Here is a 72,089-nt window from a genome sequence, read left to right on the forward strand (position 1 = left end):
TATTAGTGAGTTGAGAATTCCAAATAAACCTAAAAGAAGTAAAATCCAGAAACTGACTGAGCTTTCCAAGTGGGTGTGTGATCCATAGTTGCTTTTTTTCTGTGGATGACCAGTGGAATGATCACTTATAGATAGGGATAATGAGGAATAAGCTGATGTTTTAAATGACTTTAATGGCCACATGTGAGTTCATATTAAATATTAGAATCTTATGGGGTCCTAATCACAATCTACCAACTCCATCCCAGAATCCTTCAGTAAGTTTAAGGAGATAGTACAGCACGGGACAAAAGAGTTCACTCATGTCAATATCTACGTTATCCCAGGACTTCACAGAGTGCAAGACATTGGCTACTGAAGATGAGGGTGACCACATATATTCTGATTCTTACAATCTTTTTTCTTTGTGCAAAGCAGTGGTCCATAGAATTAGTAGAGAAAGGCAACAGAGCTAAAACAAATTAAATCAATCATATATATTTCATTATATAACAATCATATAATATATAAATATACACTAGGATATCATATGTAATCATTCATATATATATGTGTGTGTGTGTATATATGTATATATATATATATATATATATATATATATATATATATATATATATAATCAAAAGGAGAAATTCCGGGCGCCTAGGTGGCTCAGTTGGTTAAGCAACTGCCTTTGGTTAAGCAACTGCCTTCGGCTCAGGTCATGATCCTGGAGTCCCAGGATCGAGTCCCGCATCGGGCTCCCTGCTCGGCAGGGAGTCTGCTTCTCCCTCTGACCCTCTCCCCTCTCATGCTCTCTCTCTCTCTCTCATTCTCTCTCAAATAAATAAATAAAATCTTTAAAGAAAAAGGAGAAATTCAGTGGAAAGGCTTAAGTGCACAACTGATAAAAGTACAAAGGGTCTTGAGGACAGTAAAATGGAAATTATCCAAAATGAACACAAAAAGAGAAAAACAAAAAAGAAATATTCGGACAGAAAAAATATTTGGAGAGACGGTAGCCAATAATACTCTAAAATTGCTAAATGATATCGACTTACAGATCAAAGAAGTTCAGCAAATTTCAAGAAGATTAATACAAATAAAACCACACATAGGCATATCAGAGTCAAATGGCTAAAAGCCCAGACATTATCAGTTAAAAACATCTTTCATGCAAAAGAGACAGTTGGTTTCTCAATAGATACAACAAAGACCATAAGACAGTGGAGTATTATTTTCAAATTGCTAAAAGAAAAAAAAAGGCAACCTAGAATTCTATATCCTGTAGAATTTACCTTTGGAAGTAAAAATAAAAAATCTTCAGCTGGACAAAAACAGAGAATTAGTTTCATAAAACCTCTGATTAAAAAAATTATAACAGAAGCTTGAAGCTTAAAAGGAAATACTACTAGATAGAAGCCTGAACCTGCATAAAGAAAATAAAAGAATAATATTTTATGTTGGGGGAGTTTCTTATATTTTTATAAATTGAATGAAATACTTATGTAAGAATTTAAAATATAAAGAAGAATATATTGTCTATATACTTGAGTATATGTTGTATACGTTTTTGAAGAGATCAGTTCACAAGGTATATGTTCCTGGCCTTTCAGAAAACTCCCTTAATGCCCAAAGACTGGGACAACTTCTATTGAGGCTTTGAGGTATCAAGTATTCATTTTTCATGTGTCCATCAGTATTCTGATCTGTTGCATTCGCTTATTTAAAATTCTATTGAATTTACAACTGTCATTATATCAATTATATAGCAGTATTTATACAAAAGAAAGTTATGTTAGCAGTTATTAATATATAGTATTATATAACAGTACAAGGATCCCTTAAGTGCATCAGTTATTGGACATAATAGATGGCAATTCAATGCTACTGTCCTGGACTTTTTTAATATGTCAGTTATATTAATTGCATTTTCATCAAAAGTTCTCAAGGGACACCTGAGAGGGTCAGTCAGTTAAGCAGCCAACTCTTGATTTCAGCTCAGGTCATGATCTCAGGTTGTGAGATAGTGCCCTGCATCAGGCTCTGCACTCAGTGGTGAGTCTGCCTGAGATTCTCTCTCTCCCTTTGCCCCCTATTCTCTCTCTAAAATAAATGAATAAATCTAAAAAAAAAGGCTCTCAAGATGTAGTTAGGGAAAAAGAGATGAAATACATCATTATCTTATTTATCATAAGTATATTAAAATAAGAACATTACCTTCTTATTGTGAAGTCATTTAATTATATAAAAAGGATCTTGCCTTTTGTATGTTATAATACCCTTATTAGATACTCATTTGTGATACCTTTCTTGAACTGTCACTTCAGGGACTAAAGCATAGATTTGGGCATCTGGCATCACGTCTTGCAAGCAGCACTACTAAAATATTAGGGCAGATTGTCATTATAGAAAAATGGATTATCTACTCAGGTAATCGTGTCATTCATCTAGATTTGAGGTCTGTTCGGGTGTTCATGATATAAAAACTAGTATTTTCTGCCTGAGACATCAAACATATAGATTAAAATGAGATAAAAAATGGCCACTGACTCAGATACATTTAAAGGTAGATATTTATAAACATTTTACAAACTGCAATATTCCTCCTTCAATGAGAATATTTATGTATTGAAAAAATAACCTTATGCTTAGATTAACTAGGAGTTTATAATTTTGTTGAACATTTGCAAATTTTAAGGCATTCAAATATTTAAATTAAGCAGAAATAATAGACTTTAGTTGAGAATAATTGAAATCGTAGTGAAGCATATGCTCTTGTGAATATGTTTTCAGTACTATTGTGTCATCATAATAAAAAGCACATGCCATTTTAGTCTTAGATTAGAACAAACTGCCAGAGATCTGTCAAATTTTGTGTTGATTCTAACATATGCATTAGAAATTACTATGTCAATAACTGATTAATTTAGATGGGATAGAATAAAAAAACATGATTACATAACATTTTTCTTTACAAGTCATGCAGTAGTTGCTAGTTCTAACTTTACAAGAACTAATAATGTAGACTAAAGGGATTTTGCCACCTGCAAATCTCCAGATTTACAATATTTTTTGTCCTGTATTTTAACACATATCAGAGTGCAGTATACATTTCATATCTTTTACATAGTTTTTCCCTACTACACAAAATGTCAGTTATCTCCTTCATTATCCAAATTTTACAACATGTAACTGAGTATGCAGAATATTAACCGTCATAAATGTTCAGCCTCTAATTCCCAGAAACTGAATATTTTATCTTACATAGCTAAGAAGAATTAAGCTTGTAGAGAGAATTAAGGTTGCTAATCAGCTGTGCTTTAAACTGGGAGGTTATTTTGGGTTACCTATGCAAGATCAATGTAATCAAAGGGTCCTAAAAAGTGAAAGGAGGCAAAGAGGAGGTGAGAATGATGTGATGTGAGAAGTCAACTCACTATTTCTGGCTTTGAAGATGAAGGAAAGGTGTTAAAGAATGTGTGTGATCTCTAGAAGCTAGAAAGGGCGAGGAAATGGATTCTTTCCTAGAGCCTCCAGAGGGAATGAATGCAGTAAGACCTGCTGAAACCTTAGCCCAGTAAGACCCATTTCAAACTTCTGACCTACAGAATTGTAAGATAATAAATTTGTATTCTTTTAAGCCACCAAATTTTGATAATGTTACAGCAGCAATAGAACAGTAATACAGTACTTTAATATGTAATTGGTAAACTTTGTGATATTTTTTTCTTATTGCTTTAGATAGGTGAATATCTTTTTTCTATGAATTGCAAATCTATGACAAATATTTTTTTCTTCCAAGTTTTTATTTAAATTCCAGTTATTTAACATATACTATAGTATTGGTTTCAGGAGTAGAATTTAATGATTCATCATATGTTACCTATAATAGCCAGTGCTCATCACAAGTGCCCACCTTAATGTCCATCACCTGTTAAGCCCATCCCCCCTCACCTACCTCAATCAACCCTCAGTTTCTTCTCTATAGTTAAGAGTCTTTTATGGCTTGCCTTTCAATCCATTTTTATCTTATTTTATTTTTCCTTCCCTTCTCCTCTTTTCATCTGTTTTGTTAAAGTCCACATATGAGTGAAATCATAAGGTATTTGTCTTTCTCTGACTGACTTATTTTGCTTAGCATAATATATTCTAGCTCCATACACATCATTGCAAATGGCAAGATTTCACTCTTTTTGATGGCTGAGTAATAATCCATTCTATCTATCTATCTATCTATCATCTATCTATCTATCTATATCTATCATCTATCTATATATACATACATACATACATACATATATACATATACCACATCTTTATCCATTCATCATTTGATGGGCATTTTGATTCTTTCCATAATTTGTCTATTGTTGAAAATCCTGCTGTAAATATTGAGGTACATGTGCCCCTTTGAATCAGAATTTTTGTATCCTTTGGATAAATACCTAATAGTGCAACTGCTGGATCATAGGAGCATTCTATTTTTTAACTTTTTGGGGACCTTCCATACTGTTTTCCAGAAAGGCTGCACCAGTCTGCCTTCCTACCAAAAGTGTAAGAGGGTTCCCCTTTCTCTGAATCCTCACAACATCTGTTGTTTCTTGAATTGTTAATTTTAGCCATTCTAACAGGTGTGAGGTGATATCTCATTGTCGTTTTGGTTTGTATTTCCCTGATGATGAGTGAGGTTGAGCATTTTTTCATGTGTCTTTTAACTTTTTGTATGTCTGCTTTGGACAATTGTCTGTTCAGGTCTTCTGCCCATTTCTTTTCTTTTCTTTCTTTTCTTTCTTTCTTTTTTTTTTTAAGATTCTGTCCATTTATTTGACAGAGAGAGAGAGAGCACAAGCAGGCAGAGCAGCAGGCAGAGGGAGAGGGAGAGGGAGAAGCAGGCTCTCTGCCAAGCAGAGAGCCTGACGCAGGGCTTGATCCCAGGAACTTGGGATCATGACCTGAGCCAAAGGCAGAAGCCTAACCAATTGAGCCACCTAGGTGCCCCTTCTGCCCATTTCTTAACTGGATTATTTGTTTTTGGGGTGCTGAGTTTGATATGTTCTTTATAGATTTTGGATACTAACCCTTTATCTGATATGTCATTTGCAAATACCTTCTCCCATTCTGTAGGTTGCCTTTCAGTTTTGTTGATTGTTTCCATTGCTGTGCAAAGTTTTTTATCTTGATGAAGTCCCAATGGTTCATTTTTGCTTTTGTTTCCCTTGCCTCTGGTGACGTGTCTAGTAAGAAGCTGAAACGGCCAAGTTCAAAGAGACTGCTGCCTGTGTTCTCCTCTAGGATTTTGATGGTTTCCTGTCTCACATTTAGGTCTTTCATTCATTTTGAATTTATTTTTGTGTATGGTGTAAGAAAGTGGTCCAGTTTCATTCTTCTACATGTTACTGTCCAGTTTTCCCAGCACCGTTTGTTGAAGAGACTTTCTTGTTTCCATTGGATATTCTTTCCTGCTTTGTTGAAGATTAGTTGACCATATATGGTTGTGCGTCAATTTCTGGATTCTTTATTCTGTTCCATTGATCTATGTGTCTGTTTTTGTGCAGTATTATAATGTCTTGATGATTATAGCTTTGTAATATGCTTTAATTTTGGGATTGAGATGCCTCCCGCTTTGCTTTTCTTTTTCAATATTGATTTGGCTATTTGGGGTCTTTTGTAGTTCCATACAAATTTTAAAACTGTTTGTTCTAGCTCTGTGAAAAATGCTGGTAGGATTTTGATAGGGATTGCACGAATATGTACATTTCTTTGGGTAGTATGGGCATTTTGACAATACTTGTGCTTCCAATCCATGAGCATGGAATGTTTTTCCATTTTGTTGTGTCTTCTTCAGTTTCTTTCATAAGTGTTCTAGAGTTTTCAGAGGACAGATCTTTTACCTCTTTGGTTAAGTTTATTTCTAGGTATCTTACGGTTTTTGGTGCAATTGTAAGTGGGATCAATTTCTTGATTTCTCTTTCTGCTGCTTCATTACTGATGTATAGAAATTAAAAGATTTATGTACGTTGATTTTATATCCTGCAACTTTGTTGAATTTATGTATCAGTTCTGGCAATTTTTTGGTGGAGTCTTTCAGGTTTTCTGCATAGAATATCATGTTGTCTTTGAAGAGTGAGTTTGACTTCATCCTTGATTTGGATGGCTTTTGTTTTTTTTCTTGTCTGATTGTTGAGACCAGGACTTCCAGTACTATGTTGAGCAACAGTGATGAGAGTGCACATCCCTGTCATGTTTCTGAATTTAGTAGAAAAGTTCTCAGTTTCTCCCCATTGAGGATGTTATAAGTTGTGGGTCTTCCATATATGGCCTTTATGATGTTGAGGTGTGTTTTTTCTATCCCTACTTTCTTGAGGGTTTTTATCAAGAAAGTTGCTGTATTTTGTCCAATGCTTTTTCTGCATCTATTGAGAACATCATATGGTTCTTATTCTTTCTTTTATTAATGTTGTGTATCACGTTGATTGATTTGTGGATATTGAACCACCTCTGCATCCCAGGAATAAATTCCACTTGATTGTGGTGAATAATTCTTTGAATGTACTGTTGGATTCAATTAGCTAGTATCTTGTTGAGAATTTTTGTTTCCATGTTCAGCAGGGATATTGGTCTGTAATTCTTTTTAGTGGGGTCTCTGTCTGGTTTTGGAAGGTAATGCTGGCCTCAGAATGAGTTTGGAAATTTTCCTTCCATTTCTACTTTTAGAAACAGCTTGAGAAGAATAGATATTAAGTCTTCTTTAATGTTTGGTAGAAGTCCCATGGGAAGCCATCCAGACCTGGACTCTCATTTGTTGGGAGACTTTTGATTACCGATTCAATTTCTTTGCTGGTTATGGGTTCATTAAAATTTTCTATTTCTTCTTGATTCAGTTTTGGTAGTTTTTATGTTTCTAGGAATTTATAATTTCTTCTATGTTGCCCAAATAGTTGGCATATAATCACACATAATATTCTCTTATAATTGCTTGCGTTTCTGTGGTGTTAGCTGTGATCTCTCTTCTTTCATTCATGATTTTATTTATTTCAGTCCTTTCTTTTTTCTTTTTGGTAAGTTTGGTTAAGGGTTAATCATTTTTTTTAATTCTTTCAAAGACCTAGCTCCTAGTTTTGTTGATCTGTTCCGTTTTATTTTTTTTAATTTCTGTATCATTTATTTTTGCTTTAATCTTTATTATTGCCCTTCTTCTGTTGGCTTTAGGCTTCATTTGTTGTTCTTTTTCTATATCCTTTAGGTGTAAGGTTAGGTTGGTGTATTTGAGATTTTTCTTGCTTCTTGAGGTAGGTGCATGTATTGCTATATGCTTCCTTCTTATGACCTCCTTTCCTGCATCCCAAAGGTTTTGGACTGTCATGTTTTCATTTTCATTTGCTCCCATGTATTTTTTTATTTCTTCTTTAATTCCCTGGTTAACCCATTCATTCTTTAGTAGGATGTTCTTTAACCTCCATGTATTTGTGGCCTTTCTAAATTTTTTTATTGCACTTGACTTCAAGTTTCGCAGCCTTGTGGTCTGAAAATATGCATGGTGTGATGTCATTCTTTCTGTAGCACTTGAGGTCTGATTTGTGACACAGTATGTGATCTGTTCTGGAGAATGTTCCAAGTGTATTGGAAAAGAATGTGTAGTCTGCTAGTTTAGGATGAAATGTTCTGAATATATCTGTGAATATATATCAAAGCCCTTGTTTCCTTGTTGATCTTCTGCTTAGATGATCTGTCCATTGCTGGAAGTGGGGTGTTGAAGTCCCCTACTATTATTGTATTATTATCAATGAGTTTCTTTGTGTTTGTTATTAATTGATATATATATTTGGGTGCTCCCAAGCTGGGGTATAAATATTTACAATTGTTAGATTTTCTTGTCAGATAGGCCCCTTTTTATGATATAATGCCCTTCTTCATCTTTTGCTACAATTTTTGGTGTGAAGTCTAGTTTGATATAATTATGGCTACTCTGGCCTTCTTTTGACATTCATTATCATGATAGATTGTTCTCCAACCCCTCACTTTTAATCTGGAGGTGTCTCTAGATCGAAAATGAGTCTTTTTTAGGTAGCACATAGATGGGTTCTATGTTTTTATCCATTCCAATACCCTGTATCTTTTGATTGGAACACTTAGTCAATTTATATTCAGAATGATTATTGACAGATATTAATTTAGTGCTGTGGTATTACCTATAAAGTCAGTGTTTCTGGAGATTTTCTGTTTCTTTCTAGTCTTTTTTGCCTTTTGTCTCTCCTTCCTGCTCAAAGTGTCTCCTTTAATACTTCTTGCAGAGCTTGTTTAGTGGCCAGGAACTCCTTTATTTTTTGCTTGTCTTGGAAACTCTTTATCTCTCCTTCTATTCTGAATGAGTCTTGCTGGATAAAGTATGCTTGGCTGTGTATTTTTCCCCTTCAGCATGTTGAATATATCATGCCACTCTCTTCTGGCCTGCCAAGTTTCAGTGGACTGCGCTGCTGTTAACCTTATGTGTATACTCTTGTAGGTTAAGGACCTTTTGTCCCTGGCTGCTTTCAGAATTCTCTCTTTATTTTTGTATTTTGTATGTTTCATTATGATATTTCTTGGTGTTGGCCAGTTTTTGTTGATTTTGAGGAGAGTTCTCTGTGCCTCCTGGACTTGAATGCCTGTTTCCTTCCCCAGATTAGTGACGTTCTCAGCTATAATTTGTTCAAATACACCTTCTGCTCCTTTTTCCTAGTCTTCTGTGACTCCTATGATTTGGATATTACTGCACTTTATGGAGTCACTAAATTCCCTAAGTCTACATTTGTGATCTAATAATTTCCTTTCCTTCTTCTTTTCAGTTCCATTATTTTCCATAATTTTATCTTCTATACCACCAAGTGATTCCTCTGCTTCTTCCCTCCTCATTGTGATTACATTTAGTCAGTTTTGCATCTCAGTTATTGCATTTTTTATTTCAGCTTGACTAGTTTTTAGGTCTTTTATCTCTGAAGCCAGGGTTTCTCTGTTGTCTTCTATGCTTCTTTCAAGCCCAACTAGTAGTCTTTATTTCTTTTTTTTTTCTTTATTTTTTTCTTTGGAGAGAGAGAGCAGGGAGGGAGGGGCAAAAGGACAGAGAGAATCCTAAGCAGGCTATATGCCCAGTGTGGAGTCTGATGCGAAGCTAGATCCCACAAACCTGAGATCATGACCTGAGCTGAAATCAAGAGTTGAACACTCAACCGACTTAGCAACCAAGGTGCTTCAATCCCAGCTAGTATTTTTATAAACATTTTTCTAAATTCTTACTCAGATATATTGCTTATATCTGTTTTGAGTAAATCCCTGGCTGTGACTTTTTGATCTTTCTTTTGGGGGAAAATACCTCTGTTTAATCATTTTGTCTGGGTTTCTGTCTTTCATGTGTTATGAAAACTTGTTTATTTCCTTCTCCTGACAGTAATCCTATATTAAGAAGGGGTCATACACTGTCCAGGGCCCGGCTCTTCTGGAAGTGTTTCTGATGTATGCTTTGTACACTCTGCTGTTGTGTTTTGGATGCTCTTTCCCACAGGTCAGTCCTTTGCAGAGTCCCTCATTGTTTGTAGTGGGGAGTGTTTGGACCTTTAACTAGCTTTGATTTGTTTGTTAAAATAAGCCTTGTTTTAAAAAAAAAGCCTGATCCAAAAAAGAGAAACGGAAACAAAACAAACAAACAAATAAGCCTGATATGAAAGGGAAAAAAAAACAAAAAGAAGGAAAGTCTGGTCCTATATCCATCAGAACTGAAGCTGACACTTTGGAACACTTTATAATTAGTAAGAATTGGTGCATGTGGGAGGCCTGTGCTGGTCTTCTGGGGGAGAGGTCCACTGCACTGGCTCACAGTCAGACATGCCCTAGTAAATACACACCTGCAGGGTATGGGGGGGAAGAGGGGTAGGATTTGGTATAATTGGGTCCAGCTTCCACTGAGGGTGCTATGTTACTTATTTGAAGTCCCTCCTTGCTGGCAAGTAGGGGTGGATAATGGAGTCACCCCACTCTACCATCTGGAGATGGAAGCTTGCACTCACTGCTATTCAGGAAGCCCTCACAGAAAAGCAAATAATCTCCCCTCTTCTGTCAGATCCCTGCCCTTACCCTATCTGTGCCTGGGCCATTGGCATGCCTAGTGCTACATTTCTCCTGTGTTTTATCTCTGGTGCATGGCTGGGATTTAAAACTCCAAATCTCAAAGGACCTGGCATGGCATGGTCTCACTCCCATCCTCTGAAGAAGAGGCTTGCTGTCCTGTGTCTGGTGCTGTTTCATCCCAGAAAAGCAGTCACAGCACTGCACAGGTGCTTGGAGTTTATGGTGAAACAGCAAGAAGCAGCAACCAGGTTCTCTACCCTCTATGCATGTCTCTGTCCCCTGATGATGAACACCCACTTAATGACACTCACCAGATCTTTTGTCCTTGGAGAGGCAATATACCCTCTTCCAAATATACTCCAGGAAGGGGAACATTCTCTCCCAGTGGGACCCTGAGGACCTCTACACCAGGCTGTCTGCTCCTGGGCCTCCGCCCTCCTTCTCCCCAGGAACACCACCCTACCCACCTGGCTGAACTCCATTGAATGGCGCAGACTTCCAAAAACCTCAGAATTTGAGCTCCCCTGCTTGCAAAAACTTGCAATAGTCAGTTCCTCTTGACTCCACAGTCAATTGTTTTGGGGAACCGTTTTTCTTGCACACTGCTCTCCCTCCCCCACCCTTTTTCTCTCTCTTCTCTCTCACTGACAGGGCTCCCTCCCCTCTGCAGCACTGCAGCTTTTCAATCCGCCAATTCACATCTCTGCAACTCGTACCTGCTATGTTCTCTTCTTCTAATTGTGCAGATTGTTCTTTTAATCCTCAGATCGATTTCCTAGGTGTTCAAGATGTTTCCATATTAATCTAGCTATGTTTGAGGGACAAGGCAAGCTCAGGGTGCCCCTATTACTCCACTATCTAACTCTCTCTCCTTGTCATAGATTTTATCTTTGCTTCACCTTCATCTCTCATGTGTCTTATATATATAGCAGGTCCTCAGAAGATATTTTTGATTTTATACACAATGTGAACAAGAAACTAGATAGAGCTAATAGTTAGGCATAGTTTAGAAGACAAATTTTTGATATACTTGCCCCAAAACGGCTTGGGTTAAAACAAATGAAATATTATTTTTAATTCATGATGCTAAGGTAGTGCTTTTCTTTTCTCTGGGAATATATTTTAAAATATGTATCAATATTCGTTTGTGCTAATAAATACGTACACTATAATATTATATCAAACAATTTTCTTATGGCCTTGTTGATTTGTATTCCATTTCTTCTGCACATCCTTATTAAAATAAGAATACAATTATTCTTGATGAATTTTACTTCCTGTCTACACTCATGATATTGGAAAATTGTATGCAGCATTATGAGAAGCTTGACTTAGTACTAACCAGCAACTATTTTTTTTTTCAACTTAACCTCTTGAAGTTGGTTGGTTTTGTCCCTGAATGTGTGTGTCTAAACATAACTTACTTTGGCTTGATTGATTTTGCCTCTGCCGAAGAGAGGCTCTTATGTTGGTCACATGCAACAAACTGTTAATACTGACTAATATCACCAAAATCCTTTATAAATTCTTATTATTCACAATGTATAAAACCAGAAAAATAAAATTAGAAGAACCCTTCTGGGCTATACACTCCCTCCTTACTTTATTATTACCTCTCCTTCAATACTTCCTCTAAATCTTTCTTTATAGTTCTGATTTCCCTCCTAAGTATATTACCTCTTTGTGTTATACTTTTAAAATTTTTGCTGCAAAGTTTTAGGTACATTTAGTTAACAGCACAATGGCAGTTATTTCATCTCTTTTATCTCTTTCTTATGAAACTATGTTATGGTGATATTTACTTTGTCTCTTTAGAGAAGAATTCTATGATATTCCCTTTTGGAAGAAACTCAATGGACGCAATTTAGATATAACTGTGTTGCATCGCCTTCTATAGTAAGCCACATTTCTAAAAATGTATTTATATACACACTCTTGTAGCCTTTCAGGAGCTGCTGAGAACATGAAAGTGTCAATCATAAACTCATCAGACCTGGAGAATACAAATTGTTTTAAACATTGTCTTCCTTGGGTGCCTGGGTGGCTCAGTTGGTTAAGTGACTGCCTTTGGCTCAGGTCATGATCCTGGAGTCCCAGGATCGAGTCCCACATTGGGCTCCCTGTTCAGCGGGGAGTCTGCTTCTCCCTCTGACCCTCTTCCCTCTCGTGCTCTCTATCTTTCATTCTCTTTCTCGAATAAATAAATAAAATTTTTAAAAAAATAAATATCTTCTTCCTTTTTTAATGTAAATGTTAAAGGAGTTAGTTCTGTTAACTCTTTCATATAAATTTTCATAACTAAAGCTTAGTATACATATGGAATGAAATTTAGGGTTTTTAATTAAATATAGCTTGTTTATATTTAAACTAGTCATTTTACTAGTTGTTCTTGTCTTAAAGAAACCTACTAAATGTCACTGAGAAGACGCATCTCCACTTCAACTGCTTTGATAATAACTGCCATAATAATAGCAGTTTCCTTTTTGAGTGTTTAGTATGTTCAAGTCAACTTTACCTGCATTATCTCATAAGCACATGAACTGTAAGTGGCTCTGGGAGACCTCAGGTTCTGGGTTTGAACTGTCTGTACTGTTTGTATTTAGTAGGTTTAAATGCTCCTTCTTTATTTACTCGCACTTCAAACATCTCATTTGTAACACAGAGTCAGCAGTGGCTAGATCATCATTATGTAACTTTTACGTACCTGTCATCTACCTTCTGACCACCCAAATCACAAAATTCCTTCAGTACAATTCACAGTTCTTAAAGACATGGTTGTTTAACCATGTACACTAAACGTTTATCTTACCACTATTAAATTCCTCAAATCCCTAGTCAATCCTACTAGGCCGAATCACTGGGACTCCTTATGAATTAATTCCATTAAATTGGCTACCAGGCCTTCTGCCAAGAAGATAAACCAAAATGTAATTTTTTCACAACGTTCTTTTTTCATGTGTTAATTTCATAGAACATCTTTCTCTACTTGTCTTGAAATGGCTATGCAGCTCAGAATTTTAAAACTACAGGGCTGGCTTCATAGGCATACAACCTATGTAGCCACAACTTTCTTAGTCTAATGCTCTATCATTACCATTTTGAATTTCTTAATTCAATTTCAATTCAATGTCCTAATGTATTAAACATTTTGTAAACAAAGACAATGGATCATGTGCATGAGCAGAGGAGATATATGCAATATGTGTGGCTACCATTCCTCACAATCTTATTCAGCTATAGTGTTGTGATACCCCATGAGCAGAGACGTCAAGGCCCAAAATGTATGGACATTTAGTGAGACTGAAAGCCAGTACAAGGTCAAGAGAGACTATAATTTTCATTTATACCATAACTTGCTTCAACCACAGGAAGCAATGGCATTCTAACAAACATGAACCACCGAGAAACCCTATCATATCCTTTCTTACTTACATCCCTATATTAGCCAACTACTTATCCAGAAAATAAGACATAAAAAGAAAGGGAAAGTGAAGGTAAACCATAATTCCTTTGTTTTTTTAACCTTCCTTAATCTTTAGTGAGCTTGAAGTAGAGAACTGACAGACTATGCACAGATCATGAAGCAAAATGAGAAGAGTTCAGTTAATTTAGTGCAGTATTTCCACTGTTCTGGTAACAATAAAATATGTATGTATGAGTTACCATACACAGATGATATCTTTTTGGTGATTTTGCATATAAATTAAGTGTTTTTATATTTGCCTTTTAAAATAACTGCATTATATAAAAATGAATAGGTAATTCATGCTATTTTTTTGTTTAGAACAATATTAAATCATAAATTAAAGACATTATGACAAATCAAGGAAAAGAAATGAAAAAAATTATATTTTAATATCTTTCTGGACATTTCTTTCCTGCTTTCTGAACAAGGTATCCACATTTTCAACTTGTTTTGTGCCCTGCAAATTATGGAGTTGACCCTGAGTGGCAGTGTACTCTTACAAATGGCATTTGATTTTAGAAACATTTAGCCTTAGGTTTAATTTATAGCTTGTCCCTGTGGCTGTGGGTACATGGATAAGTTATTGAATTTGAATTTCTGAGTTCCATTTATTACTCTTGAAGTAGAGACAATAGCATTTCCTTCTAAGGGTCTTTGTACTGATACAGTAAGATGAGTATCTCCCCTAATACAGTGCAGAACAGGTGCTCATTAACTAATATGTTCCATTCCTTCTATTTTGTTTTGTCTTCACTTAAAAACTGACTGAATAGGGGCACCTGGGTGGCTCAGTTGGTTAAGCATCTGCCTACGTCTCAGGTCATAATCCTAGGATCCTGGGATCGAGCCCCAAGTTGGGCTTCCTGCTCAGGAAGGAGTCTGCTTCTCCCTCTCCCTCTGCTCCATGCCACTGCTCATTCTCTTTCTCTCTCAAATAAATAAATAAAATCTTAAAAAAACCCTGACTGAACATAATCAAGTTTTATTCTGATTATAGAGTAGACACCTTACCACAAGCAATGATATGGGAATGATATTTGGGAATAGTCTCATTAATCTAACTCACTCTTTACTCTTATTCAAAAGCAAGAAAGTGCCACCCCTTCTATCATAAAACAAGAACAAGAATAAAAGAGACAGGTTTTTATTGGGTCTGAAGACTCTTGCTGTATTTGAAACTTTTCATCAATCCCTTATAATAAAACAAGCAAAAATGGTGACTTTTCTCTATCCTACGCTCCTGGCATTTGATATGGGTAGATGTTAGGGTGAAATTTTTTATTTTTATTTTTAAAGATTTTTATTTAAAATCTTGGGTCCTTGGGTGGCTCAGTCAGTCAAGTATCTGCCTCTGGCTCAGGTCATGATCCCAGGGTCCTGGGTTCAAGCTCCACATCAGGCTTCCCTAGGGTTAAATTTTTAAGGGCAATGCTTGAGTTTGAAACTTTAATACCAACTGCACTTAACCCTGAATAATATGGTGGTTAGAAGCACAAATCCTCAATGTAGTAAAAAATCCATGCATAACTTTTAACCCACCAAAAATTAACTAGGACACTATATAATCATACAGGGAATAACTCAACAAGAAGATAAAACAATTGTAAGTACTTGTGACCTCAATTTGGGAGTACCTTAATACATAAAATACTTAATAACAAATGTAAAGGAAGTAGTTGATAGTAATACAGTAATGGTAGGGAACTTTAACACCCAACTTACATCAATGGATAGATGACTCAATCAGAAAATCAACAGGGAAACAGTGGCTTTGAATGACATATTGGACCAGAAAGATCTAACAGATATATTTAGAAAATTCCATCTTAAAACAGTGAAATACACATTTTTTTCAAATGCACATGGAACATTCTCCAGAATAGAGCACATGTTAGGCCACAAAACAAGCCTCAACAAAATAAAAATGAATGAAGTCATACCATATATCTTTTCCAACCACAAAACTATTAAAGTAGAAATCAACCACAAGAAAAAGTCTGGGAAGACCACAAATACATGGAGTTTAAATAACATGCTGTTAAACAATGAATGGGTCAAATAAGAAATCAAAGATGAAATAAAAAAGTATATGGAAACAAATGAAAATGAAAACAGAAAGGTCCAAAATCTTTGGGATGTAGCAAAAGTGGTTTTAAGATGTAAGTTTTTTTTTTTTTTTAGTTTCATTATTTCTTTCAAAAAATTTTTTTTGATGGCTGCTAATATTCCATTGTATATATATATATATATATATATATATATATATATATATATATATGTCTTCTTTATCCATTCATCTAAGATGTAAGTTTATAGCAATACTGGTCCATCTCAAAAAGCAAGAAAAATACCAAATAACTGACCTAACCTTATGCTTAAAGAAGCTCAGAAAGGAAGAACAACAAAATCCAAAACCAGTAGAAGGAAAGAAATTGTAATAAAGATTAGAGCAGAAGTAAATGAGACAGAAACTAAAAAAAAAAAAATAAAAAAATAATGGAACAGATCAATGAAACCAGGAGCTGGTTCTTTGAAAAGGTCAACAAAATTGATAAGCCTTTAGCCAGACTTATCAAAAGACAGGGGGAGGAGGTTTCAAATAAAATCAGAAATAAAAGAGGAGAAATAACAACTGATACCACAGAAATATGAAGGATTATAAAAGAGTATTATGAAAAATTATATGCCAACAAATTGGACAACCTAGAAAAAAATGGATAAATTCCTAATAACATATAACTTTCCAAAACAGAATCAGGAATAAATTGAACATTTGAACAGTTCAATTACCAGCAATGAAATGGAATCAGTAATCAAAAAACTCCCAATGAACAAAAGGCAAGGACCAGAAGGCTTCATAGCAAATTCTACCAAAAATTCAAATAAGAGTTGATACCTATTCTTCTCAAACTATTCAAAAAAAAAAAAAAAAGCAGAGGAAGGAAAGCATCTAAATTCATCTTGAGGCCAGCATTATCTTGATAACAAAACCATATAAAGACACCACAAAAAAGGAACTATAGGGCAATATCTCCAATGAACAGAGATGTAAAAATCTTCAACAAAATATTAGCAAACCAAATCCAACAATACATTTAAAAAAAAATCATTCACCACAATCAAGGATGGTTCAATATTCACAAATCAATGTGATACAGCATTTCAACAAGAGAAAGTATAAAAATCCTATGGTTATTTCAATAGATGCAGCAAAAGGATTTAACAAAGTACAACATCCATTCATGATTAAAAACCCTTAACAAAGTGTGTTTAGAGGAAAAAATACCTCAACATAATAAAGGCCATCTATGAAAACACACAGCTAACACAACAGTCAATGGTGAAAAACTGAGCTTTTACCCTAAGGTCAGGAACAAGGCAAGGACATCCTCTTTTACCACTTTTATTCAACATAGAACTAGAAATCCCAGCCATAGCATTCAGACAAGACAAAGAAATAAAATGCATCCCAGGTTGTGAGGAAGAAGTAAAATATTCACTATTTGCAGATGACATGATGCTATGTATACAAAACCCTGAAGACTCGAACAAAAAATTACTAGAACTGATAAATGAATTCAGTAAGGTCACAGGATACAAAATCAATATGCAGAAAGATGCTGCATTTCTGTAAACTAATAATAAAAAAACAGATATAGAGACTAAGAAAATAGTCCCATTTACAATTGCACCAAAAAGAATAAAATACCTAGAAATAATCTTAACTAAGGAGGTGGAAGATCTGTTCTATAAAGATCTGAAAAATTTGAAAACTATAAAACACTGATGAAGGAAATTAAAGATGATACAAAAAAATGGAAAGATATTCCATGCTCATGGATTAGAACAAGTATTGTAAAAATGTCCATACTATCCAAAGCAATCTACAGATTTAATGCAATCCCTATTAAAATACCAATAGCATTATTCACAGAACTAGAATGAATAATCTTAAAATTTGTATGGAACCACAAATGACCCCAAATAGCCAAAGCAATCTTGAAAACAGTGAACAAAACTGGAGGTACCATAATCCCAGATTTCAAGTTATATTACAAAGCTGTAATAATCAAAACAGTATGGTACTGGCACAAAAACAGACACATAGATAAATAGAAGATAATAGAGAGTCCAGAAATAAACTCATGATTATATGGTCAATTAATCACTGACAAAGGAGGCAAGAGTATGCAATAGGAAAATACAGTCTCTTCAACAAATGGTGTTGGGAAAACTGGACAGCTACATACAAAAGAATGACTGGGCCATTTTCTTATACCATACACAAAAATAAACTCAAAATGGATTAAAGACCTAAATGTGAGGCCTAAAACCATAAAAATCCTAGAAGAGAGCACAGGCAGTAATTTCTCTGACATCAGGTATAGCAATGTTTTTCTAAATATGTCTCCTGGAGCAAGGGGAGAAAAGTGAAAATAATCTACCAGGGCCACATCAAAATAAAACTTTTCTGCATATCAAAGGAACAGTCAACAACAATAAAGGATTAGCTAGTGAATGGGACAAGATATTTGCAAATGACATATCGGATAAAGGGTTAGTATCCAAATTATATAAAGAACTTATACAACTCAACACCAAAAGGCCAAATAATCCAATTAAAAAATGGGCAGAAAACATGAACAGACATTTCTCCATCCAGATGGACAACAAACACATGAAAAAATCCTCAACATCACTAATCATCAGATAAATGCAAATCAAAACCATGATGAGATATCATCTCACACCTATCAGAATGATCAAAATAAAAAACAAAAAAAACTCAGCAAGTGTTGGCAAGGATGTGGAGAAAAAGAAATCCTCATGCACTGTTGGTGGGAATGCAAACCGGTGTAGTCACTGTGGAAAAGAGTATGGAGGTCCCTCAAAAAAAAAAATAGAATTACCATATGATCCAGTTATTACACTATTGGGTATTTACCAAAAGAATATGAAAACACTAATGCAAAAAGATATATGTGGGGTGCCTGGGTGGCTCAGTCGGTTAAGCAGCTGCCTTCAGTTCGGGTCATTATCCCAAGGTCCTGGGATCAAGCCCTGCACTGGGGTCCCTGCTCAGCGGGGAGCTTGCTTCTCCCTCTGCCTGCCACTCCCCCTGCCTGTGCTCTCTCTGTGTCAAATAAATAAATAAAATCTTTAAAAAAAAAGATATATGCATCCCAATGGCATTATTTATAATAGCCAAAATATGGAAGCAACACAAGAATCCATTAATAGATAAATAGACAAAGATGTGATATATATAAATGTATATATCTACGTATATAGATATAGATATATAAAATAAAGATGTGATATATATGTATATATACATGTGTATACACACACACACACACACACACACACACACACACACACACAATGGAATATTACTCTGCCATGAAAAAGAATGAAATCCTTGCTATTTGCAACTACATGAATGGATCTATTGGGTATAATGGTAAGTGAATAAGTCAGTCAGAGAAAGACAAATACTATATGACTTCACTCACGTGTGCAATTTAAGAAACAAAAGAAAGGAACCAAAAAAAAAAAGGAACAAACAAAAAACAGGCTCTTAAATATAGAGAAACTGATGGTTACCAGAAGCAGGTGGGGGGATGACCGAAATAGCTGACAGGGACTAAGAGCTCACTTATCATGATGAGCACTGAGTATTGTATGGAAGTGCTGAATCACTGTATTGTACACCTGAGACTAATACAACAACATATGTACTTATAGTGGAATTAAAATTTTAAAAGTAAAATAACAATATCCATAATGTAAAAATTGATAGAATTCCAGGAAGAAATACTAATTTAGCAGTAATAGTGGACATTTCAAAGCCCTATTTTTATGTTTTCCATATTCTACTAACAAACAGATATAGAATACTCTACCCAACATTGGAATATACATTCATTTTTTTAAAAGATTTTATTTATTCATTTGAGACACAGAGATACAGAGAGAAAGAGAGCATGAGCAGGGGGAGAGCAGAGGGAGAGCAGAGGGAGAGCAGAGGGAGAGGGAGAAGCAGGCTCCCCGCTGAGCCAGGAGCCCGATGTGGGGCTCGATCCCAGGACTCTGGGATCATGACCTGAGCTGAAGGCAGAGGCTTAACCATCTGAGCCACCCAGGCGCCCCTGGGATATACATTTTTACCAAGAGTTCAAGGAATATTTTCCAGAGTAAACTGTACGCTACCATAAAACTGGCCCGATAAATTAATCATACAAAGTATATTCTGAAACCAGATATATCAGAAATCAATAACCGAAAGAAGTTTAGGATTCTTGATGAATAAAAATGTGTCACAATGTACCAAAACTTAAGGTTGTAGCTAAAGCATCAATAGCAGAAAAACTCTATGTCTGTGAATTCCTACCCTAAAAAAAAAAAAAAAAAAGGAAATACTTGTTATGTATACTCTCACCTTCCACCTTAAGAGCCTGGACAAGAGAACACAAACCTAAAACAGCAGATGGAATGTGATACTAAGGATGGTAGTGGAAATAAATTGAAACTAGAAAAGTCAATAAAACCAAAGTATGTTTCCTTGTAAAGATCAGGGAAATTGAGAAAACTTTAGACTGATCAAGAAAACAATGGAGAAGTGTGCCTGGGTGGCTCAGACGGATAAGTGTCTGCCTTCAGCTTGGGTCATGATCCCAGGATCTTGGGATCGAGCCCCACATTGGACTCCTGGCTCAGCGGGGAGCCTGCTTCTCCCTCTCCCCCTGCCTCTTCTCCTGTTCATGCTCTCTCTCTCTCTCTCTGTGTGTCTCAAATGAATAAATAAAATCTTAAAAAAAGAAAACAATGGAGAAAATTCAAATTATCAAAATCAATAATGAAGGAAGGGATATCTTTACTGACCTTAGAGAAAGAAAAAGGCTTATAGGGAAGTACTATGAACAATGGAAGGCTAACAAATTAGATAACTTAAATGAAATGGACACAGTTACAGAAAGACAGAAACCCCTGGAAAGAACTGAAAAAGAAATAGAAGATCTGAAGGACCTGTAAGATATAAAAAGACTGATTAGTCATTTAAAACCTACCCACAAAGAACCCAGGACAACGTTGCTTCACTGGTGCATTTTATCAAAACTTTAAAGAATAAATACCAATTGTTCACAAAATCTTCCAAAAACAAAAATATTTCAAAAACAAAAGAGAACAATTCTCAATTCATTCAAGAGGCCAGTATTACCCTGATACCAGAACAAGAAAAAGACTAAGAAAATTACAGATCAATATTAATCATGAATACAGACACAAAAATCCTTAAAAAAATGATAGCAAATTGAATCCAGCAACATATATATAAGATTATACATCACGACCAAGTGAGTTTTATCCTGGGGATGTGAGGTTAGATTAACATCCAAAGTCAGTTAGTATGATGTACCATATCAATGGGATAAAGGAAAAAAAAACTATCATGTAAATAGATGCAAAAATTCATTTGACAATATTCAACATGAATTATGATAAAAGCACTCAACAAATTAGGAATAGAAGATAGCTTCCTCAACCTAATAAAGGAAATCTTCAAAAAAATAAAAACACAAAAACAAAAAACAAACCCAGCAAATATCATACTTAATGGTGAAGACTGAATGCTTTCTCACTGAGACTGAGAACAAGACAGGTAAATCTGTTCTTGCCACTTCTTTTCAACACTGATTGAGAGGTCCTAGTCTGGAACATTAGGGAAGATAACGAAATAAAATCCAAGGAAAGGAAGAAACAAAACTATCCCTATATGCAGATAACATGATTATATATATATAATGCATATAATTATTTATATATAATATTTATTATTATATATAACAATATAATAATGTTATATATTATTATATATAATATTAAGAAATCCACAAAAAAATCAAAAACTAATAATCGAGTTCAACATGGTTGCATGCTACAAGATCAATATGCAAAAATTAATTGTATTTCTATACAATAGAAATGAACAATCCAAGAATGAAATTAGGAAAAAATTCCATTTAAAATTGCATCCAAAAGAGTTAACTATCTAAGAATAAATTTAAGCAAAGAGATTTATATACTGAAAACTACAAAACATTGTTGAAAGAAATTAAAGATCTACATAATGGAAAGTCATTTCATACATATGAATCGGAAGACTTAATATTGTCAATATTGAATCTATAGATTCAAGACGATTTCTATCAATATGTCAGCTGACATCTTTCTACAAAATGACAAACAGATCCTCATAGAACCCAGAATAATCAGAATAATGATGCAAAGAAGAACGAAGTTGGAGAAATCGCTTTTATTATTTTAAAGTTACTCATCAAGACAGTATGATATTGGTATAAGAATAGACAGATCAATGGAATAGAACAGAATTTCCAGATGTAAACTCTCATATCTATAGTTAACTTATTTTTTGACAAGGATGACAACACATTTCCATGGGGAAAGAATAGTTAATTCTAACTATTTTAAGAAAGGTTAAATTTTTTTAGGAGATTCCATCCTGTATGCTCTTTTTGGTAACTGCAGGGCTGCTCATTTTCACAGCTGCCATAATTACAAGGCTGTTGCTATTTCAGGCTATTGTGGATTTGGGCAGAACAGATGTGAATAGAGCAAGTTAAAAAGCCAGAGTTTCTGTTGTTCTTACAAGGTTCAGCAGTTCTTCTTGGATAAGTACTTCTCAGATTATCAGAAGCCCTTGGTTAATTTATAGACTTCTTAAAAACATGATTTTGAGGGGCGCCTGGGTGGCTCAGTTGGATAAGCTCTGCCTTCGGCTCAGGTCATGATCCCAGCCCTGGGCTCCAGCTCAGCAGGGAGCCTGCTTCTCCCTCTCCCTCTGCCTGCAGCTCCCCCTGCTTGTGCTTTCTCCCTCACTATCTCTCGCTCTCTCTGTATGTCAAATAAATAAATAAATAAATAAATAAATAATAAATAAAATCTTTAAAACAACCCCATGATTTTGAATATTTTTCCAGAATTTTTATTGCTTTTATGAATGGATATCCTTACTCTGTTATCACAAAAGTCTTTATAAGTCAATTCATAAAAAGTATGTAAGTAGCATACAACTGTAATAGAGTGTCATTTTACAAAGTGCTATAGTGACAGCTTTGATGTGTGAATGATGACTGTCATAACTCAGATGGATTCAGGTTCAAGGTCAAGGAATATGGTGATCTTGATAGCATGAGTCTAAAGATTAAATAAAAATTATATAAAAGATGGTAAGTACCCAAAAGTATATGTTTAAAAATTCTCCAGAAAGGAAAAGAAGCTGCTGTAAAATGAAAATCAGACTTGAGCCAGTTGAGTAGCTGGGAAAATTTTGGCAAAGTAATAACAACAGTCTAGTAATTTTTTCAAATGTGTTTGTGGCATCTCAGGTTTGTTTCCTCCAGGTGGAGGGATGGAGAATAAAACAGTATTTCTTATATTTATTATTTCATCCAAAATATCTTGAACACATAATGTATGCTAGGCATTATATTAAGAGCTATATATTCAAGGCGCCTGGGTGGCTCAGATGATTAAGCATCTGCCTTCACCTCAGTTCATGATCCCACAATCCTGGGATCGAGTCCCGCATCGGGCTCCCTGCTCCTTGGGAGCCTGTTTCTCCCTTTGCCTCTCTCTCTCTTTGTCTCTCATGAATAAATAAATAAAAATTAACAAAAAGAGCTATATATTCAACAAACATCAGATCTTTTGTTTTGAAGTATTTTTTTTTAAGATTTTATTTATTTGTCAGAGAGAGAGAGAGAGAGAGAGTGATTGGGAGAAAGCACAATCAGGGGGAGTGGCAGGCAGAGAGAGAAGCATCCTCCCCAATGAGCAGGGAAATTGATGCGGAACTTGATCCCAGGACACTGGAATCATGACTTGAGCCAAAGGCAGATGCTTAACCAACTGAGCCACCCAGGTGTCTGTCTTATTATCTATTGGATATTCTCAATAATATCAATTGGATATTGGGTATTTGGATGACCTATAGTTAAGATTCAAATCTATTAAAATCTTCGCTCCAAAATTTGCTTATTCTGCAATCTCTATGTCTCCTTTACCTACCGTCTATTCTGTTGTTACATTCACAAACCTCATGCACTCTCTGGCCTCACCTAATTAATCATGAATTATATTTAAGTACTATGCTCCAGTACCTCTCAATATTCTCCATGTCTTCATCATCTTTAGTTCAGGCACTAAAGTCTCTGGCTTGGATTCCTTATTGATGCATTAAATATATTCTTGCCTATGTCAATTCAAATATAGTATCACAATTAGAGTGGTATAATAGAACATAAATATAATAACGTTAAACTTTTGAATCTTTTCTGCTCAAGGTTTCTCAAAAGCAGCTTTATTGACTTTTAGGGCTAGATCATCATTCTTTGTGTGTCCTATCCATTGTAAGATGTTTAGCAGCATCCCTGGTTTCTAGCTGCTCGATATCAACACAGCCAGCCCCACAGTCTTGAAAAACAGAAAATACCTCCAGATATTGCCAAATGTCCCTTGCCGTAGGCAAAACTGCCCCTCATTAACAATCACTCCACCAGACAATCAGGAAAAACTATTTCACATCCCTGAATATGGCATATATGAGTCTTCTTAATCAGGTGACATTTGCCAATTAGAGAAATGACTACCTTTCCCTCCTCATTTATTGCAGGGTTACTTGTCTGATTTAGTATCTTTGAGGAAAGGGACAACTGGATGTTTTGCTTATCATAATGTTCCAAACATATAACTTGTGTAGAAATAATCCAAATCAATCTAGTACTGGTTTCCTAGCAGTACAATTAATCTCAGTCCCCACCCATTGGGATGAAATTCCTAATGATTCTCTGCCCCATTAAGGAGATCCTCATGCATTTGAAAAACTATGATTTATAGATGTAAAGAGTTTCAACAAGGAATGCTGAGATTGATATCAAATACCTTCCCTAAAGGGGAGGGCAGGTTTACACAGACAATAGATAATACTGAATTAAAATTTTATATCATGGGGCGTCTAAGTGGCTCAGTCTCTTAAGCCTCTGACTCTTGATTTTGGCTCAGGTCATGATCTCAGGGTGGTGGGATTGAGCCCACACTGGGCTCCACGCTCAAAAGGGAGTCTGCTTGAGATTTCTCTTTCCCTCTCCCTCTTGATCGCTCTCTCAAATAAAATAAATACAGCTTTAAAAAAATTTTATATAATAAATGAACAAATTAGGACTTCAAAAATCAGGTAAGTTTCTCTATGTCCCCCAAATTATTACTGGACCATTTGAGGTCCCGTTTATTTGAATAGTAACCTATCACTATTTCAACTAAATCAAAAAGGTTTTGAAACAATAGAGAAATATTATTTGGGAACTTCTCAATAAAGGAAAATATCTCTGCACAGCTTGAGACCCCCCAAATTATATTGCATTATAGTGCAACCCAGTAAACCACAGTTTATTCACCAGGAAAGATAAAATAATTTTGAAGTATACTCTGTTTAAAGCAGATAATATTATTTAGAACATTTTGTGTAAAATAATAAACATTGCTAAAACAGAAATGATTTGGCCTTTTTCAGAAATTTGGAAATCAACTCTTAGGGAAATAGCTTTCATAGAGATTATAAGATTTTCTTTGAGCAAGGATAAAAAACAAAATTTCATTTATTCAATGGTTTAAAATGAACAACTATGATAGAAAGTCAATTTTTGGAAATATAAATTATTTAAGTTGCAAATTGTGAAGAGAAAAAGTTTCATATCTCATAATATAAAAACTGAGAGCAAGTTAATATATATTGTACATATATACTTCTTAAACCATTAATTATACGTGAAAAATTGTAATTTACCTCTCATGTAAAATTAGGTCTAGTTTTACACAAATAAATTTATAATACCAGTAGTTATATGAATGCTTGATTTTAAAAGACAGTACTGACAAAATAGCAAAGTCCTTGCTAAGGCTAATTTATGGATACAAGGTAGGAGGTGTTAAAACTATAAAGCATTTGGAGACTCATGATGCCATGGCAACTCATTTTTTAAAAAATTCACAATAGACCTAATAAAACACTATCCTCACAAGGAATTTAGTTGTCTGAAAATTAGAGATCTTTAATTTTAACACTTCTTAACTTTCTTATGGGACCCTGCTAATTTTTGCTAATCTCTTTGTGAATAATTTCTTAAGAACATACGATAAGAAATAGTAATTACAATAAAATGTCAGTGCTGTTTTTTATTCAGTCATACCAAGCAATGTATTTTAATATTTTAGAAATAACATGTGCTATATATTGTGTGTATTTTAGTGTTGCATAGTAATAGGAGCTTAAAATATTTTTTGAAAGAATAAAAGATTAAGTAAATTATTTAATTAATGAACAAACATCACTTATTAAAAATGTATTTAGGGCAGGGCACCTGGGTGGCTCAGTTGGTTGAGCGACTGCCTTCGGCTCAGGTCATGGTCCTGGAGTCCCGGGATCGAGTCCCACATCGGACTCCCTGCTCGGCAGGGAGTCTGCTTCTCCCTCTGACCCTCTTCCCTCTCATGCTCTCTATCTCTCATTCTCTCTCTCTCTCTCAAATAAATAAATAAAATCTTAAAAAAAATGTATTTAGGGCAGGCACTGTGCTACACTGCTTATAGCTGACATTTGTTGACAATTTTCTTTGGTACCTGGTGAGTGCTTTATATTAATTATTGTACCCAGTCCTCAGAACAACATTCTAAGATAGGTTTAATTGTTCTCATTTTTTTCTGATAAAAAATTGAAAAGAGAACCTGAAAAAGACTATATGATTCCCTACTATTACACAACTTCTAAGAAATAAATTAGGATGCAAATTCTATTTTTCCTTCTACATAACTACCATATCTTAGCTTTTTCTACTATGACACATTGCTTCTGAGTGAATAAATGAAAAAAAATGAATCAATCAATATTCTTGACTTACCAAGGAATATACTTCTAGGACACCTTTATTTTGTATGAGTTAATTATTCAACCTCCTATTTTAGTTAGTATGGTAGATAGAATAATTCCCCTCTCCTCCAAAGATATCCGTGTCTTAAGTCTCAGAATCTTTAAATACCATATGTTACATCCAAAGAAGAATTAAGAATGCAGATGGAGGTAAGATTACTAATCATCTGAATTTAAAATAGGGAGATTATCTTGGATTATCCAGATAGGACTATGGAAACAAATTTCTTTAAAAGTAGAAGAGTCAGTTAGAATGTGAGAAGTAATGCAGTATGATAAGAAATGACCTACTGTTGCTGGCTTTGAGGATGGAGGAAAGGGGTCATGAATTAGGGAATGTGTGTGACCTCTAAAAGCTGGAAAAGATCAGGAAATGGAGTCTACTCTAGAACCTCCAGAAGGAATATAGCCCTGCTGACACCTTGATTTTAATCCAATGAGACCCATGTTGGACTAATGACCCATCAATAAAATGAATTTCAGTTGTTTTAAACAATTAAATAATTTATTATAGCAGCAACAGGAAACAAATACAGTTAAGCTTTGTAGATATTAGTTGTTTTGTTTTGATAAAATATGTGGTTATTTCTAAAATAAATAAAAACATGTTCTCTCTTTTGTTTAGCCTATTGTCTTAAGAGAAGCTGGCATATAGTCTAACTGGGTGATTACAAAGTCTGAAAAACAGAGTTAAGACTCATCTAGGGGGGTCTGGCAGCCCCAGGGATGTTTAGACACCTCAGATTATAGTCAATTAAACTATTTATCATTAATTATAAGTCCTGAAGTTTCAGACTTGTCTAAATATGTTTTTCAAAAAGTTAAAAGCATGACTCTTATAAGAATATAAAATAAACATATGCCAAATATGTTTTTCAATTCAGTAATAAGGATTCAAAAGCATTTTGATGGAGTGGATAATATATACTTTCAGAAACAAATATTACAATCAGATTATTAGGTTACATACAAAATTGTTGGTAATATCCTACAGAGCAATAAAACTGAAACCTTGGGGAGAGGAGTTAAGATGGCGGAGCAGTAGGGGGACCCTATGCTTCCCTAATACCTTGAACACAGCTAGATGACTATCAAATCATTCCGAACATCCAAGCAATTGATCTGAATGCTGAGAGAGAACTAACTGCAGAACTAGAGGGAGAAAAGAAGCCACAGCATGGAAGGTAGGAGGTGCAGAGATGTGATTCCAGGAAGAAAAGAATCACAGGTGCTAGGGAGGAGAAGGAGCCTTGACCTCGGAGAGAAGATTGAGAAACAGAGAAACAGAGAGAAAGCAGTGTGCAGGGGGATTGTATAAGAGAAACACTTCCCCAAAACCAATGAGTGGAAAAACTAGAGTGGCTGATTATTTCAAGTTTTACAAACAGCAGAGCTCAAAGTTTGACGTTTTAAAAGTCCACACCGCTGCCAGGTAGCACCTGGCAGGGGTAGCAATGTTCCTGTGGGGAAGGAGGGCAGAGGCCCAGAAGCAGACAACATGGTGTAAGGATCCCTTGGGTCTCATTGGGAGAGACAGTTTCCCTTCTTGGAGTTCATTTGAGGTGGCATGGCCTCCCTGGGGACAAAAGAGCTGCTGGGTGTCAACATATGGTTCTTTTTATTAGCACAGGAATAAAGATACCTGCTGAGTGCAGCAAATCTTGGTGCCCACTTATTTGCTGCACTTTACCATAAATTCCGAATTGCTCCATGGTCATGTGTAACTGCTTTTCTGGGACAAACCGGCACCAGCTACCCTTCCACAGAGCATGTGTGGTCCACACTGTGCTGGGTCCTCAAAATTTGAGTTTTGAAACCCAGCCATGTGCCTGAGATGAAACAGGAGTACTGTGCCACCTGGCAGGCAGATTGCTTGGACACAGGGTGAGGGCAAGGATCTGATGGAAACCAAGGACACATGAGGGGAGAGACTGTTTGCTCTCCTCTGAGGGCCTCCTGAAGATTGGCAGGTGCAAACTCCTCACTCTGGGATGAAACAGTGGGGTGACACCATCCGCTGGCACCAGACTGACCAACTTTGGTGAGCACCACAGTGCCCCTAGTGGAGGCTGGAGCTACTTACTCCAAGCTCTACCCCCCTGCATCCTTACTCTGCAAGTCTGAGAACCAGTGCAGCAGGCCCCTCCCTAAGAAGACAAGCACAAACCATTTCCACACACTAGGTCTACTGATCATAGAGTGCTGCAAAGCTTCAGCTCTAGGGAAAATAGGATACAGCCTCTTTTAACAAGCAGAACAAAACACAGCTAGTTAAAACTTGCCAAACAGTGGACAAGCTCCAAACATCCCCTACTACAGGCCAGGAGAAACTCTAGAGGACAGCCCTGAGGAAAAAGCAGCCAAAACACAACAGCAGAGTGCACACTCTGAAACACTTCCTGAAACACCAGGTCCAAGGCAGTATAGGACCTTTTCTTAATATAGCCATTACTATCAGAAGCAGGATATAACAAGCATTCCTAACACACACATGGTGACCTAGACAAAGTGACAAGACAGAGGAATTCACTCCGAAAGAAAGCACAGGAAGAGATCACAGCTAGGGATTTAATTAAAACAGATATAAGTAAGACACCTGAATTTAAAACAACAATCATAAGGATACTAGCTGGGCTTGAGAAAAGCACAGAAGACACTAAAGAATCCCTTATTGCAGAGATAAAAGAACTAAAAACTAGTCAGGCCAAAAAAAAAAAAAAAAGGCTAAAACCAAGATGCAAACCTGACTAGACACAATGATAACAAGAATGGATTAAACAGAGGAATGAATGGGTGATATAAAAGATAAAATTATGGAAATAATGAAGCTGAAAAGAAGAGGGAAAGGAAAGTATTGGATCATGAAGGCAGACTTAGGGAACTTAGTGACTAAGTAGAGCATAATAACATTTGTATCATAGGAGTCCCAGAAGAAGAAGAGAGGGAAAAAGAGAAATTTTATTTGAGAAAATTATAGCTGAAACTTCCCTAATCTGGAAAAAAAAAGTCCTCCAAATCCAAGAGGCATAGAGAATTCCTATCAAATTCAACAAAAGCTGCCATCACCAAGACATATCATAGTAAAATTTGCAAAATATAGTGATAAGGCAAGAATCCTGAAAGCTACAGGAGACCAGAAATCCTTAACCTACAAGGGAAGATGAATAAGATTACCAGCAGCTCTATCCACAGAAATCTGGCAGGCCAGAAGAGAGTCGCATGATATATTCAACATACTGAAGGGGAAAGATATACAGCCAAGTATACTTTATCCAGCAAAGCTGTCATTCAGAATAGAAGGAGAGAGAGAGTTTCCCAGAAAACAAAAATTAAAGGAGATTGTAACCACTAAACCATCCCTGTAAGAAATATTAAAGGGGACCCTTTGAGTGGGAAAGAAAGACCAAAAGCAACAAAGACTAGAAAGAAACAGAAAAAATCTCCAGAAACACTGACTTCACGGGTAACACAATGGCACTAAATTCATATCTATCAGTAATTACTCTGAATGTAAATTTAAATGTTCTGATCAAAAGACACAGATATCAGAATGGATAAAAAACCAAAACCCATCAATATGCTGCTTACAAGAGACTCATTATAGACCTAAAGTCACCTCCAGATTGAAAGTGAGGGTGTGGAGAACAACCTATCATGCTAATGGATATCAAAAGAAAGCCAGAGTAGCCAGACTTATATCAGACAAACTAGATTTTAACCCAAAGACTGTAATAAGTGATGAAGAAGGCACTATATCATAAAAAAGGGGTCTATCCAATAAGAAGATCTAACAATTGTAAATATTTATGCCCCCAACTTGGGAGCACCCAAATATATAAATCAATTAATAACAAACATAAAGAAACTCATTGATAATAATACAATAATAGTAGGGGACTTTAACACTCTACTTCCAGCAATGGACAGATGATCAACAAGGAAACAAGGGCTTTGAATGACACACTACACCAGATGGACTTAACAGATATATTCAAAATATTTTACCTTATAGCAACAGAATACACATTCTTTTTGAATGCACGTGGTACTTTCTTTGGAACAAATCACATACTGGGTCACAAATCAGGCCTCAAGTCCTACAAAAAGATTGAGATCATACCATGCATATATTCAGACCACCAGGCTATGAAACTTGAAATCGACCACAAGAAAAATTTTGGAAAGACCACAAATATGTGCAGGTTAAAGAACATCCTACTAAAGAATGAATGGGTTAACCAGGAAATTAAAGGAGAGATAAAAAAAAAAATACATAGAAGCAAATGAAAATGAAAACATGACAGTCCAAAACCTTTGGGATGCAGCAAAGGCAGTCATAAGACGGAAGTATAAAACAGTACAGGCCCTCAAGAAGCAAGAAAAATCTCAAATACTCAAATACACAACCTAACCTTATACCTAAAGGAGCCAGAAAACAAAGAGTGTATAAAGCCTACAACCAGCAGAAGAAGGGAAATAATAAAGATTAGAGCAGAAACAGGTGATATAAAAACAAAACACAGTAGAACAGAGCAACAAAACTAAGAGCTGGTTCTTTGAAACAATTAATAAAATTCATAAATCCTTAGCCAGACTTTTCAAAAAGAAAGAGAAAGGATCCAAATAAATAAAATCATGAATGAAAGGCGAGATCACAACCAATACCACAGAAATACAAACAATTATAAGAGAATGTTATGAGAAATTATATGCCAACAAAGTGGGCAATCTGGTAGGAATGGATAAATTCCTAGAGACATATAAACTACCAAAAAACTGAAACAGGAAGAAATAGAAAATTTTAACAGACCCATAAGCAGCAAAGAAATTCAGTCAGTAATCAAAAATCTCCCAACAAACAGAAGTTCAGGGTCAGAGGAATTACCAGGGGGTATTCTACCAAACTTTTTTAAAGGAAAAGTTAATACTTATTCTTCTCAAACTGTTCCAAAATATAGAAATGGGAGGAAAACTTCCACGTTCACCTTATTTGGCCAGTATTACTTTGATTCCCAAACCAAAGATTTGACTAAAAAGAATTACAGGCCCATATCCCTGATGAACATGGATGCAAAAGTTCTCAACAAGATACTAGCAAATTGATTCCAACAGTACATTAAAAGAATTGTTCACCACAATAAAGTGGAACTTATTCTTGGGCTGCAACGTGGTTCAATATCCACAAAAAAATCAACATGATACATTGCATTAATAAAAGAAAGTATAAGAACCATGTGATCCTTTTAATAGGTGCAGAAAAAAGCATCCATTCTTGAAAAAGTACAGCACCCATTCTTGATAAAAAAAAAAAAAAACCTCAACAAAGTGAGGAATAGAGGGAACATAACTCAACATCATAAAGGCCATATGGCTAATATTATCCTCAATGAGGAAAACTGAGAGCTTTTCCTCTAAAGTCAGGAACAAGATAGGGATATGCACTCTCACCATGGTTGTTTTACATGGTACTGGAAGTCCTAGCCTCAGCAGACAACAAAAACAAAAAAGGCAGCCAAATCATCAAAGATGAAGTCAAATTTTCACTATTTGCAGACAACATGATACTCTATGTAGAAAACCTGAAAGACTCCACCAAAAAATTGCCATAACTGATACATAAATTCAACAAAGTCACAGTATATAAAATCAATGTACATAAATCTGTTGCATTTCTATAGAGCAAAAATGAAGCAGAAGAAAGAGAAATCAAGGAATCGATCCTATTTACAATTGCACACAAAAAAACATAAGATACCTAGAAATAAACCTAACCAAAGAGGTAAAAGATCTTCCCTCTGAAAACTATAGAACCACTTATGAAAATAATTGAAGAGGAAACAAAGAAATGGACAAACATTCCATGCTCATGGATTGGAAGAATAAGTATTGTTAAAATGTCTATATTACCCAAAGCAACGTACACATTTAGTAAAATCCTTATCAAAATAACCAATAGCATTTTCTCACAGAGCTAGAACAAATGATTCTAAAATTTGTATAGACCCACAAAAGACTCCGAATAGCCAAAGTCATCCTGGAAAAGCAAAGCAAAGCTGGAGGCATCACAATTCCGGAATTCAAGCTACACTACAAAGCTGTAGTAATCAAGATAGTATGGTACTGCAAAAAAAACAGACACATAGATCAATGGAACAGAATAAAAAACCCAGAAATGGACCCACGACTATATGGTCAACTAATCTTCAACAAAGCAGGAAAGAATATCCAATGGAAAGAAGAAAGTCTTTTTTAAAAAATGGTGTTGGGAAAACTTGACAGCAACATGCAAAAGAATAAAACTGGACCACTTTCTTACACCATACACAAAAATAAATTCAAAAATGGATGAAAGACCTAAATGTGAGACTGGAAAACATCAAAATCATAGAGGAGAACACAGGCAGCGACCTCTTTGAACTCAGCCTTAGCAACTTCTTACTAGACACATTTCCAGAGGCAAGGGAAACAAAGCAAAAATGTACTATTGGACTTATCAAGATAAAAAGCTTCTGCACAGCAAAGGAAACTATCAACAAAACTAAAAGGCAACCTATGGACAGGGATGCTATCAAAATTTAAAAAATACATGCAATGCATGTTTTACAATGTCTGACATTTAGTAAGAACTTTACTGTTAGCTATTATTAATCCTGTATCTTAGAAAGGCTGCATAAAGTTAAGATACCCTAAAACATGGAAAATAACCATCTGAAATTAGAAGTTTCATAGTATTCTGTCTGCATTACACCCTCAATTTTCACAAATAATTTCACAAGCTTAGTTAAAATGGTATAAGAAGAAAGGGTTTAAATATGTATGTGTGTTGTATGCATGTGTGTTGTATGTATGTATGTATGTTGTAGGTATGTTGTATGTGTGTGTTGTAGGTATGTTGTATACATGTATGTGTGTGTTGTGTGTATGTATGTTGTATGTATGTTGTATGCATGTGTGTTGTGCGTATGTATGTTGTGTGTGTATGTTGTATGTATGTGGTATGTATGTATATGTTGGGAGAGAATTAACAGGGACTGATGAAAGTAGGACAAAAATTGGTGAGCAACAGACTCAAAAATAAAAAAAAGAAAGAGAAACTCATGTAATATCTAAACTCAAGCAAAATTGTGCATTTTTTCAGAAGTAGTAAGAAAGAGAGTAAGAGCATGAGATGCTGTGTCAAACATTACTGAATGAGAAATAAAATGAGTCCTGGGATCTACTGCAAAGAAGAAAACAGAAGGCAAGGAATCAGACTGGACCTCAGTAGGGGTCTGAACTCAAGTTCAAAAAATGCCACAAATGTTGTTCTCCAGCATCCTGATATCATGTTCTTTGGGACCTCTGAAATATTTAATCTCCTTAATCCTCCACTTTCTTTTTTTTTTAAGATTTTATTTATTTATTTGAGAGAGAGAGAATGAGAGATAGAGAGCACGAGAGGGAAGAGGGTCAGAGGGTCAGAGGGAGAAGCAGACTCCCCGCTGAGCAGGGATCCCGATGCGGGACTCGATCCTGGGACTCCAGATCATGACCTGAGCCGAAGGCAGTCACCTAACCAACTGAGCCACCCAGGCGCCCCAATCCTCCACTTTCTATGGACATCCCCATCCATTTCTTTTGACTAAACAGGTACTGAAATTTCTCCAAGGATTCCATATTCACTCTTCATAGGACACAATATTTCCCCACTAAAAAAGAATGTGTGGTTAGCTGCTACAAATTCCTGGATATTAATAATTAACATCAGTGACTTCTACTCTTATAATTGCAAAAGTACTTATTTATGCCACTCTTTCTTGATTGATCTCTTTTACCAGCTACCAGGACACTACAAAATCTTGCATGAAAACTTTCTGTTATCATTTCCCTTTCTAACCTTCCTCAAAGACTTCAGTTTTCTCACTGTTCACCTGTACCACAAAATGGCTTTGTAATTCCTTGAACTCCTTAATTTAAGTAACTTTTACATCCTTCACATTTTAGTTACAGGCCTACACAAGGACTGTCTAGTTTACCTCTTAAATAAAAAATATGGCTGTTCTAAAATGCAGTGCACATCTGATGTCTGCAGAGTTCAAAGCAAAAGCATACAGACTTGAAATTTTGTTGTAACTCTATAGGTTTTCTATGAGAACAACACAGCATGCCTTTGTTTTACATCATTAATGCACACATAAAATGCTTTCCTCATCTTCTCTCCATCTAGCACCAAGAACATATAAGCTCTTGTTTAAAAGGAGTATACAAAGAATCTCTTTAAAGTAAAAATTCTTATCTATTAATAACAAATTAAAATTATTTTTTAAAAAACTACATAGAGGGAAATAAGTGCCTTTTCATAGCCAGTCATCTCTTTCTTGGGAATATAACACACTTATTTTCTTTCCTGCCTTACTGATTTTCTCCATTGTAGGACCATCATCACTTGAGGCCTCAATTACTGTAACAATTTTTAATGAGTCTGATCTTAATTCCTCTATTTTCTAATGTGCTTTTGACACTAAAACTTTTGTGACTTCTTACAATAACTATGATTATATAATTTTCTTGCTAAAATATTTATAAAAATTAATATCTTCCGTTTATATCATTTATTCACTCAATAAAAAATTGATGCTTATTAGGGTCTATTTCCTTCTCTATGCACATGGAAACAATAATACATAAAACATAAAATTATAAACTTTAAATTTTAATTTTAAAAAGTAGAGAGTAGTGTGATGTAGAGTGATAGTGTAAATAAAGCTATTATACAAAGGTGGTCAAGAAAAAGCCTTTTAAGCTGCTAACATTCTAGTCAATTTATCTAAAAGAGTCAGCCCGGAAGATGACTGGAAGCAGATTATTCTAGACAAAGTACAAAAAACAGTATAGAGATTCCAGAGCAAAAACAAACTTTGAGGCTCTGGAAAGCAAAGATGATCTGTTCTGCCATAAAGAGGGAGGAGGAGACTGGAAAGAGATGAGGTGGGAAAGGAAGACAGGACCAGATGGTGTTGAGAGGCCATGAAAAAGGCTTTGCATTTCATTCTAAATGCAGTGTAATACTTTTGGAATTAGGATTCTTCTGATTCCAAGCTAAAGAAGCACAATTTAAACAACTATTAGGAAAAATAAAAACAGGAAATTCAATGAAAGTATATCGGGATGTCTCACAAATGCAAGGCTAGCAATGGAGCTGGGTCTCATGAACAGGATCAGAGATTGGAGATCTGCTATAAAGAGATGATGTCATCTCTCTCCATTTCGCTTCTTTCAATATGTCTGCTTCAACATTCTTTCTTTGGAACATTTTTTTTGCTCCTTGTGGAATATGGCCATCAAAAGCTCACAAGTGCCACAGTTACAACACTGCATTTTCTTCTACTTCCTGCCTCTTTCTCTCTCTCTCCATCACTTTTTCTGTTGTTTCTAAAATTTGTAAAAAGAAGTGTTACTATGTTGCACAACGAGCAATTCCTGAAAATGAGGTAGACAAAAAAAGCCCCCACAAATAGCTACATAAAGCAAGTATTTACTCTAGCAATTAAGGTATTCCATAATCTTTTCCCAAATCATTCCTATGTGAACTTTCAATGCCATTTTTAATCAGTTACTCAAAGGTTCTTAAAGGAAACTTGTACTCTACATCTCCACCAAGACCAATTCCATTAGGTCTTGCATTCATGTACTTTAAGGATTAAAGTATAAGTCTCTTTGGCAATCAATTGTTATCCACGTATGACTTGGTATTGTCATCAACCTGAGAACACTTGCCAGTATTTAGCTCTATACAAACCTGCAGTTCTTTCCTCTGAATTCTCCCTCAGTGATTAGAAAATTCCAAGATATCCTCATACCTTCTCCTAACCCCTTTGTTTAACTGATATGGGGCTACTCTTTGATGATTTTTTCCTCAGTGACACACAAAAATCAGGAGACATTTACTTCTCTGACACCATAGACTTTTGGGAGAAGAGGCATGAGAGCTGCCATCCTTCTTAGAAATATTTATGGTTTGTAGTCTTCCTATATACTTCTGTTATCATTCTTGGTGAATTCAACATCTAGGTTAACGAGCCCCTCAAAACGTATTTGCATCCATCTTCTTGCTCAACCACCATGTCTAAGTGACAATTACTACTGTTATTAAATTAGATTTTCTACTGCCTTATTTTCCCTTTTTCAGTTCATCTATTCTTCACAGATCATCCTGAGTATTTTCTTTATATCCCAAATGGATCATATAAATGTCTCTTGAAATTTTTACAGGAGTCTTCTTTATATTACTTAAAACAATATTTAACTTCATGCCTTATTTTAATCAAGACTTGTAAGACCCGACAATTCCAAACTCTCAAACTGGTGCCTCATAGAGTTCTCTCCATTCTCTTGATTTTTCTTGTCTTAAAAGCCCTGACATTCTCTGGATCATGTCATATTTTCTTCCTGCTTTTAGGTCTTTACAATAATTTTTCATCTCTTTCTCATGCTGTCTCTGAAATACAGGATATAGTTCCCAATTTTACCCAATATATAGATAGGGATATAGTTATCCTTCTCATCCTTTAACTTAAATATGGACCCCTAGAAAGAACTTCACTCATCACCCTAATAAGTTCCACTACTCAATGGTTTTATAATATTCTGTTAACTTATTGTTTTATTCTATTGTAAACTGCCATAAGATAAAGAGGCACTGTATTATTGTTTTTCATAAATATCTGTATCCTTTAATAGTTATAGGGAATGAAGGATTACTTCATATGCTACAATGAAAATAAGCCTCAAATCAAATTCTCTCAAATGCCCATAATTAGCAAAACACAAACAAATAGACTCCAAAATAATTTAGCATTTACTTGCAAGACTCTGTGTCATTTTAGGTACTTCCATCAGCTCATTGCACAAAAGGTGCACTAGAATCAAATTAAACAATATATTATTTGTGATGGCCAATTAGCCATACAATCAAAGGAAATTATCAATAATCCTCTATTCAGTGGCAAATGCATTACTATTTCAGGTTTAAGTGTTAAGCATCACCTCAAAGAATATAAATACTTGGGCTCATCAAATCCTACTATTACTTTTTGGGTAAGGATAGATGTATGCATAAAACACTGCTAACTAAAAGGCTTATTTTGAACACCACTCACTTCATTGACAAAAATTAATTTCTAATTAATTTTAACATAATTAATTTATGTTCATCAATAAAATACCTTGTGTTGATCAGAAATAAATATAGCTGAATGAGAAGATTGTTGTGTCTTCTTCTGGAGTGTTTTTAAGACACTATTTAATAAACAGGTAGAATGTAATTCCAATCAGGATATTGGACAATTGGGTGTATATCATACACAAGAGTGTATGTGTGTGTGTATATATACACATACAGAAACCATTAATGCCAGTATGACACAGCATCCACTCCTAGACGGATGGATGGATAGATAGATAGATAGATAGATAGATAGATAGATAGATGGATAGATAGACAGATGCTAGGTAGACAAATAATCTACCTGGTATGGAATTGACACTTCAATAATATTTGGGAATGAATGCAGACATGTTATGCACTGTCTTCCAGATTTTCTCTTATAATCCCAATTTTATTGTATAAGTCTCAAAGTCTACTTGATTCAGAAGGTTTTTCTGGCTTTTACATTCAGAATTTCCTTTATTCTTCTGCTACACGCTGTGGCATTAATTTACCACATGATACCTTTCTTTTTTGTGTTACTGTGCTTGGGTACATGGCATTTATTTAAACAATTATCTGTATTAGGAGATTGTTGAGACCAATATTGTCTTTTACAGTTTTTTTTTTTTTTTATCTTTATAGCCACAGTGCAGCTTCCATCTCCACTCAGTGCTTCAAGATCTTTTATAATCACAGGGATCTAAATGTTATTTTTTTAAATGTAATTTATTAATATTCCATTTTCATCTCCTGCTTGTGATTTTCTCCATTACAACTTCTCATATAAGAACAGTTGAATATATGTATCTTAATTAAATATATCTCTAAATAAATTTCATCTAGTGGAGTTTTAATTCAGTTACAGTATCCAGATAATTATAAAGTACCTATACTCCCAAATATTATTACAGGTGCTCTTGACTTGACATTTATGCTAGGGATGGTTATTAGTGTCAGAAAAATTATTCAAAGTTCATAAATAGACAAAAAGGATGCAAGGTGTATTGTCAGCAGAGTATTGGGGTTGAAGTGTTAATTGTCTATTACACAACTATATAAGGAAAAGAGTTAACTTCTATATTGTTGGCCAGGAGAGATGGAAGTATTTTTTTATTCATTGGGACCAATAACAATAAAGATTGTAATTTATGGCTCTGTTGGACATTAACCAGTTTTATAAATAATCCAAAAACCTTTTCCTAATATTTCTTTGTTAAATTGACTAAGTTTTTAAATGTTCTTTGGACTAGTTTTCACATCTTATTGATTCCTTTGTTAACTAATGAGTTAAATAAAATCACTGATACATCTTTATTTTATACATTTGAATAAAAGTCACAATATTACCTTTTTGAAAATTATACTATGAAATTAGGACACTTTTAATGGATACTAGTGTTTTATCAAAGTTTATGATCATTTTATAAGCAAGATAAAATACAGACTGAGCAATAACCTAATTTAACAATGGTGTTAAAAATACTTTCCTCATGCAAGTTGTAAGAATAAGAGAAAATCCTGCTACTTAAAAAGCTCCACCTGTATGAGACAGGTCTCTAAGAAGATTGTGCAATTCCTCTCAGGGAGTAAAGAGCTCAGTGTTTGGGAAAGCTTTGTTAAAATCTTTTGATTAAACAAAGATAGACAAAGTGTAATTCTTTTACCAGAAGTGTTTCAGGTAACTTCTCTTCAGTTTTCCAAACTTTTGTTTTTTATTTTTATTATTTTTAAGAGACTTTATTTATTTAGAGAGAGAGAGCATGAGCTGGGGGAAGGGCAGAGGCAGAGGAAGAGAGAATCTCTAGCAGACTCCAAACTGAGCATGGGGCCTGACCCAGGGCTTGATCTCATGACTCCTAGATCATGACCTCAACAGAAATCCAGAGTCATACACTTAACTGACTTAGCCACCAAGGTGCCCCTCCAAACTTTTAGTGCAGAAATTCAGCTTGGGAAAAAAAAAAAAGAAATTCAGCTTGGTATTGTTTGTAAAATGCAAATTCCTGGGTTATGTATTGGAAAAACCTACAGCTGTCTTCCTTTATGTCTCCTTTGTTTTCACATAGAATATTTCACTTCCGTCACTTCTTTTTTTTTTTTTTTCCTTCCTCAACAGGCAATTCTCTGCAATATTACTTGGGTGCCTAACGCAATTCTGACACTATCTACCTGGAGATAAGGGCTCAGTCCCAGGACACTGCTCCCTACTTCAGATGCCAACCATAAGTTGTAGGTCTTGAGGTCACCCACAACTTCTGTCTGACTTTGCTACAAATTGAAGGTTCCCATGACCTCCTCCCCTTTGGATTTGATTACTTGTTAGACTGGCTCACAGAACTGGAAAAAAAAAAAAAACACTTACTTACATTTACCAGTTTATTAAGGGATATGATAAAAGATACTAATGAACAGCCAGATGAAGAGATATATAGTGTGAGGTCTGAAAGAGTCCCAAGCCCAGGAGCTTCTGTATGCATAGTGTTTAGGTGCATCACTCTTCCAGGACATAGATTTGTTCACACACCTGGGAGCTCTTTGAACCCCATACTATTTGAATTTTATGGTTGTGTCCTCATGTAGGCATGATCATTTTTTTCAGGTGGTAACCAAATGGCCATATATTTCCTTTCTTTTTTTTAAGAATAGTTGACATATACTATTATATTAGTTTCAGGTGTACAGCATAGCAATTTGATAATTCTATGAATTACTCAATGCTCACCATGTTAAGTGTAGTCAACATTTGTTATCACAAAACATTATTACAATATTATTGACTATATTCCCTATACTGTACTTTTCATCTTGGTGATTCTCTATAAATGGAAGTTGGTACTTTTTAATCCCCTTCACCTATTTTACTCATCCCGATATACCCCTCCCCTCTGGGATCCACCAGTTTATTCTTCTGTTTCTGTTTTCATCGTTGTTGTTATTTATTTTTTTTAAGATTCCACATGTAAGTAAAATCATATTGTATTTGTCTTTCTATGTCTGACTTTTTTCATACAGTATATCTTTTAGATTTATTCATGTTGCTGAAATATATAAGTATATATATTTATTTATCATGTGGTTCTAAAAATAGTTGCATCACTCTAGAATTGTAACTTCTGACAGGTGACTAAATTCACACTGGGATTCAGTGTTGGAAATGTTTTCTGGCCGTTACTAGTCCCTGAGTGGTGTGAAACCTCCTATGAAACCATTTAATTCCATCTACAACACTGTAAATAGTTATTTCAATTAAGGCCTTTAAAATAAAGGTTGAGTGTGCTTTCTTTTGGGGGAACCATGACTGATATAAAGAACTGATATTCAGGTGACCCTTGCATTTCCTAGGAACAATGCACTAAGATACCACTGTATAATTCAGCCAATTTAAAGAGTTCTTTCTTCTCATATCCATATGCTAGAATGGATAGCCAAGTAATTTTAATAATGGCACCTTCAAAATAATGAAATTACTTTAGAGATTACTGGCTCTAAGACCATTTTTGTTTATTATATTTTATAAGATGATAATCATATATATTTTACACCACACACACATACACACACACATACAGAATTTTGCATGAAAGTCTGAAGACTTTAGGTATCTCAGATTAAACAGAACTCTTGCCTACAATATAGAAATTCAGTCCAGCAGAAAAAAATGTTGGCAGAGTAATGCAACTTTAGATCCATTTGTGTGTGTGTAAACTTTAATAATGTCAGATTCGTTAAATGCATTTAAATAAATATATTAAGACCAACATTTATATCCATGCATAATAAGCACCTAAGAAATGTCTAGATAAATTGAAAAAGAGATCATGGTACACTTCTTATCAAATCTGGGATTTCTTTTCTAATAAGAATTTTATGTGTCAGTTCCTCAAAGTTGCAATTCTAATTACATTAACATAATATGATTATATTTCTCCAGTTCCTATTTCAAGATAATAAAGATGCAGAAGTTTATTTTTATTTTTAATTTTTTAAATTTTAATTCCAATATAGTTAACATACAGTGTTATATTTGTTTCAGGTGTACAATATAGTGATTTAACAATTCCATATTTAACTCAATATTCATCAAGGTAAGTGTACTCTTAATCCCCTCCACCTGTTTAACCCATTCTCCCACCCACCTCCCCTTTGGTAACTATTTGTTTGTTCTCTATAGTTAAGAATCTGTTTTCTGGTTTATCTTCCCCCCCTTTTTTGTTTGTTTTGTTTCTTAAATTCCACATGAGTGAAATCATATGGTACTCTCTAGATCCAACTATGTTGTCACAAATGGCAAAGATTTCATTCTTTTTTATGGTTGAGTAATATTCCATTTTGTATGTGTGTGTGTGTGTGTGTGTGTGTGTGTGTGTGTGTGTGTGTGTATACCACCTCTTCTTCATCCATTCATCTCCTGATGGACACTTAGGTTTCTTCCATAAGGGATGCATGTATCCCTTTGCATTAGTGTTTTTGTCTTCTTTGGGTAAATACCAGTAGTGTGATTACTGGGTCATAGGTTAGTTCAATTTTTAATTTTTTGAGGAACCTCCATATTGTCTTCCACAGTGATTGCACCAATTTGTATTCCTACCAACACTGCATGAGGGTTCCTTTTTCTCAGTGCAGGAATGTACTATGTAGATATTTCCTCTTTCCTCTGAACTATCAGATCTATATTTTATCATAATGATATAATAGAAATCAAGAGAACAATATTTCTCTTAAAAATTTATTTATCTGGGAGAGAGAGAGAGAAAGAGAGAAAGAAATAGCGTGAGAGCAGGGGTGGAGGAGGGGCAGAAGGAGAGGGATGGAGAGAATCTCAAGCAGACTCCCCACTGAGCACAGAGCCTGATGACATGGGGGTTGATCTCACAACACTGAGATCAGGATCTGAGCCGAAATCACAGTCAGCTGCTTAAATGATAAGCCACCCAGGCGCCCCTCTCTTTTATGTTTTTAAACAAAACACAAAACATAATAGTACCTTTTAGTTCCCATCTATTCTTTGCTTTTTTTGGGGGGGGGGATGTCCTTAGTGTAATCTTGGCTAGTATATCAACTGTACTCACAAAAAAAACCACAGCATCCACATACTACCATCCTCCTGTTTCTTGCAACTTTAGATAAACTCATTAGCAACACTTTGAATTACTAAATCTCTCTTAATGCCCCAACTCTGTTAATATAAATACATAGGTTATTTAGAAAATATTATTAAGTGTGAAGTAAGACTGATATTATCTTGCATATTGTAAAATAGTCTCAACTGGGAAAGGATGAGATTGGGGATCCAGGTAGCAAATTAGATTGATGTGTTGTCCTCGACATAATGACATTTTCATTTCTGAGCCCTACCAAGTCCAAAACAAAACCATTTTTTATGGTTGTTTAAAATCCCAGAAGAAATGAGTTCAGGTGGTTTCAACTCAGTTTCTCATGTACAAAGGGACACATCAAAAAGCTGTCATAGACTGATAGTAATTTATCACTTTCACTTTTAAGAAGCTATGGGATTACAAGCATGAAGCAAATAAACAGCAAAAAGAAGTATTTCTGGAAGCATTTTTTTTTTCCTTTTTGCCTCAGCTGGGATTTTCTATTTTATTGGAAGAACAGTCTTATAAAACAAATAAAATTACATTTATCATGATGCATTCACTGAAATTTTCTTTAAATATTTGATTATTAACTCTCAAAATATGAAAATTATGTCACTTGTAACCATTGTTCATAATAAATATAGCAGCTAAATAATATTATTATACATCTTTAAAACCATTATAAATCAGACATCAAATAAAATTTAAATCTCACATTTCTTATGCATTTTTATCATTCAGATAAAAAATAGGCCCCTTAAATATACAAAATTATCAGATTTTTATGTTCTAAAGAATTAAAACAATATGTGTTAATTATGTTTCAAAGAAAACAGTTGAAAATAATTATAGTTACAATAAATAATTAAGTAAAATCCTATAGAGTTTGATGCCTTCAGAAGTGCACTGATGTGACATTACAATGTGGATAAATTATTTTAGATGTTTGCCGTGGATATTCAGCTTTTCATTCACTCTAAATATCTTTTGACATATTGGTCTTATGGAAATCTGAACTGTCAACAGTGTGACAGTCAAGAGAAGAACATCAGTATTTTATTTTATTTTTTAATTTTTTTAAAGATTTTATTTATTTATTCATGAGAGACAGAGAGAGAGGGAGAGAAGCAGAGGGAGAAGCAGGCTCCCAAGGAGCAGGGACCCTGATGCGGGACTCGATCCCAGGACCCTGGGATCATGACCTGAGCCGAAGGCAGACGCTGAACCACCTGAGCCACCCAGGTGACCGAACATCAGTATTTTAATCATTACAGAGATGTGGGTCACAGGACGGACACAGTGTAATTTATTCAAGTATTATTTGGGTCCTTTCTCAGATATTGACTAACCAAGAATTATTAAATCAGACAAGAAGTCAGATGTATTTTTGATAATATAAAATCTAAAAGTTAGTATGTATATTATACTGCATTTCCACTTTGAATACAAGAAAGAGAGAACTATATTTAGGTGTCCTTTAAAACAAATTCGAAGAAAGATGGAGAACGTCAGAGCTTATTAAGAAGCAAAAGCTGTTTTATTTCACTGAAAATGTCATAAAAAAGAGTACAAAAATTAATGCTTGTTAGCTGATATTGAAATAGAGAATTTCAGTAGAAATTCATTACGATTATCAAGCTGATATGAGTAAATTTTTTGGATCACAAAACAGATGTTTTCTTATTATGAAAGATATATATTAGAGTTAGGCTGCACAAACGGATTTTATCATATTTTACTTTTGCAAAGCTTCAAAGAATCATGAGGTTGAATGGTTGGACTAATGTAAAATAAAATGTAGCATTAATACATCATTTAATAAATGTACATTAGAAAGAATGCAGTATTGCTTTATCCATTATGGAATTTTAAAAATCTTTAATTAAATTTTATCATATTTTGTTAAGCAGTTTTATTGTTGTTCTCTACAGATAAGTAGCTTTCACACTTTCTGAGAAATGAGCATCATTATCATTATTTTCGTAAGGGAATGGGAAAGAAAAGGACCTTATGAAGAAAGAGAATATGTGATAAACAGATCTAATGTTTTATTTATAAATTAGATTAAGAAAACCTTTTCACTTCAATCACTATCCATAAAAAAACAGGAAAACTCAAAGACAATAAAATAACTTTTTAATTATTTTAATATTCTCCAAATGAGGTAAATGTACCCCTTTTCATTACAGTGGTGTAGAACTAAGATAATAAATTTCCATTAATAAATCAGTAATTATGAAAAGAAACTCTTCATGAATCCTAGAGAACTACATGTTTTTACTGCTCACTGGAAAAGCTAACTTTTAAAATCTGTTAGAGTCATTTTTTAAGATTTTTTAACACAAAAAATATAAGCAAACACACCTTTAAATTAAATATTTTATTTAAATTTTCTCAAAAACTCTGATGTTTCATTTTCCCCACATCTGTCTTGAGATATAATTAAGCTCATCATGACTCAAACATCCTATGATTACTTTCAAACCTCAATATCTTACTGTACCATTTTTAGTCCCATTCTTTTAGTCATAGTACTACATTCAAGTCTTTGAAACTAGAACTCAATCACAAGAGGAAAGTCGGAAAGAACTCAAATACATGGAGGCTAGAGAGCATCCTACTACAGAATGAATGGGTCAACCAGGAAATTAAAGAATTAAAAAATTCACGGAAACAAATAAAAATGAAAACACAACTGTTCAAAATCTTTGGGATGCAGCAAAGGCAGCCTAAGAGCAAAGTATATAGCAATACAAGCCTTTCTCAAGAAAAAAGAAAGGTCTCAAATACAAAACTTATCCCTACACCTAAAGAAGCTAGAGAAAGAACAGAAAATAAAGCCTAAACCCAGGAGGAGAAGAGAAATAGTAAAGATCAGAGCAGAAATCAATGAAATAGAAACCAAAACAACAGTAGAACAGATCAACGAAACTAGGAGTTGGTTCTTTGAAAGGATTAATAAGATTGATAAACACCTGGCCAGATTACCAAAGAGAAAAGAGAAAGGACCCAAATAAATAAAATCATGAATGAAAGAGGAGAGATCAAACCAACACCAAAGAAATACAAACAATTATAAGAACATATTATGAGCAACTATATGCCAGCAAATCAGATAATCTGGAAGAAATGGATGCATTCCTAGAGATGTATCAACTACCAAAACTGAACCTGAAAGAAATAGAAAACCTGAACAGACCTATAACCACTAAGGAAATTGAAGCAGCCATCCAAAATCTCCCAAGAAACAAGACCCCAGGGCCAGATGGCCTCCCAGGGGAATTCTACCAAACATTTCAAGAAGAATTAATACCTATTCTCCTGAAACTGTTCCAAAAAATAGAAATGGAAGGAAAACTTCCAAACTCATTTTATGAGGCCACCATTACCTTGATCCCCAAACCAGACAAGGACCCCATCAAAAAGAATTACAGACTAATATCCTTGATGAACATAGATGCAAAAATTCTCACTAAAATACTAGCCAATAGGATCCCACAGTACATTAAAAGGATTATTCACCACGACCAAGTGGGATTTATTCCTGGGCTGCAAGGTTGTTTCAACATCCGCAAATCAATCAATGTGATATAATACATTAATAAAAGGAAGAACAAGAATCATATGATCCTCTCAATAGATGCAGAAAAAACATTTGACAAAGTACAGCATCCTTTCTTGATCAAAACTCTTCAGAGTATAGGGATAGAGGTTGTATACCTCAATATCATAAAAGCCATCTATGAAAAACCCACAGCGAATATCATTCTCAATGGTGAAAAACTGAGAGCTTTCCCCCTAAGGTCAGGAACATGGCAGGGATGTCCACTATCACCACTGCTATTCAACATAGTATAGAAGTCCTAGCCACAGCAATCAGAGAACAAAAATAAATAAAAAGGCATCTGAATTGGCAAAGAAGAAGTCAAACTCTCACTCTTTGCAGATGATATGATACTTTATGTGGAAAACCGAAAAGATTCCACCCCAAAACTACTAGAACTCCTACAGGAATTCAGTAAAGTGGCAGGATATAAAATCAATGCACAAAAATCAGTGGCATTCCTATATACCAGCAACAAGTTAGAAGAAAGAGAAATTAAGGAGTTGATCCCATTTACGACTGCACCCAAAACCATAAGATGCCGAGGAATAAATCTAACCAAAGTGGCGAAGAATCTGTACCCAGAAAACTATAAAATACTCATGAAAGAAATTGAGGAAAACACAAAGAAATGGAAAAACGTTTCATGCTCATGGATTGGAAGAACAAATATTGTGAAGATGTCAAAGCTACCTAGAACAATCTGCGTATTTAATACAATCCCTATCAAAATACCATCCACTTTTTTCAAAGAAATGGAACAAATAATCCTAAAATTTGTATGGAATCAGAAAAGACCCCGAAGAGCCAGAAGAATGTTGAAAAAGAAGCAAAGCTGGTGGCATCACAATTCTGGACTTCAAGCTCTATTACTGTCATCATCAAGACAGTATGGTACTGGCACAAAAACAGACACATAGATCAATGGAACAGAATCGAGAGCCCAGAAATGGACCCTCAACTCTATGGTCAACTCATCTTTGACAAAGCAGGAAAGAATGTCCAAAGGAAAAAAGACAGTCTCTTTAACAAATGGTCTGTGGAAAATTGGACAGCCACATGCAGAAGAATGAAACTGGACCATTTCCTTCAGCATACACAAATATAGGCTCAAATGGTTGAAAGACCTAAATGTGAGACAGGAATCCATCAAAATCCTAGAGGAGAACACAGGCAGCAACCTCTTCGACCTCAGCCACAGCAACTTCTTCCTAGAAACATCACCAAAGGCAAGGGAAGTGAGGGCAAAAATGAACTATTGGGGCTTCATCAAGATAAGAAGCTTTTGCACAGCAAAAGAAACAGTCAACAAAACCAAAAGACAACCGACAGAATGGGAGAAGATATTTGCAAATGACATACCAGATAAAGGGCTAGTATCCAAAACCTATAAAGAACTTACCAAACTCAACACCCAAAGAACAAATAATCCAATCAAGAAATAGGCAGAAGACATAAACAGACATTTTTACAAAGAAGACATCCAAATGGCCAACAGACACATGAAAAAGTGCTCAACATCGCTCGGCATCAGGGAAATCCAAATCAAAACCTCAATGAGATACCACCTCACACCAGTCAGAATGGCTAAAATTAATAAGTCAGGAAACGACAGATGTTGGCGGGGATGTGGAGAAAGGGGAACCCTTCTACACTGTTGGTGGGAATGCAAGTTGGTGCAACCACTCTGGAAAACAGTATGGAGGTTCCTCAAACAGTTGAAAATAGAGCTACCATATGATCCAGCAATTGCACGACTGGGTATTTACCACAAAGATACAAATGTAGGGATCCGAAGGGGTACATGCACCCCAATGTTTATAGCAGCAATGTCCACAATAGCCAAACTATGGAAAGAGCCAAGATGTCCATCGACAGATGAATGGATAAAGAAGCTGTGATATATATATACACAATGGAATATTATGCAGCCATCAAAAGGAATGAGATCTTGCCATTTGCAACGACGTGGATGGAACTGGAGGGTGTTATGCTGAGTGAAATAAGTCAATCAGAGAAAAACATGTATCATATGATCTCACTGATATGAGGAATTCTTAATCTCAGGAAACAAACTGAAGATTCCAGAGGGGAGAGGGATGAGGGTATGAGTTAGCCTGGTGATGGGTATTAAAGAGGGCACACACTGCATGGAGCACTGGGTGTGATATGCAAACAATGAATCATGGAACACTACATCAAAAACTAATGATGTAATGTATGGTGATTAACAGAACATAATAAAATTAAAAAAAATAAATTCAAGTTTATTCGTCCTGTTGCCCTCAATTAAACTCAAGAAAGAAATTCAATTGAGAGAATAATTTTAATACAAAAGATAACAAAGAGAATTTACTCAAATCTACATTATTTCACTACTGAGGTAATGGGAGGTACACGATTCAGATAGTCTCAGTCCAGTTTAGATATTACTTGCAGGTTGCCTCTTTCCAAAGTATTTTTTTTTTTAAAGATTTTATTTATTTATTTGACAGAGAGAGACACAGAGGAGAGAGAACACAAGCAGGGGGAGTGGGAGAGGGAGAAGGAGGCTTCCTGCTGAGCAGGTAGCCTGATGTGGGGCTCGATCCCAGGACCCTGGGACTATGATCTGAGCCGAAGGCAGATCTGAGCCACCCAGGTGCCCCCAAAGTATTTTTTTGTAGGAAATAATAAGCCATAAGGTACTTTTAGGCAGGATGACTTTACTCTTCAGTTTCTATAAACAATGTCCAATCAATCCCTTTATCATATTCTTACTTTAATAATTTTACTAGATCTTGACTGAAGAAAAAGTCAATGTCCTAATGAATGAGTTATATGATTTTAATAAAATTAAAGTTATCAATTTATCTCAATAATTTTTCATGAAAATATTTTTTTCAAAAATATTAAATTTAACTGAACTAACCTATTTTTGGTAATTAGTCAATTTGAACAAAAAATAAGATTAGACTTATCAAATACTTATCTAGAATAAAAATTATTCTAGCCTCTATAGAGGATACAATGGCATATAAGAGAAAATATCTATTAAATGCAATAATATAGCACTGAGGGGCTAAAGATAATTGCATAATAAGTCTGTAAGGTAGCACAAATTAATAGAGATAACTGAGGCCACTCACAGTGATGTAACAACTGTTTTGACTGAGAACTGGGATCGATATTGTCATAATAACTATTTGCTCCAGGAAATTCTTGCACAAGACAACGGACTGCCAAAGCAGTCACTATCTTTGCTCTTTGCTTTGGGAAATGCTTACAAACAATTTATCTTGGTAAAAGATTTGCTCATTAGGGCAGGTTGTCTTATCAAAACAATATTTTTTTCACCTGTATGAAAAGCTCAATTATCAGAACACAGTTTTTTTTTTTTTATACATATTTTATTTATTTATTTGAGAGAGAGAGAAAGAGAGAGCATGAGCAGAAGCTCGGGGTGGCAAAGGGAGAAGCAGATTCCCCACTGAGCAGGGAGCCTGATGTGGGGCTGATCCCAGGATCCTGAGCCGAAGGCAGATACTTAACCGACTGAGCCACCCGGGCGCCCCTACACAGTTTGTTTTTGTTCTTGTTGTTTGTTTTTTTTGTTTTATCAAACTTTGGCTTAAGACATGCATCTTTCCATGTCAACCAGTATTAACCTACTATGTTACAAACTTCACCAGCCAGTCCCTTGCCTTTGATGACCAAAGTTAAATCCACTGAACTCATACTCCAATGCCCTATTAATATTTTTTCCTCACTTCTCTATTTGGAATCATTATTAAGACTCTGCCAATGTGTATTTCTCCCTTGATACTATAAATTTATACTTTCAGCACCATTTGATTAGTAGGGGTTTTGTTGTTGTTTTGCTAATTTAATTACTATTGAGTAGTCAACAGTAGACAACCTGGAGGTCTTGTTAAAATGGCTATTAAGACTTAACACTTTTAAGGAAAACTGCACTTAAGGCCTCATGAGTCTCCTGCTTGGAGTGTCTTTCTGACCATGAGGGTGAAGTAGGGTTCCACTTTGAGTCTCAGCCCCTACTTCTTTCCTCAAGGTCCCAAATTCTGAGATAATTTTCTCTCCTAGAAATAAAAGAAACATTTTAAAAGTACCCTTCTGCTTATCTCATCAGTTTTAAAAACCTTTTCCTTAGACTTAGGTCAGTAAATTCTGTCCTTTTACCACAGCATCATCATTTATCTCTTGGACTGTCCTTTTCATTTTCTGCTGTGAGTTTATAAGAGAAAGTTCATAGACAAGAAGATAAAAATAGACACAATAAATCTGTCTCTTGACTCAGTACCAAGGGCCAGCGAATCCCAAAAGTCTTGTCAGACTGGCATCTTTATAGGACAAGTTTGCCTTTGGTCAACTATCTTTCTAAATTTCAAAATTTTAAAATTACACTGGCCACTTGGGGAAATTTTCTGATCTGAGCACAATTATTAATTTGAGAAGTGTCCAGAACAAAAAAAAAATGGACAAAATTTAAATATCAAAATGCTTGCCTTTTAAAAAATTTCTTGAGGAAACTTCAAAAAGAAATTGAAATTACATGGGGAGCCTGGGTGGCTCAGTTGGTTAGGTGCCTACCTTTGGCTCAGGTCGTGATCCTGGAGTCCACGGATCAAGCCCTGCATCGGGCTCCCTGCTTCTCTCTCTGCTCCCCACCCCACTCGTTTTCTGTCTTTCTCTCTCAAATAAATAAAATCTTAAACAAGAAGACATTGAAATTAATTTACAAATATACTTTTTAAGGGTATTTTGACAAGGAAATCTTTTTTAAAGAATAAAATTTAATAGTCTTATTCTTTTAGATCTGGGATGGTTAATTTTATGTGTCAACTTGGCTGGGCCATGGTACCTATGTATGTGGCCCAACATTGTTCTGGATATTTCTGTTACGGTGTATTTGGATGAGATTAACATTTTAAATTGGTGGATTTTAAGTAAAATGGATCATTTTGCATAGTATGAATGGGCCTCATTCTATCAGTTGAAGGCCTGAACATAACAAAAAGACTGACTTCCCCTGAGCAAGAGTAAATTCTGCAGCAGACAGATTTGTACAGAGCTGTGACACTGGCTCTTCCCTGGGTTTCCAGCATGCTAGCTGCTCTGCAGATTTTGGACTTGTCAGCCTCCATAATCACATGAGTTACCTCCTTTAAAAAATTCTTCTCTCTCTCTCCCTACACACACACACACACACACACACACACACACACACACACACACACCCTTTTGGTTCTGGGTCTCTGGAGAACCTTGTCTGATGCAGATCCCCACAATCTGCTGTTGTTCTATGCTAGCTAAGAAGTTGAAGGACAAAAAAAAATAATGTGGGTAAATGATGCGTATTCTAAAAGAGAACCAAGCACTTAATCCAGTTTTCTCTTAAATTCCTCAGAAGAACTTTCTCTAAATATTAAAGTACAATCATAGCAAAGTTTTTATTGATATCATGTGCTACAATATATTAACCTTAAATTCTGCCACTATCACACAATCTCACCCTAGGAAAGAATGACTACTCAGAAAGTAGAAATTTTTATAACAAACTTCAGATATTACCCATTCACTAGCCAATAAATCTTAACAGTGTGCTTATAACCAAGGAATATTATTGTTTTTGCCTGTGAAACCACACCTAATAACTTAATAGGCATGACTTTTTTTGTAAATGGAATTATCTGCTTAATTGGAGACTTCTTTCTTGAGATAAGCCAAGGACTCTGTTATTCATAAGTCATAGGTAATTTGAATATTGGCCTACTAGTTTGCTTGTTCTAAATGAAGCTCCGATTGAAGATCTCCAGGAGTTCATGGGCTTTATAGGGTGCAAATCTTGTGCTGATATTAACAGACTTATTGGTGCTGAACATATTAAAGTTTAGATTGCCTCATAACATACTTTTACCCAACTCACATATTTTTCCCCTAAAATGAGAAGGCAGAGAAGGACCCAACCAATCACTGAAAGCCCAGTAGAAAAAAGACATCATATTTGTACCAGTCATTATAATACTTTTATTCTCTAAGTCACAAAAGACACAGAAAAAGTTACTGATTTGTTCAGTATTCCAGGGCCATAAAAAGAAAATAGTAATCTCTTGTTTTCCATGATACTGAACCTAAGTAATATTTCATTTTCACTGTCACCTAAGCCTACACATTTTACAATTATATATTTGCACTTTGCTTTTATTTTTTTAGTGCCCGCCTCATTAAGTTCATTAAGTACTAGCTGGCCTTTTCCTGGGAAGGTCTAAAATATACCTGGAGCATTATGCTTTAGAGGTTTACTAAGACACTCACCATTTTTCATAAGTCTCTAACTAAAACCTTAATAATCTTAAATATTCCAATGATTCTTTTATCCTATACATGGATCACCTCTATGTTTTATTAATAATGTAATGCCTAAAATTCATTCCATCTTTATTTGGCTCAAAAAGAACATAATACTTTTAAAGAAAAATTACACTTTGTCAAACAAAGTACAAGACTTATCTCAGGACATATTCCAAGAATGCAAATCTTTCAATTATGATAGACTTCACACCATTAAAATTTTTTTCATTCTGGTCAAGAGATAATTAGAAGATTTCTTGGTCTCACGAGTGCAAGCAAAGGGTTCATTACTTTTCTCAAGTCACTATGCATATGTATAAATTAACCAGGTTTTCAATGATTGAACCCCTAAGCAGAAGCAAACATTTTATGATTTAAACTGAGGTGTTCAATGATATAATTTCCCATCCATTCATGAATAAGTACCACAGAGTAATACCACAAGTCTGTGGTATTCTGACTCAACTTCATGGGAATTATCAGACACCAACAATTGATAACATTTCTTTTTATTCTGTGGCAAAAACCTACCCACTCAATTTCACATCAATAACATCTTTAGTTCAAATAATGGAAGCTTCTATGAATTGGGACTTAAATTTTCCTTTAAACTTGATGGTTCCTTATGCTGAGCAATCTGTTGTTCATTTAAAAACTCAATATCTATAAACAAAAATAGGTGTACCTCTTATACAATTGTTACTTCTTCAGCCATTTCTAAGAATTTATGTGATTCTTTAAATCATGGCCCTTTATTTCCATAATCAGAATTTAAACAAATAAATGCTGGATTCTGCCAAGAACTGTTGTCCATGCTCCAAACATATTATTTTTAAAATTCCTATAGAAAACTTGGATATAATATTGTTTGTTAATGAGTCATCTTAGGATCAGACAGGAAATTTCCAGGATTTATTGAAACAGAATCCAACTTATCTTTAGTATATGATCCTTTTTATTAGATACAAAATCCGCCCAGATGGCAGAACACATTGCATACCCTAGATCTTGGCAAATGGGTAGAGGTAAGAGAGCTAACATTTATTGTAGCAGCAGATATGTTTTGCATATAGTATGTGATTTTTTTTTTTTAAGGTTGGGGTTTCTTTCTTTTTTTTTTTAAGATTTTATTTATTCATTTGAGACACAGAGATAGAGAGAGAGAGAAAGCATGAGCAGGGAGAGAGACAGAGGGAGATGCAGGCTCCTCGCTGAGCCAGGAGCCCGATGTGGGGCTCGATCCCAGGACCCTGGGATCATGACCCGAGCCGAAGGCAGATGCTTAACCATCTGAGCCACCCAGGCGCCCCGGTATAGTATGTGATTTTTGTTATGCTTTGGAAACAGCAAGCATTCTTGATATCACCAGGAATTCCAATTCAGAATATCCAATAGATTAAAGAATGCTTTCTGCCCTGATACTTTTGAAGTTTATAGTCATTATAAATTAGAAGTCTGCACACAAAAGGATAACTTGAAGGGAAAGGGAAATGTTTTAGGTAATCATTATGAAAGACAGGAGCTTTGATTAAGATCTTGGCCCCCTTAACACTACAAAAAGCCAATTCTTTAAAAAAGTTTAAAGAAGCTATTGTGGAATACCAGTGACTGCTATCATAATTAAACAAACAGACAAACAAACAAACAAATACTGGGAGAAATCCAGTTTTATATTACATGAAAATAATCTATGGCACTTTCACATCAGCTACTTCCTGTCCCCAAAAGACTTGCAATAATTTTACACTGAACTTTGACAACAGCAGGACAATTAGGATAGTATAATAAACTAATTTTGGAGTAGGGGCATTTACTGAAATTGCTGAGGAATATCTTCTTTGAGTCTCATCTGTCATCACTATTATCCTGGTACACCTATAAAGATGGGGTATGGACAAGAGGCCCAGTCTTAGGGTAACCATGAACACATTCAAATGAGTTTCATAAAGTAATCCCTGCAAAGAATTTTAAATATGTCTTGTTCACTGTTTGCTTACTTTCATAGTTTTACTTGATAGAGGGTTACTGATTTAATTTTAGCAAAAATATTGCTTCATTCCCAGTCTGGGAGTTCTCAGTCTATCTCTCCAGTGAAAAGAGCACCAATTTAGAGTGACTAATGATATACAGAATTACAAAGCCTTGCTACTTAGAACTCTTACTGTTCAAATCACACTCAATCTTCAGAAAAGTTAGAAAGAAGAAATGTAATTCTGAAACTAAACTTTGTAAAGCATTAATGACCTGATATTGTGGAAGAGAAAACAGAGAAAGAGTCTGCAAAGTCCTATGGAAAGGACATTGCCAGTATCTGAGCAAAACTCAAACAGGTTGGTCTTTAGAATTACAACTACTTATTAAGAGACACAAGCCCATCCTCACACCAGTAAAAAGATGTTCTGGCTGGAGACTTCAAATTGTCAATTCTTGGAAATTCTCCAGAACCTGACACCTTCAGGCTCATGTAAGTCACTGTGTAAAGCTGAACTTTCTGCCTAAGACGCAAAGAACAAGATCCAGATGACTGAAACAAGAGATTATCATGCTTGAATGATAAATGAATGAATGCTAATGAATGTTAATATTCTTTATTTTTATAACTATTTTCTTTTTATTGGTTTAAGATTTTGGTTTCAATAGATACTTGCTAGCTCTTAACTATGATGCCCATGAGGCCCTTTTCCTTAACTTGTCATCCTTAGCTACTCCTTAGTGTAGGTCCAACGTCTAGCTAGAGTTTGCCTATGATTTGGCCAAAATCTAAACCCTAATCACAGTTTTGCTGTCTTTACATATATATTCCCCTGGGTGCCATCCAATTCCATCATAATGAAATAAAAACTTCAAGTTTAATATTATCAACCAGTAAACACAATTTTAGAAGCAAACATCACAAAAAGACATCTAAACACATAAAACGCTCTCTAACATCGCACATAGGACCTTTTGTAGGAGTTCATTTTTGTAACCAAACTTTCATAAATGTAGATTCTGGGAAGACACTATCAGGACTGATACTTTCTTATTTTTATAGACCTTAAAAGGAAGTTTCACTCCTTAGGTAACTTTTCTGACTCAGATCTTTAACAGATGATCTCTTACTGTCTGGTACCTGATTGCTTTGTTGAATGACATTGAAAATGTACAATACTAGTCAGCTACCTATAATGGTATTTTTGCTAAAAAACAGAGAGTTAGGTGGCCCTCAACAGCTGATATTTGATATGTAGCATCAAAGCCTATAGGTTTCTGAAGGCAAACTGGACAAGGGCTTATCCTGATGGACTGTTGTCAGTCTTCCTGATAGTCTTATATTCAAATGGACCCAGGGTCCATTTTCATACTGATTTCTCCTATCAAATAAAAGGGGGACACACAGAGAGATTATTTGATAAATTAATTCAAGAAGAAAAATAGCCCTTGGCCTGTGACCCCAAAACTAACAAAAAAGTAATTCTGGACTGTCTTCAACTCTTTGTTTCACACTTTGTAAGGAGTCCAGAAATTGGGGACAAATTCTTTATAGTGTGATTCAGATCATGACTGAGAAGTCAGAAAAGATCTTTGAAACCAGATAATTACTTGTCTTAAGGTTAGAAACTTTCAGCTATAAGATGACTAAGGTTTGAGGATCTAGTGTATAACATGGTGACTATACTTAATTTTATTGTATCATAAAATTGAAATTTGTGTTCTCACAAGCAAATAAAAAAGTAGATATTTAATGGATGTGTTTATTAATTTGATGGAGAAATTTTTTTACAATATTTGCACATATCAAAACATCACATTGTTCTCTTTAAATATATATGACAATTCTGTTAATTATACCTCAATAAAACTTTAAAAAGGGGGAAATTTCATGGAATTCTAGCTTGGAATTACAGCTGATACAAAGATATTATATCACCCTATTGACTGAAACAAAGTGGATAGTGATACCATTAATAAAGGTAAAGTAATATGAAGAACATGCAAATATTGTAGGAAGATTCTTTCACTTTTGGGATTCTCTGTTTGAAATATCTACACTGCATGCAGTTGGTTACATGACTGAGGCTGTCTGGTGGATTGGATGGGAGATAGCAAGTTAAGAGTTATCAGTAAAAAGATGATTACAATGGTAAAGAACATGGAAAGAGAAGAGGGAAAACACTGTAGCTGGGAACAACAGATTGATGACTAGGTGGTAGAAGAGAATATTTTAAAAAACACCATGGACATTGGGAGAAGGAAGGGAAAAAGGAAGCGGGGAATTGGAGGGGGAGATGAACCATGACAGACTATGGACCCAAGAAACAAACTGAGGGTTTTAGAGGGAAGGGGTTGGGGGGATGGTTTAGCCTGGTGATGGGTATTAAAGAGGGCCCGTACTGCATGGGTGTTATATGCAAATAATGAATCGTGGATCACTACATCAAAAACTAATGATGTATTTTATGGTGACTAAGATAACATAATAAAATTAAATTAAATTATAAAAACATATGCAAATGACCATATAATAAGACATTTTAAACATATAAAATGAAATAAGAAAAAAAATAATAAAACACCATGGAGGAAAATTTAGTGCAATGAAGATACAGCCAACTTTGAATGCCAATCAGACTTTAATGCCACATAAACATAGAATTTGAGAAAAAACTGGTGTGACTTCAATTTGAACATAGAATTGAGTTTAGGGAAAACTAAGCATGCACATGTCCAGGGTAGAAGAAAGGGTGATAGGAACAAAGAGAGGAATTTAGGATGGGAAGCATGCTAAAGTACAGGAAGCAATAATGAAGGGCTACTCTAGAGCAGTAGTGTATGAAAAACGAAGGAGAGATGTGAGTCAGGTTGTTCAATATAGGAACACAGTTAAAATCTGATGTATTTAACTATATCTGCATGGTCTGTATTCTGCTTCACATTTTCTTCATTCCATTTTCCCAACTGTTTCTCCACTACATGTAGTTGATTTACATTCTTCACATGTTAAGCTTTCATTTAGAGCTGAAATAGGTCATACCCTATGATCTGTAATACTCTAAGCAATAAAACCTCATATAAACATTAACAAATATAAAATACTAATCTTTAACAAAATTATGCATTTAGTAGTGAAATATATAATAGTAGAATGAATTTAAATATATTCCTATATTTTTCTTTTTTTAAATATTATTCCTTTTAGAGAGAGAGAAGGGGAAGAGGGAGAGAATCTCCTAGAAGACTCCCTGCTAGGCTGGGAGCCTGACACAGGTTCCATCCCATGACCCATGAGATTATGATCTGAGCCAAAACCAAGAGTCAGTCGCTTAACTGACTGAGACACCCAGGAACCCCTCCTGTATTTTTCTTTCTGCCTTTCGGTGTTGATGCCATCTTCTTCTTCTTCTTTTATTTTTTTACATGTTTTTATTGTTATGTTAATCACCATATATTACATCATTAGTTTTTGATGTAGTGTTCCATGATTCATTGTTTGTGCATAACACCCAGTGCTCCACGCAGAATGTGCCCTCCTTAATACCCATCACCAGGCTAACCCATCCCCCTACCCTCCTCCCCTCTAGAACCCTCAGTTTGTTTTTCAAAGTCCATCATCTCTCATGGTTCGTCTCCTCCTCTGACTTACTCCCCTTCATTCTTCCTCTCCTGTTATCTTCTTCTTTTTCTTTTTTCTTAAAATATGTTGCGTTATTTGTTTCAGAAGTACAGATCTGTGATTCAACAGTCTTGCACAATTCACAGCGCTCACTGTAGCACATACCCTCCCCAATGTCTATCACCCAGCCACCCCATCCCTCCCACCCCCAACCACTCCAGTAACACTCAGTTTGTTTCCTGAGATTAAGAATTCCTCATATCAGTGAGGTCATATGATACATGTCTTTCTGTGATTGACTTATTTCACTAAGCATAAGACCCTCCAGTTCCATCCACGTCATTGCAAATGGCAAGATCTCATTCCTTTTGATGGCTGCATAATATTCCATTGTGTATATATACCACATCTTCTTTATCCATTCATCTGTCGATGGACATCTTGGCTCTTTCCACAGTTTGTTGATGCCATCTTCTTAGCATTTGAGTGGCAAGGGGCCTGGCGAATAGAGGGAAGTTAAAAGGAGTGCTAGACCAGAACGTCAAACACAAAAAAGACTGAATATTCAGTTTCTGACTTCACAAATAATACAATAGAAACTTCAAAGTCAGACTTCTTTGGGAAATAAGGATTTTCAATTTCTGTATCTACCCTGGCCAAATGGCATAATAGTTTTTTTTTTAAAGATTTTATTTATTTATTTGAGAGAGAGAGAATGAGAGATAGAGAGCACGAGAGGGAGGAGGGTCAGAGGGAAATGCAGACGCCCTGCTGAGCAGGGAGCCCGATGCGGGACTCGATCCCGGGGCTCCAGGATCATGACCTGAGCCGAAGGCAGTCGCTTAACCAACTGAGCCACCCAGGCGCCCCAAATGGCATAATAGTTTTACTATTTGCCCAGGAAAGGAATAAAGAAGACATGATTGTAAAGGAATGAAAATGACAAATCCATTTCTTATCATGTTAGTATACTGTAGAAAGGGAGAAAGGCCAGGGCATGAAACCCCTGATGATACAGAAGCTAATGGTAATACTGGATGTAAGCTTATAAGAAAAATTTCAAAAAAGTTCATTTTCAATAGTGTGCAAGAAAATTGTACAGAGATTTTGTCAGGAGAAAGCAATTTAGGTGGCCTTTGTTCTTCGTGGCCAGCATGTGGTATGCAGGGATCCTAAATTTCCTAGTATGCCATAGGGGAATATGGAGTAGAGAAGGGTTTGTGATCATGGTGAAGAGACTACTATATGTGGGAACACGAAGAACCGAGGCAGGTGCCTAGGACCATAGATGCTCGCTTTGAATAAAAGCATATTTTTTTCATGACAAGAGCCACATGTATCATTCTGAAGCAGAAAGAAAATCCAGAAGACATGGATTTGTACACCTCATTTCTTTTGATCTGCACCAAGACATGTTAGATACACATCTACAAAACAGCCAGCCAGTCACCATCTTGGTTAAGAGGCACACCAGGGGGGCCAGAACTCTGAAAATATAAGAATTCTGCAGGATTCATTCAAACATTAGGGGAAATTATATAAACATGCTAAAGAAAGTATTAGTCTAAACAAAAATTATTGGTTAGGTCTAAGTATTATTTGTCTTTTTTTTTTTTTTTACTATGCTATTTAGTGAAATTCATTAAGGAAGAACAGATTAACAAATAGGAAATTATTTTTTAAGAATATATTTCTTTGTGGGGCGCCTGGGTGGCTCAGTTGTTAAGCGTCTGCCTTCGGCTCAGGTCGATCGCAGGGTCCTGGGATCGAGCCCCGCATCCGGCTCCCTGCTCAGCGGGAAGCCTGCTTCTCCCTCTCCCACTCCCCCTAGTTGTGTGCCCTCTCTCACTGTTTCTATCAAATAAATAAATAAAATCTTTAAAAAACAAAAGAATATATTTCTTTGTAATCCGATTGAATCGTAAAACCTGCTACATATTTTTCTTCTTTTGCTTTCATTATAATCCATGCACTTGGTGGAAGACAGTAGAGATCCCAATACTTTCACTGTTAGGATTAATCATTGTACCAAGGTAGTAAATTGGAAGTAGTAACTGAGCAAAACAATGTCTTACCTTTACCCAGTTTCAAGTAGAACTCAATGTTGTAATCGTGATTAAATTCATGTTTTTGGCATATCAATATCTCTATGAAAAGTAGATATAGTATTGGTTCTGCCCTCATAAGATTATCTATTCAGGAATCTGTGCTTTGAAGTTAGCAATTTGGGAATGGGGAATGAAGGGAAAAGGTTAAGGGATAGAAAAATATGAATTTGAATTGCTGTTTTCTTTCTGCTTCAAAAAGAGTAATCTATCTGGAGCAGTTTTAGCTAAGTCAGGTTCTAATCAATTTCCATCATTGGTAAGGAAGAAACTGTTCATATTTTATTTAACATGTCATGAAACATTTGGATATGAAGTTAAACTGCTTTCTTTGCAAATCTTCAACATCACCAATTTCACTCTATTTTATCACTGTCACCTGAGGGAAAAACATGATGGGAAGTTATATTTGGAATCTAGAAATTTATATTAATTTTTAAAATAATGATATATTTTTGCCTCTTCTAAAAGGTTATTTTTTCAAAAGAAAGAAAGAGGTCTTGTTAGACATTTTAGAGGCATCTATTATATGAAAGCAATAAACTAAGAATGCATCCAATGTTTACCATTATTTAGATAATGCTTTGGCATGCATTTGAAAATTATTCTTATAGGGGCACCTGGGTAGCTCAGTCAGTTAAGCCTCTGACTTTGGCTCAGGTCATGATCTCAGGGTCCTGGGACTGAGCCTAGCATAGGCCTCTCCACTCAGTGGGGAGTCTGCTTGTCCTTCTGCCTCTCCTCTGCCCCTCTCCCTGATGTACTTTTTCTGTCTTTCTCTCAAATAAATAAAATCTTTAGAAAGAATAAAAAAAATCATTATTATAAAATTGTTGTATTAGGTTTTTCTAAAGAATAATACTGTGTTAAACTATCTCTACACATTTAGTGCTATTTTGTGGCTATTTTTTCCGCAAGTTGTTCTAAGCTAAAGTTTTGTACAGCTATGTAAAGGAGAAAATATAGAATAGTTTCTTAAAGTATCATTTATAATGACTAAAAAGAAGGTTTTCATAATTGTTATAACTTTTGTATTGTAGTAGAGTTTCCTGAGAGGAAGCCATGTTCCTTTATATGAGACAACAATTGAATGTTGCCAAGACATCTTCCTCTGAAGCCATATCCTTCTATTTGTATGCTTATCTTAAAATGCCAATTGCCAGAAACTCCAGTGACAGACCCAAGTGTACTTACAGATGCTTTATTAGTCAAGGGAAAGGAAATTGTTGTGTTTGAAGGGAAAGATGGAAAGAAAATAGTTGAATGAAACATTTGGTAATGCTAATGAGGAAAATCTGGGAATAATGATATGATTGACATAAATATCACCAGGTCCCCATTGTATTTCCTGACTTTTTGTGAGAATCAGGTAGTGGAAAACAGAGTTTCGAGAGTCAGCAAGACTGGGTCTTCAACTTTGGTCAAGTCACAACACTGAATTTGTTTCTAGTGTTAAATAAGGTGTTAACACCATATCTATTACGAAAAACTTTAGCTCTGAGATGATAAGATTCAATGCATTTTTGTTTTGTTATTTCATTATGTAAATCTTTCCTTACTTTCAAAAATGTTCAAGTGATAATAAAAGAGAATTTTTTAAATGAATCTTAAGATAGCAACATGAAATTTCAAAACTGGGACATAAAATGCTGATGCTTTTTATTATATTTTTCTTTGAAGGGTCTTCCTTGTGTGAACTAACATTGTTGTTAGAGGCATTCTTTTAATGCCTATTTTATTCATTTTTTTGTGGAAATAAATGTGGTTGTGTGTGTGTGTGTTACCTTGTTCTAGAAAGTATTTCAGGCAATTTGGTAGGATATAAAGCATCTCAAAAGAGAGACACTAGCTGTGAATAAAGTAGTTCAGATGTTATTTCAACTCAAATACACTATTTTTATTTTTTTCTACTAGATAAAAGTTAATGTCATTGTCTGTCATATTGGGATAAAATATTGATTGAACCAGTGTACACTTCTTTTTCTGCTGTGACTAGATTTAGATATTTGCAAGCAATCAAGAGATTATTAGATCCATTTTATTTCAGATAAGCACAAAAAAGGTCAGCCATTAATAAGAATGCACTGTCAACTTCCCAAAACCTTAACATTTATCTGTCTTTCACTTTAAATTTATTAAAAAATATTTCTTCAGAAACAGCAATTTGTAATATGCCAAACTCTATAAAATGCCCTAAGTTGTGAGATACTATTTGTAGCAATAATGAAATTCATGTCCACCAGGAACATATGATGTCGATCTGTTGGTTTCAGGGTCACACACTCTATATATACATATTATGTTGTAAGTATTAATAAGGATTCTTTCTCTCTTTCATGACAATTATATATATAATACATATTTATGTGCATGTATAACATATTCATTTATAATATTCAAATTATAGCCTTGGGTGATCTTAGAAGTTTCAGGTGAAACCTAGTCAGGACCTATTCAGTCTAGAAGACCTAAAAACCTTCTGAAATTACTTTTAAAATATTAAGGTAAAAGCAAGGAGAGGATAGGTAAAGGAAGAAAAGATTTAAGTTCACCTTGAATAATATTTTCCCTTTGCTAATTGCAAATGCTAAGGTACAAAATCAGAATTTATGGCTTGTAATAAGGAAAATAAGAACTGACTTTGAGTTCCTTCTAGTTGCTAACAAGGTTGTATTAAATTAGGAACATGAAATGACTCACAAACATTTAGAATACCAACCAAAATAAGAAGCAAAATAGCAAACAGTGATGCCTGGGTGGCTCCGTCAGTTGAGCATCTGCCTTCGGCTCAGGTCATGATCCCAGCATCCTAGGATTGAGCCCTCATTGGGCTCCTTACTCAGCAGGGAGACTGCTTTTCCTTCTGCCTGCTCTGCCTGCTCTGCCTGCTCTGCCTGCTCTGCCTGCCGCTCCGCCCCCCCCCCCCCCCGCCGGCTTATGCTCTCTCTCTGGCAAATAAATAAACAAATAAAATCTTAAAAACAAAAACAAAAACAAAAAAAAACAGAGATTTAAAGATCAACTTTTTACTGATAAGAACAGATTAAAGAACCTAGCCTAGCTACAATGACACAACCAATATCCCTAACATTCCTCTCAAATCTTGATTCTTAGATGGAGCACCTGATGCAATGCTTGTGACTACAACCTCCCAAATAGTCCCTTACTCATATTTCTCTCATGGGGAAGATTAGAGAATTTGCCTCTAGATCTTCCTGTAAAATGTATAGGGTCTGATCCCATATCCTAAAAAATGAAACAAGACCTGAGAACACCATCCCACTCTTTGAATAGGCAGACTCAGTACAGAGAACACAATTAGTTGAGGCATCTGTCCTCTCTTCTTTTCTCCAATTTCTCAAATAACCAAGTCATTCTTCATTCCATGTGAATGAGAATTTGGAAAGTTTAGAATTCTATTTGGAAAATTTTGGGGAATAAATAACAGAGAGCAGTTGGCTCTTCACAAAAACTGTACTTTAATAAGGTTACACGGGTACAAAGTAAGAGGTAAGAGGTGATTTACCTTATTAAATACTTTTTTGGTGACAAGATGTAAATCTGGAGGTTTCTACTGAAGTGTTAAATTACTAAATATTAGGTATTAAAGTGGTATGTGTATCAAAAAACTTTACTTACACAAAGAGGTAGTAGTCTGCATTTGGCTGGTAAACCCTACTTTTCTGATCCCTGATCTAGAGAATAAGAAAACAGCTGGCTAGATGTTTTAGAAGTGGAGCTAAGGAAAGTGTCACTGTTTGGGAATCAGCTTTCTCTCCTACAGATTACTGGATCAAAGGTGAGCCTAAGAAAATATACAGAGATACCACACGGGGCAAAAGCCAGCTTGATTCATTTTATATCTTACCAATGGAACCATTTAGGGGATATGAGAATGGAATCCAAAAAGAATTGGTATAGACTTGATCTCAGGAAAAACCAGCAGCTGAGAGGGGAACAGTCAGCTAGAGGGAAATGTATCATCAGCATTTGTAGAAAATGCAAAATTCATTAAAATATCATGAAAGTGTGAGTCTGTTTTAAACACTTGCCATCTTGAGACAGTACCAAGACAGTACCCACTTGGGAAGTGGACTTCCCAAGCCCACAAAAGCAGTGACACTAGAAGTAGAGTTAGATCAAAGCCTCTCCACTCCAATTCTTCCAGTTTCTTTTTTTTCACTATGCCACAGCTCCCCCCCCCACACACTCCCATCTGAATATTGATGCCCAATTTTGCAAGAGAAACTTTTATGGAGACTTTAATATATAAAGCTTATGAAAACAATAATTTAAAACAAAAACAAATCAGTACCAGATTTTACCAGAGTAAAATCTTTTCTTACCCTTACTCCTCCCTCTGACTCTGGCAGAGTCAGAATTACAGTTAGCAACATGGAGGTGGAGAAAAAATACTAGTCTGTGAATGAGAGAAAGACATGTTGGGCACTGGAAAATTCCATGACACTGTGTTAAAATTACAATTATTTCCGATTATGGGAAATGTTTTTGAATAAACAATAAAATTTTCAAATAGAACTCATTATTAATATTTTTAATACTATGGACCTTACCAATAAAATGAGTCCTCAGGCATTTACTCACAGCTTTTTCACGCTGTGTTTTGTCAATGCCGACAACTTTGATTATAAGGTTTTTTTGACTAGTATAGATTGAAAGCAGTCAGTTTAAAGAGGAAGGGAGTAGGAAGTGGCACTGCTAGGAATGAATAATAAATATACATAGTTTAGCACTGAGAAAGAAGGAAACCCTCAAATAAGCAAGCCAGAAGACAACCTATTAAGGTACATTTTAATATTAATTTATCTTGTCAATTATTTTTTTAAATTGTTGATATGGTATCTTAAGTAAAGCGCATAACAAAACATATGTTTCAAATGTTCTATTGTGAAAGACTAATTTATATTTAATTGAAATATCGACTTACAGTAAAAAACTCAAGTTCTTAAATGTCCCTGATACATATATATCCTTTTATTTAGGATGACAGTTTTCTTTCCTTCTGTCCTTCCTCCCTCCCTCCTTTCCTTCTTTCCTTCCCTCTTCCCTTCCTTCCTTCCTTCTCTTTTTCTCTCTCTCTTTCTGAATTGAAAAAAAAAAAGTGCATTAGAGGTCAGTGGCTACTTGTAAAGAAAGCAGTAGTTATGAGAGCTAGGATTACTTAGTTAGAAGTTCTTAGCCATTTACATCTTGGGGCTACATCAAGGTAGGTAACTGGGAGTAACAGCAGATTTTGTCATCACTCTGCTATCAATAGGATGCACAGGAGACAGACAATAAATATGACCCTACATGGATGCCTCAAATGTCTGCCTCAAAAATATGCCATAATTTTATCAAGAATTATATGTCCTTTAACACAATATTACATTATATTCTCCTAAATTCGTTCTTTATCAAATAATCATTTTAATCTTAAAACAGGGTAAGGAGGAGTGGTAAAATTGCCAAGAAAGCCAAAAACTGCGGCTGCAATCACACCCTTTCTCCTTCCTGCCAGTGGGTATCCTCCTATCTCATACGCTGAGATCTTGAAAAACTGCAGTCTCATCTGTCAGCTATGAAAACTTGGGGTTTTACTAGGAATCCTGAGGTTTGTCTTCTATAGTTTTGCTAGATAAACACTAAAATTTGATTAAATCTACATAAAGAAATTTGGGAATCATTCAGAGACCAAAAACTTGCAGTTATTTCTTAGTAATTCAATTTAATAGAAAAGACACCTTATAACATTGCCTCACTCAGAATGCATAGCCTGATCCTGGAACAGCTACAACTTCAGACCACCAACGCCTAAGTAGCAAGGCCACATGGTGTCTCTTATTTCAACTATGCCTATTCTAAAAAAGCGACTTCCCAAGCCCACAAAAGCAGTGACACTAGAAGTAGAGTTAGATCAAAGCCTCTCCACTCCAATTCCTCCAGTTTTTTGTTTTTTCACTATGCCACGGCTCCCCCCACACTCCCATTGAAGATTGATGCCCAGTTTTGCAAGCGAAACTTTTATGGAGACTTTAATATATAAAGCTTATGAAAACAATAATTTAGAACAAATTTATTTCGTACATTCAAATTTGTATCATTTTTCTAATAAAGTCAATGAATGAGAAAAGCTAAAACTACTTATATAATTTTTATACATAAAGACTACATTGTTTGTATTTGGTAAATGTAAAACTGACCATTACTCATTAAAAAGAATAAGCAACAACCTTATGCCTCAGCTTTATTTACTATTTAATTGGGTGCACTAGGTGAATACTTCAATAAAGGACTTGCTGGTGAATTTTTAAGGTGTTAAAATGCTCACACAGGAATTAAAAACATTAAAAGATTAGGGCAGAGCTTCAACTTCACTATCAGTACACAGTATAAGACCTTCAAATATATTCACATAGGTAGTAGGGGTACCTTTATTGAGGAATGCACAAAAGCAAATTAACCTTGCAGTTTAAGTTACACATTAGTGGTCTCCAATGTGTTAAAATTTGACAGCACATTTGAATATTTTTTTTTAAATTAACACACTATCATATATTAGTATTAGAAGCAATGTTATAGACCTTGAATCATTTCAGTGGGATCCAAGGCTCCAGAGAAAAGGTTTGGAAACTACTGCACTACAGTGTGTTGCCATTGTGCTTAAAGAAAGCACTGTGCAATTGCCCTTGAGTTATTTCACTGAGGCAGAAGAGAAAAAAGGCCAGCTTGGGACAGAGACATATGATGGAAGAGCCAAATATGGACAACTATGTTTATCTTACATGAATATTCATAAGGCATTTCTCTGACATTTTCTAAGATTTTCAGTGTTTATGTAATAGAATCTTGATCTGAAAGTGTTGGGGAAACAAATTAGAGATAAAACTAGGTGCCCTGGGAACTTCGAATAACCTTGTCATACTAGGTCAAGGAGGCTTCTTAGAAATTTGCCATTTGAAAAATACCTCCTTCATCTGAACATACGGGCTTAATAGATCTTTACTCTGAGAGCATGGCTTAGTAAGTCTGAGATTGTTTTATTCCCGTGCAATGATTGTTTATAATTATAGCAAGGGAACAACAAACCTGTGAGCTTCTTCATGCTTTTTATGTTGCAATATATCTTGATAATTTTGCATTTTTCTATTTTGTAGTATTTCTGTTAGCATGTAGAGAAAGTCATCTCCTCAGTATCCCAAAAGAGAAAAAATAAAGTATGATTCAGTGTTTTCACTGTTACTCAGATAGGGTACAAAAGAAGGCAGGTCACTTTGGAGAAAAAAAAAACTACAACACAGTGACTGTCATTTCCACTAAGCTTGTTTGCAGATGAAATCGTACTTCTTTCCTCTTCTAAATTAGGGAAGAGTTTCCAATTTTGTTTCCAACAGTTTAAAATGAGAACTCTCAGAGGCAGATGGTAATGGTTAATTATTTATTATTATTTTAAGTATATTACTAAGGTATTTTTTAAGATAAGAAATCTGCCTGCCAACCCCTTAGAACACAGAATTGTTCACCATTATAATATTAAAAAAAAAAAAAAAAAACAGTGAATTAATTTGGGGTCAAGAAAGAGGAGAGTTTCTTCTAAGTTTTATCCTCATATATACAAACCCCCATATCTAGCCATTTGCATTATGATGATTATATTGAATTGACACTTTTAGGGAGAAAATCCTTCAGATTCAGATTGGCTAAGTTTTCTGACAAAATTAAAATTGTATGTTCATATATGAGTTTCAACAAAGCTCCAGGAAGAATTTACACTGGAGTAGTGTTGTTGATGTCTGTGTCAAGTTTGCACACTTGGTAGCCAAGGGTGTGCCTAGATATAATGGGTGTGGAGAGAATCTACCTTAACTAGGTATGGGCACAACATACTCCTATAGCAATCACCATACAACCTGAGGCAGCAAAACCTGATGCAGCACACATTGTGGTACTGTGGCAGAGTGAGGGTAAAACAACTTGTTTTTTAGGTCTTCTCTTTCCCTTTCCATCACACTGTTATGCCAAAAGAGCAATCATATATCCCTTCAGCAGTAAATTCATATTCAGATTAAGGCACTGATTTCCTGATAAAAGCAGTTATTACTGCAAATACCACTAGAAGTCTTATTCAAGAAGTTGTTTAGAGACTTAGCAAGTCTGTTCTCTAGTAGCTTATTAGGGAACACAGCTCAAAGTCAAAACAGTCCAAGAGTTTTATATATAACATACATCTCATTCCAAGCAACAGGTGTACTAGGGTCAAAGTATGTTCTACATATCAATGAATCGACTATAATTTCACCCTGGATCATTTAAATAAATGTTCAATACTAATGGCATTTGTAAGATTTATTCAATCACAAATTTCCATGGTGGACCAGAAAAAAAAAGGAGAAGTAAAGAAAGAAAGAAAAAAAAAGTGACCTGGTTCTCAAACGTATTTGGCTTTGATAAAGAAACCTGATGATTACAAGTTAATCTTGAATTTTAGTTTGAGTCAACAAAGAAAAAATAGGGGGCAGAGTGCCTTTTACGTTGGATTAGTACAAAGATACAGAAATCATTCAAAAAAGAAATCTAATTGGGCAAAAAAAATAACATTTTCACATTCTATCCCTGACATATTTAATGACTTAAGTAAACCAAAGTATCAGTGATAATATTACTTATATTTTTAAAAAGCATTCTGGGTTCCAATCAAATCACTGTTTGAAATACATCTGTGACATAAGTAGAATAGTGACCTGCAGGCATATCAATATTACTTGGCCAGTTCTATTTCCATTGATTGATGACATCAGCTGTCAAAAGAAAAACTAAAGAAAAAGTAGAAAACATATACTAGAATTCAAGTGTTTGCAATCTAATTATATATATACCAAAACTTGAAATATGTTGCTGTATAACTTGACAGTATCTTCTAAGGTGGCTAAAGAAAGAAACAGAATTCAAAGACCCAGGTGCTAATCTTAGCTTCTCTGAAGGTTAGGTAACATGCTTGTGTTGCAATATTTGCATCTTAAAAATGGTAATAATCATATTCACCTGGTATATTTCCATGTGAAGAAGTGCCTGGGAAAATATAAGAAAAAATAAAACTTAGTGAAATAGTCTAGTATTGCAATAGGCTGTTTTCAGTGATGTCAGTAATGGGATGATAGATAAGCATTACATAAAATATAAAGAAAATTGTATTAAAATAAAAATGAATCATGACTGATCAGTTTAACCAAAAATAACTGTAACCAAAAATAATTGATTTGATGGACTTGTTGATTAGAAACACAGTTTTAGAAAGAATAGTGTCTTTTCAAAAACACTAAATCTATATGAAATAAAGACTGTTGATGGATAACTTTGATTTTTTTAACATCAATAATTTGATGACTATTATTTTAGGGAATAATTAATGTTTGTAAGCCTTATTGCAAGATTAATTGGGAAATATACTTTTTATTACCATTTTTAAGAACAATTTTTATCATTTAGGAAATAAAACTTTTTATGAAAGTTCAACACACAAGGATGCAGTTTTACCAAGATTATTTTTTTTTTAAAGATTTATTTATTTGAGAGAGCGAGAATGAGAGAGAGAGAGAGTGAGTACATGAGAGGGAGGAGGGTCAGAGGGAGAAGCAGCCTCCCCGCTGAGCAGGGAGCCCGACGTGGGACTCGATCCCGGGACTCCAGGATCATGACCTGAGCCGAAGGCAGTCGCTTAACCAACGGAGCCACCCAGGCGCCCTTTTACCAAGATTATTGTATTTTTAATTCTTAATTTTTAGAATTTCTTTTACCTAGTGCTTTATGTTTAAACTAAAAAAGTACAATATATTACATATTTGCAAATCCAGCTTAAAGAGAAATAAAAAGTAGCTGATCAGATGAATTCCTGAATTTACTAGTTTTTGCAATACTCACTTTCAGTTTTCTATCATTTCCTGCATTGCCTTTGAGAACACAAAAGAGATAAACGTGATTGCATTGCATAGAGACACTGCTTGACCATTTAAGACTTAGAGCTATAATCTTTCCTCTGGCTATTTGTACATATTCTGGTATTGAGAAACGTGAAAATTATTGGGCATCCATTTACCTAGTTTTCTTGTATTAATCATTATTATATATTTTTTATTTTACTTATTTTTAAAATTGAGATATAATGGGCATATAACATTATATTAGTTTTAGGTACACAACATAATGAATTGATATTTTTATATTGCAAAATGGTCACCTCAATGTCACCATATATAGTTACAACATTGTGTGTGTATGTGTGTGATGAGAACTTTTAAGATCTATTCTTTTAGCAACATTTGAACATACAATATGGTATCATTAACTATAGCCATTATGTGGCACATTGATTATTTATCAATTCTAGCATAATAGCAATAATACTAATAATGAATAAGGTCCAAACAGGAAACAGTAGCCAATCTAGACCTTTCAAATAAGGAAGAGTTGAGAAGCTACACACCTATTGGTAAAGGAAACAAGAAACAAAAACTACCTTGCAGATTCGATGCTTTTTTGTAGATGACATGATACTTTACGTAGAAAACCCAGAAGACTCCACCAAAAAATTTCAAGACCTAATACATGAATTCAGCAAAGTTGCAGGATATAAAATCAATGTACAGAAATCTGTTTCATTTCTATACACCAATAATGAAGCAGCAGAAAAAGGAATCAAGGAAGTGATCCCATTTAAAATTGTGCCAAAAACCATAAAATACCTGGGAATAAACCTAACGAAAGAGGTGAAAGATCTGTCCTCTGAAAACTATGGAACACATATGAAAGAAACTGAAGAGGATACAAAGAAATGGGAAAAAAAATCCATACTTATGGATTGGAAAAAAAAAAAAACACTGTTAAAATATCTATACTAACCAAAGGAATCTGCACATTTAATGCAATTCCTTTCAAAATGCCACCAGTATCTTTCACAGAGCTAGAACAAACAATCCTAACATTTGTATGGAACCACAAAAGGCCCCAAATAGCCAAAGCCACCTTGTAAAAGAAAAGCAAAGCTGGAGGCATCACGATTCCGGACTTCAGGCTCTATTACAAAGCTGTAGTCCTCAAGACAGTATGGTGCTGGCACATAAACAGACACATAGATCAATGGAACAGAATAGAAAACCCAGAAATGGACCCACAACTATATGGCCAACTGATCTTTGACAAAGCAGGAAAGAATATCCAGTGGAAAAAAGACAACCTTTTCAACAAATGGTATTGGGGAATCTGGACATTTACATGCAGAAGAATGAAACTGGACCACTTCTTTACACCATTCACAAAAATAAACTCAAAATGGATGAAAGACCTAAATGTGAGACTGGAAACCATCAAAATTGAAGAGGAGAAGACAGGGAACAACCTCTCTGAACTTGGCCATAGCAACTTCCTACTAGACACGTTGCCAGAAGCAAGGGAAACAAAAGTGAAAATGAACTACTGGGACTTCATCAAGATTAAAAGCTTCTGCACAGTGAAGGAAACAATCAACAAAACTAAAAGACAATGTACGAAATGAGAGAATATATTTGCAGATGACATCTGATTAAAGGTTAGTACCCCAA

This window comes from Eumetopias jubatus, unplaced genomic scaffold, assembly GCF_037043125.1.
Source record: "Eumetopias jubatus isolate StellerSeaLion01/CBP00866 unplaced genomic scaffold, mEumJub1_p1.0 scaffold_3, whole genome shotgun sequence".
NCBI classification, from domain to species: domain Eukaryota; kingdom Metazoa; phylum Chordata; class Mammalia; order Carnivora; family Otariidae; genus Eumetopias; species Eumetopias jubatus.